The sequence below is a fragment of the Vigna radiata genome, chromosome 7, assembly GCF_000741045.1.
Source record: "Vigna radiata var. radiata cultivar VC1973A chromosome 7, Vradiata_ver6, whole genome shotgun sequence".
NCBI classification, from domain to species: domain Eukaryota; kingdom Viridiplantae; phylum Streptophyta; class Magnoliopsida; order Fabales; family Fabaceae; genus Vigna; species Vigna radiata.
In genome coordinates, this window is record NC_028357.1 from 24,895,524 (window position 1) to 24,948,408 (window position 52,885).

Here is a 52,885-nt window from a genome sequence, read left to right on the forward strand (position 1 = left end):
ATATATATATATATATATATATATATATATTTTATCAATTTTAAACTTTAAGAGATTGTTCTTTCAAATTAATATTTTTTAATTTAACTATGTTTTAATTTAATTGTTTTTTTAATTTAACTATTGTTTAAAACTAAAATAACTATTTATAAAAGAAATATCTACAAAATAACTAAAAACCTATCAATACTATAGTTGCAAAAATTATTTATATTTGTTTTCATAATAATAATTTTATTATCATAAAAAGAAAGTTATGTGTTTTCTTTAGTAATATATTTACTATTAATAAAATGGATGCAACATTTTAGTGTACACAATATTTATCCAAATTTAACCTTTTAATAACTTTTTTTTTAATTCAAACAAGTTTGAGACCCGTATTTGGATATTTTTTCTTTTTATAATCAATATTTTCATTACAAAATAAATAACATACTTATTATTATATTTGAATGAAATATTTATAATATTATTATGTATATGAATTATGATTATTTATACTTTTTAAAATGTGATGGTGAAATAAAATGTTTGATAATATTATAAAAGATTTAAATAATTAAAGAAAATATTTAAATAAAAATTGTAATTAAATAATTATGATTATTTATAAGAATTTATACTTATTTGATATATTTGTATAATCAGGACATACTATATATTATTATATTGTCTAATCAATATATTAATAAACTAGTATAGTAATGTTGTTAAACATGTATAATTAATGCATAGACAAAACTTTTACAAAATAATCTAACTTGTAGACTTAGTGTATAAACACACTCATTTAATATTAATAAAAAAATCCTTTACCATATGAATCAACAAACATATATAATTTGTATTGTAAAACTTGTATAATTAATTAATTGAGCAATACGTTTAATGTGTCAATAGTTATTAATCAATACATGGATAAATTTTTTTACTCAGTGAAAGAATAGTCTCATCTAATTATAATTATTGTAGTTTTATTATGTATAGACATTGTATTTTTTATTAGAAAATAATAATGTAATTTTAATAATTTATTTTGTTCGTGGTATTATTACGATTAGAACATTTATTTTAATTAAATTAAGATATTCTCACAAGTATCAATATTGTGCTGTTTTTTTTTTTCTCTTTTGTAATTTACGTACTATTTTCTTCAGTTCAAAACGTAAGTCTTTTTTTTTCTTTATTATTAAACTAATTTGTATAATTACTTAATTTTAAATAATGTTTGTTGATGATATAACAGTGGTTGGGAATTTATATCAAAAATCTTTTTTTTTACCGCCATAGTACTGGTATCAGCAATATATGTTAATATTGTTTTTAAGCAGGTTTCTGTGGTCACTCTTATCCCCTCCTTCTTCTACTACAGGTATGTAGTCATCACTTACCAATTTTCACACTCATATACTATTTTGCTTTTGGTGCATAGAGAGTTCAGAAATATAATGATTTTTTTTTTTTTTTGTAACTACGAAAAGTTAAATTTGCAAACTGCAACAATGAAAACTAAGGTGATGGGAACGATAATTACAGTTAATGATGTTATCATTCTTCAATGGGATAAAAATAAAAATTTGGAAGAATATGCACATTAATCTTATGCATAAAAAGGACAACAATCAGATAAGAGCATATGATGGAAAATAATAGATATGTGTTTTAAGTGGTATTGGATGTTGCTTCAGTTTTTCAGTATGACTCATCATTCAAGTATATATAAAAAGGGTTTAAAGAATAATTCGGATGTATTATTTCAAAGAGTAAGGTAACATATATATATATATATATATATATATATATATATATATATATATATATATATATATATATATATATATATATATATATATATATATATATATATATATATACATACATACATACAAGGATCCTATAATTCATCATCTCTTGAAGGAATGACAACTGCACAAATTTGCACAAATTATAATAATTCCTAAATTATTGCCAACACAATATTTGATTATCTAATATTTTCTAATAGAATATTTGACATATCTTAACATATAGAACCTCCACACATGTATCCCTATCTTTTCCGTTTTCTTTGTTTCCTTCATCAAATAAACCAACACAGAAAACAGAATACAATGAACCCTATAGTGAAAGTGGTGCAAGACTTGAAGCCTTCCTTATTGATGATGTTGGTGCAGCTTGCATATTCTGGAAATAATGTGATTGCTGGCCTCACCATAACTGATGCAATCAGCATTAGAGTATTCAGTGTCTAAGTCTCATTTTTGAAGTTACTAACACTTTTATTCAAGCTCTTACTTTCGATAGGTGAATTAACACACTATCATTTCGTAATCCTTACATCATAGTTTATGAATCTTTGACCCATGTTAGTATTTTGACATAATAGAGAAAATCAAATATTGGTTTCTTTTTTCTTCTATTTCATTGATCAAATAAGAAAGAACAGACCCAAGTTGACATGCAAGGTGTTTGTGTTGACATTTCTTTAAGGATTATTTGGGTATGGTTGATGCAAACTATTCAGCCTTCACCTCTTTGTCCTTATTAAATTAATTTGTACAATAACTTTATTTCAAATAATGTTTGTTGATGACATAAATGAACAGTGGTGGGAGTTTATTCCAAAATCTTTTTTTCACCGCGATAACATTGGTATCAGCAACATATGTTATTGCTATTTTCAACATGGTTCTTGTGGTCTCTTTCATCCTCTTCTTCGTGTGTGGGTACGTAGTCACCACTCACCAATTATCATACTCGTGTACTATTTTTCTTTTTGTGGGAACAGAGTTATTGAAATATATCACTGATTTATGATTTTTTTTTTGTACTTACGAAAAGTTCAATTTGCAAACCGTAACAGGGAATGTGGGTCAATGATGCTCTTATTCTTAAATGGGATAGAAATAAAAATTTGGAAGAATATGCACATTAATCTTATGCATAAAAAGGACAACAATTAGATAAGAGCATCTGATGGAAAAAAGAGTGGATAGGTGTTGTAAGTGGTATTGGACGTTGCTTTAGTTTTTCAGTAGGGCTCATCATTCAAGTATATATGAAAAAGATTTAAAGAGTAATTTTGATGTATTATTTCAAAGAGTAGGGTAACACATATATACGAACAAAGGTCCTATAATTAATCATCTACTAAAGGAATGACAACTGCACAAATCTGCATCAATTATAATAATTCCTAAATTATTGCCAACACAATATTTGATTATCTAATATTTTCTAATAGGATAATTGACATATCTTAACTTATATATAGAACCTCAACATATATCCCTATCTTTTCTGTTTTCTTTGTTTCCTTCATCAAACAAACCAACACATAAAACTGAATATAATGAACCGTATAGTGAAAATGGTGCAAGACTTGAAGCCTTCATTATTGATGATGTTGGTGCAGATTGCATATTCTGGAAATAATGTGATTGCTAGCCTTGCCATAACTGATGGAATCAACAATAAAGTATTCAGTTCCTATCGTCTCATTTTTGAAGCTACTATTACTTTTATTCATGCTCTTATTTTGGAGAGGTGAATTAACACACTATAACTTATTTCATTTCCTAATCCTTACATCATAGTTTATGCATCTTTAACCCATGTTAGTACTTTAACACATTGGAGAAAATCAAATATTGGTTTCTTTTTTCTTCTATTTTGTTGATCAAATCAGAAAGAACAGACCCAAGTTGACATGCAAGGTGCTTGTGATGACATTTCTTTAAGGATTATTTTGGTATGGTTGATGCAAAATATTTAGCCTTCACCACTTTGTCCTTATTGTAAAATTAATTTGCACAATAACTTGATTTCAAAGCCCTAATCAACGTTGTTCCTATGGTAACTTTCACCCTCTCCTTCCTGTGCGAGTACGTAATCACCACTCACCAGTTTTCATGCTCGTGTACTATTTTTCTTTTTATAGGAAGATAGTTATGAAATATTTCACCGATTTCTAATTTGGTTTTTGTAGCTAGGAAAAGTTCTATTTGCAAACCGCAGCAGGAAAAGCTAAGGTGATGGGAACAATAATAGCAATGAGCAAGTCAATGATGCTTTCATTCTTCAATGGGATAGAAATAAAAATTTGGAAGAATATGCACATTAATCTTAAGCATAAAAAGGATAACAATTAGATATGCGCATATGATGGAAAAAAGTGAATAGGTGTTTTAAGTGGTATTGGATGTTGCTTCAGTTTTTTTATTATGGCTCATCTTTCAGGTATATATATAAAAGGGATTTGAAGAATAATTCTGATGTATTGTTTCCAAGAGTAGGGTAACATATATATACATACAAGGGTCCTATAATTCATATGTGTTAAAGGAATGATAATTGCACAAATATGCACAAATTATAATAATTCTTAAATTATTGTCAACATAATATTTGATTATCTAATATTTTCTAATATAATAATAGTTTATTCCAAAATCAACCTCCACAAAATGGAAAATAACAGTTTATTCCATTCCAAACTCTTTTTTTCACCGCGATAGTGTTGGTATTAGCAACATATGCTAACGCTGTTTTCAACGTTGTTCCTATGGTAACTTTCACCCTCTCCTTCCTGTGCGGGTAAGTAGTCACCACTCACCAGTTTTCATACTCATGTACTTTTTTGCTTTTTATAGGAAGATAGTTATGAAATATTTCATGGATTTCTAATTTTTTTTTGTAGCTACGAAAAGTTCTATTTGCAAACCGCAGCAGGAAAAACTAAGGTGATGGGAACAATAATAGCAATGAGCGGGTCAATGATGTTGTCATTCTTCAATGGGATAGAAATAAAAATTTGGAAGAATATGCACATTAATCTTAAGCGTAAAAAGGACAACAATTAGATATACGCATCTGATGGAAAAGAGTGAATAGGTGTTTTAAGTGGTATTGGATGTTGCTTTAGTTTTTTTTTTTTTTTTATGATGGCTTATCTTTCAGGTATAAATAAAAAAGATTTCAAGAATAAATCTGATTCATTATTTCCAAGAGTAAGGTAACATATATATACATACAAGGGTCCTATAATTCATCATCTGTTAAAGGAATGATAACTGCACAAATATGCATAAATTATAATAATTCCTAAATTTTTGCCAACATAATATTTGATTATCTAATATTTTCTAATAAAATAATAGTTTATTCCAAAATCAACCTCCACAAAATGAAAAATATCAGTTTATTGCAAAATCTTATTTTCACCGCGATAGCGTTGGTATTAGCAACATATGCTAAGGTTGTTTTCAATGTTGTTCCTATGGTAACTTTTACACTCTCCTTCCTGTGCGGGTATGTAGTCACCACTCACCAGTTTTCGTACTCATGTACTATTTTGCTTTTTATGGGAAGATAATTATATAATATTTTACCAAATTCTAATTTATTTATTTTTGTAGTTACGAAAAGTTCTATTTGCAAACCGCAGCAGGGAAAGCTAAGGTGATAGGAACAATAATAGCAATGAGCGGGTCAATGATGTTGTCATTCTTCAATGGGATAGAAATAAAAATTTTGGAAGAATATGCACATTAATCTTAAGTGTGGTATTGGATGTTGCTTCAGTTTTTTTATTATGGCTCATCTTTCAGGTATATATAAAAAAGATTTCAAGAATATTTCTGATGATTATTTCTAAGAGTAGGGTAACATACATACAAGGGTCCTATAATTCATTATCTGTTAAAGGAATGACAACTGCATAAATATGCATAAATTATAATAATTTCTAAATTATTGCCAACACAATATTTTATTATCTAATATTTTCTAATAGAATATTTGACATATCTTAACATATAGAACCTCCACGCATGTATCCCTATCTTTTCCGTTTTCTTTGTTTCCTTCATCAGACAAACCAACACAAAAAAGTGAATTCAATGTTGGCATGAGTCATTAGAATCTCATAAAATTAGGACCTTTTATTCTAATTGTTGTCAAATCTCGTATATCAAGGGATAAGTTTATGTTTAGCCTAGAGCATAGTGAATAGGCTAGATTGCTCCTAAAATTCCTCTTCCTTATATCTATTTATACTCTGTAAATGACTCAATAAAAAAGCAAGGTGAATAAAATACCTTCTGTTTTAACATGGTATCAAGAGCATAATCTTGGGACCCAAACAACTCTAAATAGATTAGTGATTCATCCAAAATGGGAGATTCTTCAACGAACGGCGATTCCTCGGTGCGGCCATCAAAAGTGTCTGTTGTCAAGACCATTTGGGAAAATCTTACGGCCAAAATGACGGAGGCTTTATCGAAAGTGCAACCCACATCATCGTCAATATCTGATTCTTCAACAGTACCGATCAACATCAAGTTGGATGGTTCCAACTATGCCCTATGGTCCCAGGTGGCTGAGATGTATATCTCAGGCAAAGACAAGCTGGGATATATTGATGGATCTTTTCCTCCGCCATCGGAAACTGATTCCGCATTCCGTAAATGGCGAACTGAGAATGCGATAGTGAAAGGATGGTTGATCCACTCAATGGATCCTTCACTGGTGGGGAACTTCATCCGTTTTCCAACTGCTAAAGAGGTGTGGGACACCATTGGTACGACATACTTTGATGGATCTGATACGTTACAAGTTTACGACCTTCGACGGAAGGTAACCCGGATGCGGCAGAATGGGGGACTGATTGAAAAATATAATGATCTACAAGGGTTGTGGCGGGAGATAGACTTTCGACGTCCTAATCCCATGGAATGCGCGAGAGATATACAGAAATACAATGCTTTGCTATAGGAGGAAAGAATTTATATCTTTCTCGATGGATTGGACGACCGACTGGTAAGATTCAAAGTGACATACTCCAACTGAAGCCATTTCCCACGATCAAGCAGGCTTATGCATATGTTCGAAGAGAAGACACTCGTCAGACAATGATGACATCTGGGGCAGAGTATATAACAAGTGGTGTGGTTATGGCCACTAAAGGCTCAAAAGTCGGTCAACAACCAACACTAGTGGCTGGGAAACACAACTCCATCTTGAAGTCTAAAGGTCCATTCGATGGAGGAAAGTGCACACATTGTGGAAACGCTAGACACACTCGTGATACTTGTTTCAAGTTACATGGGTATCCAGAATGGTGGCATGAGTTGCAAGCTAAAAAGAAAAAAGAAACCACTTCACTAGAGGAAGTGATGGTGTCGCCGCCCATGCAAAATTTAATGTGCATAAAAGAATGCAGTATAGACTAGGAAGTGACTCCTAGGTCGTCTCTCAAGGACCAAACTCTGGTTCGAGAATTAAGTCAAACACGAAGGTTCGGGGGGGTTGTTGAAAAGTTTGTGAATGCGGATAAATTAAATTAAAACACGAATGCAAACATAAATGTAAAAAGAAATGTAAAAACGGAATGTGAAAACGGTTGGTCATTAACTCAATCACTATGCTTCCAATTACAGATTAAAGACAAGTACACACTACTCTAATCCAAATCCGACACGAATCACCCAACTAAGCGAAGGCTAATTCGGTCTTCAAAATTACAGACTAAGCGAATGCAATGCACAAATTTAATCAGTCATCCACCATACAGTCTAATCAACTAAGCGAAGAATTGACACTGATTAGGCAACTAAGCGTATACCTAATCGCAGGCAGACAACAGATTAAATATTGAGCAGAATCAAAGCAGCAGTATGACAATTAAAGCTCAAAAGTCTCAGGGAAGCAAAGTAACTTTATTAACAACCAACCCGACTAACCTAAACTAACATCGTAATTAAATCACCACAACTAAACAAAATAAACAGCATAGTAAAAAGATGTGTGAACTAATTAAAATGCAGCACTTAAGCTAAAGAAATAAAATGTTATTCATCATAGAATCAACACTAAAAGAAAAATAAATCAATAGAGGATGCATCTAAATTATGGAGAAGTGACAATGATGAACGTTCAACCAAGACGAAATTTCAATTCCAATTACATGACGCACGTGAAATGAAAATTCGAATCTTGAATTTGCATCTTACGCTATTGAATTGCATCGGCTAATAAATGAGACAATCATTGAAGCGGGAATAGTAAAAAGCAACGCGTGACAATGAGATAAAAAGTGACGAGTAAATTGCTTAATTATAAACTAATAAATAAAGGAACATTCAGCATGAATAATAATTTAAATGCTTAATAGAATGCATCTTAAAAAAAACACCGTTTAGTTAATGAAAAAGTAAGGAAGTTTCTATTAGCAAACCGTGCAGCTTCATCCTATCTAACCATCGCTTACATCATTCCAATAACTTCAACGTGTTCCTCGTGGATTGAAAGTGAAATAGCTAAAAGAAAATGTGCACGCCCGTGAATAACCCATCAGCCATATCCCTCCATTTCTCTCTTCTTCAATCCCAAAAAATTCCTCTCCTAGTGGCGGCTTGTCTTTTTCTCCATGAAAGATGCCCTTAAAAAGGGTGAATAACCTACTTCCAATGGACCAAGCTACTGCAATTTTTTATTCTGTTTTGGACTTCAGAAGCTGGACTGTGGCAACACCTCCAAAATCTTTAAGCACACACCTCATTCTTGGATGCAACCCCTAGACTGTGTGAAAGCTTGGTGCTGGGTCGTGAGTGCCTTTCTCATCTTCAAGCTGGACGTGAAGTTGGTGCAATTCCGTGTGCACCTCCCAGGCAGCTGCAACCCTTCTTCATGTGTGCAGGCCTTGCTGCATCCAGCATGGAGGTTTTTTTCTTGTTGCACCGTGGTGCTTCTAGAGTGCATGCTGTTTGGAGGATGCTAGCTGTTGTTTCACATGTTGGGCCGTGAGGTGTATTAAAGCTGGCTGGAGTTTGTGCTTTTCTTCCAGGCTGAACCGTGTTGTTTCTTTCCTTTACTTTGTTGGACCAGGTGAATGCTGGAAGCTGCAGGACTTGTGCTTGTTGCACCTTAATTTTAATTGCCTTGCTAGACTTGCGTGTCAGCTCTAAGGCTGTTGCTCACACCAAATTGCTCCAAGCTGCTGGATGCATTTTCCTTGGGTCGTGCTGCTGCCATGAAGCTGCTGGACACCAAAGAAAACGCTGGACCCATGAACGTGTGGTGCTTCCAAGTGTGCTGCAGTGGATCAAAAGGTCGTGGCATTGCAGCTGTGTGAAGATGTGGAGGTGTGTTGGACGTGATTGTTGGGCCAGTTCTTCTCAATTTAATTCAGCAAATGATAGCATGCTTGTGGGTCGTGAGTGTGTGAAAGCTTTTCTCCAAAGTTGATGTTGGTTACCTCTTTTATTTATTTTAGTTATCTAATACATGGATGTGGGCCATGGTGATGCAGCAGGAGTGTGTTTTAATGTGGGCTGCCCTTTAATTAGCTGGCCGTGACACGTGAAGGTTGGATGCTGCCACAATAAAATGAGATAACGTATGTGTTCAAGCTTCAGGAATCAGCGTGAATAACATCCTCCAATAAACATTCAAAACCAAGTGGCGGCTGCAGCAAATTATTTTTCTTTCAGCATAACTTCCGTGCACTCCTTTTTCTAATCTTGTGTGCACCGCTTGCCTTAAAAGCTATGTGCCTTCCTCCATCCCATTTCTCTGTCGTGACCAAGTTGCTGGACCATATGGGCTGCACTCCTTTTCTTTGCAACGTTGCTGCACTTGCTGGATGCATCGCCATATTTTTTGCTGGCTGTCCAAAGTTGCTAGATGTTGTGCTGCTTTACGCACCTCCCTTTTTACTGACTCAGCATCCCCACTTTTCTTTAATCTCCAATGTGCCCTCAAATATTAATTTCCCAAGGCCTAACTAGATGCTCTCCAAGCCCAAATAAAAATGAAATGCAAGTGGGTGGTGGTTGCACCTCATTTAACTTCCAAATGTCCCAAGCTGTATTTCCAAAATGTTCCATGCAATTAATAATGCAAATAATAATCTCAGAATATTCAAATTAATTAAAATTAGAATTTTCGGTCAAATTAAGCACAATTAGTAAAAGCGGGAAAATATCAGACAATTAAGCACAATTTCCTGATTAATTCTAGCACAATAAACTAAGGGAAATCAATAAAATATCGACTCATTAGGAAGGCACGAGTAAATCTGTGGTAGTCACTGTCGAGTCTCGATTGTCGCTTGTTCCTATGAGCAGCTCCTCCGTCTCAATGGAACAAGGTAACTACGATCAAGTTTTTTGTAGTTTTAAGTCTCAGGATGCAAGCGCATGGATTATTGACTCTAGGGTAACAGACCATATGACTTTTGATCCCACAGACTTCTCCCATTCAACCCCACCACGTAGGACTTGCATTACAAATGCAAATGAAGTTACATATCCGGTCACAAGTGTTGGAACTGTGACATTATCACCATATCTCTCCTTATCTCACATTCTCCTTGTTCCTACACTATCTAATAAATTAATGTCTGTAAGTCAAATAATTCAAGAACTCAATTGTGTGGTATTGATGTACTCTACTTTTTGCCTTCTCCAAGATGTTCTCAGCAACAAGATTATTGGGTGTGGTACTAAGAGGGAGGGGGGGGGGGGGGGGGGGGGGGGGGGGGGGGGGGCTATACTACCTTGATGATTTTAACAAAGGAGAAGCATATCACGTGAACAACCAAGTCAGTGGCAAATAACGGGAAATATGGTTGTGGCATCGTCGGTTGGGACATCCATCATTCAGTTATTTAAGACATTTATTTTCAGATTTATTTTTAAATTTGAAAAATGTTGAGTTTACATATGATACTTGTATTCTGGCTAAAAGCCATAGAACCTCCTATCATATAAGTTTGAATAAAAGCAGTGTTCCTTTTGCTCTAATACACTCTAATGTGTGGGGACCTTCCCCTACAACTACTGTATTTGGTCATCGTTGGTTTGTAATATTTTTCGATGATTGCACACGAATGACATGGCTTTACTTGATGAAGACTAAAGATGAAGTGTTCCAAATATTTCGGAATTTTCATGTCATGATTCAGAATCAGTTTTCAGCCAAGATTCAAGTTCTTCGGTCAGACAATGGAGGGGAGTTTGTTAACCATCACTTTAAAGCATACTTCCAACAACATGGTCTTTTTCACGAGACGTCATGCTTACAAACTCCACAACAAAATGGTGTTGCCGAACGGAAAAATCGTCACATCCGGGAGACAGCATATGCTCTCCTTCTGGACACCCATGTTCCCACTCGCCATTGGGATGATGCGGTAATTGCAGTGGTATACCTCCTTAACTGCATGCCTTCCAAGGTCTTGCAGTTTAAAACACCTCTCCAAGTACTCTCCTCTCATGTACAATTACCTACCATGTTGATGCTTCAATCTAGGATTTTTGGGTGTGTGGTCTTTGTTCATCTTCACAAAAACCAACAAACCAAACTTGATCCGTGTGCTGTTAGGTGCTTGTTCTTGGGCTATGGACTGCATAAAAAAGGCTACAAATGCTTTGATCCTACCACTAATAGAACCTATATCACCGTGGATGTGACTTTCCTAGAATCTGAACCTTTCTTTTCTCCTATAGTATCCAATTCAGCTCTCCAGGGGGAGTCCATGAATAAAGAGCCAAATTGGTACTCGGCAGATCCATCATCAGTTGTTGAAAAAAAAATTGGAGAGCATGAATCAGAAATTGAAGGAGTAATCCATGATGAACCTACGAAAATGCAACAGAGTGAAGAGGATCCTTCTACTAATGAAGGAATTACTAGTGAAGAAACTAGTGAAGAAATTGCTAGTGAAGAAGTTCCCGTCAACGAAGCTTATATCAATCAAGGAAGTGAAGAGCCCCCTCGCTCTGAAGCACCCGACCCTTTCATTGAGAACAATCCTGAGGTAAGCTCTCCTATTATTTCTTCATCTACTAATACTCCTGTAAGATATGTATTACCTATCAGGAACAACCGAGGAAAGCCACCAAATAGATACTCTCCTGATATAGAAGAAGGGCGATCCAAGTACCCAATTGCAAATTATGTGTCTACTCAACAATTATCAAAGTCTATTCAAGTCTTCACAGAGACATTATCCTCTTGTCATATTCCAAAGAATGTGGAAGAAGCATTAGCTAGTCCTAAATGGGCACAAGCCATACGAGAGGAAATGAAGGCCTTACAAAAGAATAATACATGGAGGTTGATACCACTTCCCAAGGGAAAAAAGACAGTGGGGTGCAAATGGGTGTTTTCAATCAAATACAAAGCTAACAGATCCATTGATCAACACAAGGCAAGGCTAGTGGCAAAAGGGTTCACACAGAGTTATGGGATAGATTATACAAAGACTTTCTCACCAGTGGCCAAACTAAATACTATTAGAGTCTTGTTATCTCTTGCAACAAATTTAGATTGGTCACTATTCCAACTCGACGTGAAGAATGTTTTTCTCCATGGAGATCTTGAGGAAGAGGTTTATATGGATATCCCACCAGGATATATGCCCGCTTCTAGAACCAAGGCGGTATGCAAGTTAGAGCGCGCATTATATGGATTAAAACAATCACCAGGTGACAACTCTAATTGTTTATGTAGATGATATGATCATTATTGGAGATGATATAGAAGAAATTACAAGACTACAAGAGCAATTGGCAGCTGAGTTTGAGATGAAGAATTTGGAGGGACTCAAGTATTTTTTGGGAATAGAGGTGGCAAGGTCGAAAAAGGGCATTTTCTTGTCTCAAAGAAAGTATGTGTTGGATCTATTGGTTGAGGTGGGGCTACTGGATTGCAAACCAGCAGATACTCCAATAGTTCAAAATCACAAACTTTCACAATACACAAACCAAGTGCCTGTAGATAAAGGAAGATACCAAAAATTGGTGGGGAAACTTATCTATTTGTCACATACTCGCCCTAATATTGCCTATGCTGTAAGTGTGGTGAGCCAATTTATGCATAATCCCAGTGAAGAACATATGGATGCAGTAAACAGAATACTCCACTATCTAAAATCCTCACTAGGAAAGGGGTTGATGTTCTTAAAGAATAACCACTTGAGTATTGAAGGATACACTGATGCAGATTGGGCAGGAAATGTTTTAGATAGAAGATCAACATCAGGATACTGCATATTTGTGAGAGGTAATTTAGTTACATGGAGAAGCAAAAAGCAAAAGGTAGTGGTCTTGTCTAGTGCTGAAGTTGAGTTCAGGGGCATGGCAAAAGGGCTTTGCGAACTTTTATGGCTTAGAAGGTTACTAATGGAGATTGGCTTTGGACCTAGCATGGAGATGAACCTGTTATGTGATAATAAGGCTGCAATTGATATCTCACAAAATCCTGTCCAACATGACCGAACAAAACACGTGGAGGTAGATAGACACTTTATCAAGCAGAATCTTGAAGAGAAGATTATTCAATTTCCTTTTATCCAGTCGAAAGACCAATTGGCAGATATTCTTACAAAGGTAATGTATGGTAAGAACTTCCATGACTTCCTTGACAAGCTGGACATGAAAGACATCTATGCACCAACTTGAGGGGGAGTGTTGGAATGAGTCATTAGAATCTCATAAAATTAGGACATTTTATTGTAATTGTTGTCCAATCCCGTATATCAAGGGATAAGCTTATGTTTAGCCAGGAGCATAGTGAATAGGCTAGAAAAGCTCCTTAAATTCCTCTTCCCTATATCTATTTATACTCTGTAAATGACTCAATAAAAAATCAAGGTGAATAAAATACCTTCTGTTTTAACATTCAATAAACTGTGTAGTGAAAGTGGTGCAAGATTTGAAGCCTCCCTTATTGATGATGCTGGTGCAGATTGCATATGGCTGAAATACTGTTATTGCTAGCCTTTCCATATCTGATGAAATCAACATTAGAGTATACAGTTCCTACCGTCTCATTTTAGGAGCTGCAATCACTTTTATTCATGCTCTTATTTTCGAGAGGTGAATTAACACACTATAGATGATTTCGTTTCCTAATCTTGACATCATAGTTTATGCATCTTTGGCACATCCTAGTACTTTTACAAAATGGAGAAAATCAAATACTAGTTTGTTTTTTCATCTCTTTTTGTTGATCAAATCAGAAAGAACAGACCAAAGTTGACATGGAGGGTGCTCGTAAGGACATTTCTTTATGGTTGATTCAAACTATTCAGCCTTCACTTCTTTGTCCTTATTGTTAAATTAATTTGTACAACAACTTGATTTCAAATAATGTTTGTTGATGATATAAATGAACAGTGGGTAGGAGTTTATTCCAAAATCTTTTGTTTTCAATATGATAGCGTTGGTATCAACAACATATGATAACACTATTTTCAACATGGTTCCTGTGGTCACTTTCATTCTCTCCTTGTGTGGGCATGTAGTCACCACTCATCAATTTTTATACTCATGTACTATTTTGCTTTTTATGGGAAGAGAGTTATGAAATATATCTGTAATTTCTAATTTTTTTTTGTAGCTGCAAAAAAGTTCTATTTACAAACCGTATTAGGAAAAACTAAGGTGATGGGAACAATAATTGCAATGAACGAGTCAATGATGATGTTATTCTTAAATGTCATATCATTCTAAAAAGCTGATACAGGACAACAAATTTATTTAGAAAAACAATAAAAGAACTACAAATTAACACCTGATGTACCATTAATAGCTCAATAATTTTGTGAAAAAAATTCTAATTGAAGCATTTCTTTTTAAGTTAAATATAACTAAACTTTTTTTTGAAAATGTAAATCAACTTCAAACATCCTGCCAAAATGGAATCATAAGCATAATTTTTGTGAACATTATTTGAATATCAAGCTTTCAATAAGATAAGTTATGAGAAAATTGATTTAGTGAACACCATGGTATTGAAGAATGATAAGGTCTCGTAGGATAAACTCTAGAAAAATTGATTGTTTTCTTTTTCTTTTTCTGTTACGGGTGTTTGATAAGCATGCAAGGGTGTGAGATATATTAGGTTAAATACTTTTAAGAGGACCTTGATTGAGATTTTTACTTGTTTGCCTCCTATTATTATTATTATTTTATTATTATTATTATTACTATTATTATTATTATTATTAAAACTTTAGTAATAACGTGGAACAAAAGCTAAGGTATGTATCCGACGGTTGGAGCACGTGGCGAGGTTATAGCGTCTCGTTTGGCAGTGTGGAAATTAGAAGAAATCTGTGTTTTTTAGAGTGTCAGAATCATGCCAATGGCTTCGACTCTCACAATAGTTAGAAATCCCATCTTCCTTACTCACCATTACCAACTCAACAAGCACTTCAAAACACCTTCTTCCTTACGCCTCCTCAGTTTCGCAAAGGTAGCAACACATCACATTTCACAACATATTGTATTGTTTTTTTCAGCATCATGTGCATGCCGCAAGCGTAGCGTGTGTTGTTGTATCAGGACACCCTTTTGCTTACTTCTTGTTGGATTGCGTGTTAGATGGAAGGAAGTGAGATTAGTGAGGAAGTGGGGGAGGATTCGAGAGCGAAGAGGAAAATTTTTGTTGCTGGAGCCACTGGTAGCACTGGGAAAAGAATCGTTGAGCAGTTATTGGCAAAGGGTTTTTCTGTTAAGGCTGGGGTTAGGGATTTGGACAAGGCCAAGTCCACCCTTTCCTCTGCCAACCCATCTCTTCAAATTGTAAGCTTTTTCTCTATCTTATTTCTACATTAAGCCAATCCAGTCCCACTTTTTTGGTGTAGAGAAATGCTAGGAACACTCTATTTTAGACACACTTTCTGATTGGTTGAAATTTATTGAAAATCAAAAAATTTGATGGATCGCACAATTTATTTAACTACCAACTTTCTTGATTTTGTAGTTTTCAATAAATTTTGACCAATCAGAAAGATTTTACTACAATGGCATTTCCTTTTAAGTGTATGTAAGTATTGTATGTGATGCAGGTAAAAGCTGATGTCACAGAGGGGTCTGATAAGCTAGCTGAAGCCATTGGTGATGATTCAGAAGCAGTGATATGTGCCACAGGCTTTCGGCCGGGGTGGGATTTGCTTGCTCCGTGGAAGGTTTGTCAATTTTTTTTTGATGTCTGGTAGTATACTAGAATGTTCAAATGTACAATTATAACCTTTTTGTTTAGTTAGTACGACTCACTTTTTCATATCAGTCCTTAGTTTGGTTAGAAGAAATATAGGTTGCTGTAATTCAGGTTGACTGTTGTGCTCAACATATTCAGTGATCCAGAATCTACCATGGTAGAAGTCATTTAAATGCTTTTGAAAGTAGGACAGTTTGTGTATGTTTTTGTAGAGTGTCATCTTTTACTTAAAACTTTAAGGAGTTGATTCCCCTGCCTTTTGGATATGAAACTTTGGAAGTAATCTAACCTGGATCTTTGTTTCTTCCATGTCTTTATTCTGCCCTTTGGTTCATGTTGTACCTCTTGTTTAGTAATTGACATCATTAAGGATATTAGTAGGAATGGATGATGTTGATGGAGAGCTATTAGAATCTTTTTCATCTGCTTAAATTTTCAAACTTGTGTGTTGCTATGTGCTTTCATTTGTGGAATTTTTAAGACTTTCACCTGGGAGGGGATAGCATGGTTATATCCCTAATTTGAAATGTTATTCGTTCTCCAAAGAAGACATCGGAAACTAATTACATTATGAAGAAAATCACTAATAATTCAAAAGATTATTGCAGGGTGAGTGGATTATTCAGTCTCTTGGTATCATTCAGTGTTATAATAAATTTTTATTTGTGCAGGTTGACAATTTTGGTACTGTAAACCTTGTTGAAGCCTGCAGGAAACGTAATGTCAAGAGATTCATTCTTATCAGTTCCATTTTAGTTAATGGAGCATCTATGGGACAGCTACTCAATCCGGCTTACATCTTTCTTAATGTTTTTGGACTCACCTTAGTAGCAAAACTACAGGCAGAGAATTATATCAGGAAATCTGGCATAAACTACACAATTATAAGACCGGGCGGGTTGAGAAATGATCCTCCAACTGGAAATGTTGTTATGGAGCCAGAGGTTGCTGCTACATTTCCTCAATAGAATCTTAAGTTCATATTTTCTGGAGCGATTGCTGAATTATTTAAAATTCTTGTGTACCAGGACACCCTTTATGAAGGTTCCATATCCAGAGATCAAGTTGCAGAAGTAGCTGTGGAGGCATTGGCTTATCCTGAGGCATCTTATAAAGTCGTGGAAATTGTGTCTCGCCCAGATGCTGCTAAGCGTTCATACCATGACCTTTTTGGTTCCATAAGGCAGCGATGATTCCCGAGTTTATGATTTGATTGCAGATTAACGAATTTGTTTCTCTGTTATTTTACTTTGTGGTGGCCAATGTGTATCTTAACTGTGTTCCATTTGTGTTGCTTCATTCAATTGGTATGCTGGAGTAATATTGTAAATATTTCAGTGTATATTTTATTTGTTCATCTCCCACTCTCCCCCATTAAAGGTGAATAGATAATGCACCGTGAGCACTGTAGAACATAAAGCTTAATTTAATTAATACAAGTTTGGAGCATGCACTTAATAAGATCTTACAAAACAAGAGTTACATTACAGTTACTAATAAGCTTAACTGAAAGCTTATTGAAATAAGTTCGAAAGAGCTTATTTTGATAAGTTTTCATTACGTTTAATAAAATCAGAGACTATAAGTCAAATATTCATGTGTCCTTAACTTTTCGGATGAAGCCTCCGCGTTACAAACATTCAAGTTAGCAGAAAATACTCTCCAGAAAATCCAAGAACATTACATAGATGGTTGATAACTGTTGCGAAAACAATAATTTCTCTGAGCATTAGATTACATTAAATTGATGAATTTCAGAAACAAACATCAACCCACAGAAAATAAAGAATTAAATGATGTAATTGTATATTCTCTCAGCTCAGCAACTGAACATCATATTATTCTTCTCAGGTGAACCTGGCAACCACAAAAGCAAAGACTACGAAAACAGCTTGCGCACAAAGATGCACTCCTGCACTTTCCATTGGTGCGGGTGGAATTGCAGCAACATCTTCTACCTCATTCTCAGCCACACAACAGTGACCAAAAAATAACATAGCAATAATGCAGAAAAGGAGAACCATAGCAGTCCTGCAGCTCTCCATTAGTTGGGCAGTGTTTGTAAATAGTTGTAAATAATGAAAATAGTGGAACAGCACAAGTTATTTTATAGTTAGGATTTGAGACAAGTGAGGAATTTTGATGTGTAATATGTAGCTGAAACAGTAAACACAATGATCTGAGAGTGTGTGGGTTAATGATAATGTTCTGTCTCCCTCACATTAAACAATTAGGGTGCTAGCACTGTATAACGGTGCTGAGTTAGAAGTATGTAATCAGCTTTTGAAGCGTAAACATTAAGCATGCAGCAAAGAATTATAATTAAACCTGAGGATTATCAATGGCTAAACAAAAAGAATGAAAAAGTATGATAAAGCAGTGCTACTATTACACATAGCTTTAGTGACATTGTCCGTGTTGTGAGGGCCACTTTAGCTGGCATAACATAACGTTGTTAAATTGTTAACTGATAAAAATGTGTTAGAGCTTGTTGTCTCTCTCGATCAATACCTAAGGATAAATACTTTTTATATCTAAAAATTGTTTATTTCAATTCATATATTAAAATACAAATTGTATCTAAGCCTTAAATTTTTTTTCACAGCATGTTTTGTTTGGATTGCGGGTGAGGATAGGAAGGGAAGTAAAAGGGGGGAAAGTAAAGGAGAAGATAAGATTGTTTAGATGGAAAAAAAAAATGAAAACTTATGGTAAATTTGGTTCATGTGATGAGAAAAAAAAATTAAATTAATTAAAAAATATCCTTGATTTAATTTTAATGAAAATAGGTATTAGTTAAGATCTAACATTGATTAAACGAAATATTTAATTTATAAATTGAAAATAATATCAAATTTCTTTTCTTGATAAAATTTTATAAAAATACATAAATTTGAAGAATAATTAAAATCTTAATATAATTTTATATTTCTAAATAATTTTTATTTATTTTTTAATATTTATTTTATAAGGAAACAAAGTTACTACTACCAATTTAAATAGAATAATTAAAAAATTTAAAGTCACATTAAATCAGCAATGAGACACAATACTTTTCTACTGTATTAACTTATGTATGGCGTTGTGACATATATTAATTTGCAATTTGCATATAAAATGTAATTAATTTATATTAACTTATGTATGGTGTTGTGACCTAAGTTACAATATTTAGATATTTGGGATTTGTGTGATGAACAATTTAATTTCAACTTTAATGAATTTTTAAAATTTTCATAATTAAAATTTAATTACATTAAATAATAAAGTGGTGCATGTCATAAATGTAGACTGCATAATTATTTATGCATTTTATAGTGATAACATATTTAGGGTCAAAAGCGTAAAATGCATCCAAAAGCTATATTTCTTCTCTTTTCTTCACGCATTAGAGAGGGCACCCTTCCATACAATTTTTTTTTGGGTTAGTTTTAGTTGACTTTTTACTAATAATTAATATGAAGATTATCAATTTAGCACATGTAATATTCTATTTTAATAGTATAAAATTACTAAAATAAAACATATATACATTATAACTTTCAAGAAATTTAAGACTACTAAAACAATAAAAGATTATATTTTTGAAGAGTAAAACTCTCTACTTATTGCTTTTTTCTGTACCAATCGCTGGTTCAACTGAACAGATGTTTCCTTCTTAAGTTCACATCAGTTAAGGTAATCATTCTAAAAGAAAAAACAACACACATACATACACACAAAAACAAGGATAAGCTAAAATACAAAACAATAATGATATATAAGAACATTTAAACATTTTTCACAAGATACACATATCACAACAAAACAACCAAACACTTTATGCATGACAATACTTTGAATGGACTGTCCGGACTTAGCATGAATGTCGAGCTATGATGGATTGTGCACTTGTGGTGGCCACTACTGCTCTGCAAAACCCTTGCCAACTGGGTTTCACCCTATCACACATCACAAAGTTAGTCCTCAAACGACCTTTTGCCAAATGGAGAAAGACCCTTCAGGCTCGGACCTCCTACTACTCTCACCACATGCGTCAAACCTCTTTATTTAAGAATGTATGACCATTAGAGTGTCAGGACAACCCCCAATATTGAGTTCCCTACATCCAGACTAACACACTTGAACCACATAGAGAAGTTCCACCTTGAAACTAACTTTCATAACTTTGAAACCATATATGTATCACTTTAATTTTACAATGCATACCAACATATGAAAACACTGAACATACTTCAAATAACTAGAAATAACCGAACAAGTCATCATAGAACACATAAAACAATTGATGTCCAAGATGCAGAGTTGAAACCAGAGAGTTCCACAACCTAGTTATGAACGTTTCCACAACTTGTGGATTTGTCTCAAGAGAAGTAAATTGAATACTAGCAAGTTCAACAATTGAGTTGTGACTTTTTCCACAACTTGTGGATTTACTTTAGGAAGTGTGAAATTGAAAATAGAGAAGTGCACAAGCATATTGTGGATTTTTCCATGAGCAGTGGAAATTTTCAGAGCAATTATTAACCTCTCATAGATACATTTCAAATCTCAACTTGGACATTCCCCCCTCACATTCTATTGATTCTTATGACCTTCTATTCCCATAGAAACATTGAAAAACACATTCTTAACTCAAATTAGTTATTTAAACCTCACTTAACAACTTAACACCAATCAAACTCCATTCTACACCTTTCAAAACCAATTCTCTACAACTAACCGCTTACATAGACTTAATAACAGCCCCCAAAACCTCACATTTTGTCCAGACCTTCTAAATCAAAATACCACTAGTGAATACCCCTAAAATGAACTAAAAACCATACAAGACACCTCCAAAAGATGACCAACCAGTTCTACATCATAATTTTATTGTCATAACATTCAAACAAGTCTTAATCAACCCTTAGACCACTACCAAAGCACAATTTAACCAAAATAACCCTTCCCTTAACTTTTCACCTATTAAAACCACCTTTTTAGCCTGAAAACTACTTATTTCTTCAGTTGAAATGTAAGCAAAGCTATATACAATTTGACAACTCATACTTCACCAAATTTAACATCTTTAAATTCATCACACACAAACTTTACATCAGAATCACATTGCACCTTACAATTAAATCAGTTATCACATCAACACATATTATATACAATCAACTCAACATACTAAATTTCTCAATCCAATACAATTTCACAATTCTATCAATAATTCACCATACAAACATTAATTAGAACTCGTCTATTAAACAAATAAAATAAAACTAGTTTTCCTTTACCTTACACCGACAATACAAAGCTCTAAGAACACCCTGATTACTTCTAATACAAGGAATTTCTAGAAATACCTACGAATCTCCAAATTGAAAAAGGAAAAAGTCCTTAGGACCTTAGATGTACCAAAAGGTTCAAAGAAGAGCACAAGACACACATGCAATGGAAACTTCCATGCATTGACTAGAAGAGCAAAAAGGAGCTGAAACTTTATTGCATAAATTGATCGGATAGGAATGTAGATCTGGTTGTCGTGGTCAATTAAGCACCTTTTAATCGTCAAAGAGATTATTTAGGAGTTAGAGCTCTTAGAGAGAAGGTAAAAAAACTCTAGAAAAGTGGTTTCTAGAGAGATGATACGTTTTACAATAACTAAGTCTCACTATTTTTAAATTACTATCACTTTTAAAATGCTATTTTCTAAAATTTTATAGTACAAATTTTAAAAAAATATATCATTGTAATAATTTCAATTAATTATGATAAATTATATCACATTGATGTGACTTTTAAAATGACTGTTGTAATTTTTTAGGAAAAAAAAAACAATTTAAGTTACCATAAACTAATACTAAAAATCAAAAACAAAATTGTCTAAATATTAAAAAGATAACTTGGAATAATTTAGTTAAATAACCTATTAAAAAGATTCAAAACACTCCATTTACTAATAAACCTAAAAATAACGACTATGTGAGAAAAATAACTCCTGAAGAGTTCCTCAAACTTTAATACTTTTGAAAGTTCGATGTCAAACTTAAATATTTCTATTCCAGATTACTTAAGAGCAATTTCTTCTATTGAAAAATTATAAATTAGTTTTAGATAAAGTAATTTATGGCCATATAAACAACAACGACTCCGTGGCCCAATGGATAAGGCGCTGGTCTACGGAACCAGAGATTCTGGGTTCGATCCCCAGCGGAGTCGTGTCTTTTTAAAACATTTTGTTAATTCATATTTTGCATTTTAATAAAAGCTTTTAAATTGTCTGAAATAAAACATTAAGCTGTAGACATATTTTTGAGCATCAAAGTCAGGATGGCCGAGTGGTCTAAGGCGCCAGACTCAAGTTCTGGTCTTCGAAAGAGGGCGTGGGTTCAAATCCCACTTCTGACATTGTTTTATCGTCAAAAATTAATATATAAATATAGTTTATTCGCCATATTTCATAGTCAAAACATTACAAATAAAAATGGGTCAATTGTCGACAATATTTTAATTTTTTTGAAAAGAAAAAATTTAGTATGACAAATTAGCGACCCGCAAACGTAATTTATAAAATTTTATGAAAATTATAATACCTTAGAGTCCCCTAAATATGTTTCTTAAACAAAAATATTATTAACCTGTAATCCAAATTGGAAGCGACTAAAATCAAAGACACATAGCTGGGAGATTATGACCAATAAAAAATTGATGAAAAGGTCAGAGATGTTGAAGGACTACAAATGATTTGTTTTATTCTTTAACAAAGGAGATTCGAAGAATGAAACTTTTAGAAGATAAGAAACTAAACATATAATTTATTAAAAAATACGCATGCGTTACACAGTGAACATTTTTTTTTGACGTTAGAGTTCAATTAACAATAATATTAAATGATAGGACATCAATTTGTTATTTTGAGAAGGGTTAAATATGTTTTTAGTCTCTATATTTTGGGGCAGTTTTGGTTGTAGTTCCTCTTTCAAACTAAGGTCCAATTTAATCTTTCAACTTTAGAAAATTTTGGTTTTAGTCATTTTTACCAAATTTTTTTAACTTTATTTGTTGTTTCAAGCACGTTTCTCAATTAACATTGAAACAAAAGTGTGTCAGACAGTGTAAACAATCCAAATACTATAATGAAACGCGTTTGAAACAGCAAATAAAGTTAAAAAAAATTGGTAAAAATGACTAAAACCAGAGTTTTCTAAAGTTAAAAACTAAATTGTACCTTAGTTTGAAAGAGGAACTAAAACCAAAATCGCCCCAAAGTATAGGGACTAAAAACATATTTAATCCTTTTGAAAATTACAAGTACAATTTGAAAAAAAATTATATAACAAAAAATATTTAACCAAAATTAAAATACACAATCGTGATAACATGCTAATTATTTTTGTATCTATAGTATCTCTACTTTAAATCTTTTATATGATATTTTATTTTACTTTAGCTGAATTATAATATTATATTATATCATCATAAACACAATATTTTTAAAATTCATGCTTGAAATTTATAAAAAATCACTTTTTTTTAATCAGTCACAAAAGCAATAACTAAATTAGTTACAAAATCAATCATAAAATCGATTAATTAGTGATTGATTTTGTCATTTAGTAATTAATATTTTAATTACTCTTTCTTGATTTTTGTGTAATTTAAATTTTTTAACAACATATCAAATGAAAAACTATTAAAAACTCTAGAGTTTAGTTTCTTCTCTTAATGTTTTATTTCTTCTTTTTGTTACATCATTATAATTTAGAGAATCATATGAGGTGTTTGTCCATCTTAAATATATGTACCATAATATCTTTATCTTGATTTGATCTTACATTATTGACTTATTTTCTATATTTTAGCTTTACTTCAGTCTTAAAAACTATAAAGACATTCAAAGCATATCATTGGAACTAAAGATACATATATAGTGATGGAGGACAATTTGAGAGCATCACATTGGACCTTAACAAGGTTCATGGCTAGAAGAATTAAAGAAGAAGAAATCTCAAAGAACATTCCTCTACTTTACAATGTAGGCTATTAGGATCTTTTTTCTTTCTTCTCAGTCTTGTACAAATTGTATATATGTATATTTAGTTTGTATTTTTGTTGAATGGTGTAAAAAGTTGTATGGGTTTAGGCATCAATTGGACTTTGTTTGGATGTCCAAGACCATGGAAAAAATGAGACAAATACAACCAAGTTATGAAGAAGAAAACTTGAAGTACAGAAGTTCCACACTACTAGAGAGAAACTAACAATAAGCTTAATTAAGGTATTGGTTTATTTCTTTGGAGCATCCACTTTAAGCTTATGTACCACATTTTTTGTATAATTAGGTGCAAGGAATCTAGACATCTGTAAATAAGACCTCTTAGCTCTTATAAGGCTTACCTTTTGAAGGATGATAGTTTGAATTGCTTATATGTTTTTCTTCTTTTTGAGGACATAAACGAGAGTAATATTCTCTTAATTCTTCTCCAAGCAACCTTATTTATTTGAGAAGCAAGTTTCAAGTTATTTTTAAGAAACTTGGAAAAAGTTATAAGAATTGTCATTGTTTTTTGCTATGTCGGAGAATGTGTTTTTTATCATCAAAATCGCAACAAACAAAAATAAATGGATTACCTTTTTTCTCTTGCAATTTATTACATTTTTGACAATTTTCCTTTGTATGTCATTTTTTTTTTACAGAAGAAAAACTTTGACTCATTCTTTATGAATGGTTGAGCAATAATTTTTCTTTTGTGATTTACTTGATTCTTCATACTCTTAACTTATTTAGTCAAGTTCACCTTCTCTCCTTCTTTCACTAGTTACATTTCCTTTTATTGAAGACACATGATTAATAATTCATTAATTAACCATTTATTTATAGGAGAGTTTAGAATGAAACATAAAGTTGAAAGTATACATAATATAATGCACTAAGAAAGAGTCAGACATTGTAACCTCGAACGCTTTCAATTGAATCACGAAATATCCCTTATGTGCAATATATATGATCACTACTTATAACCCCAATGAACTTTATCGATGAAAATTGCATTACAAGTGTTAGTAAGAGATTTATTAAAGGTAACAAATTGCTTCTTTGTTGTCTTTAATAAATCCTTGACATTATTAGTTTGTCAATAGAATCTCAGATTTCAACAAAAGTCTTGGTCTTTAGGAACATTACATAGTGACAATTTGACCTTTTTCATTTTCATACCACTTTTGGAGTGTTGGTTTTAGTTATAATTGATGACTTCTCTTTTACAATAGTCACCGACCATACAACCCACATGAAGAAGAACTCACTTCTTATAGTTGTCACCACTTCAAAATACCACCTTTATTATCTATTATCTATCATAATATAAGAGAATAAGATACAAAAGTGTACTTTATTATCTATGTTTATTTGGTTGACAAGTGTCCAAAAAGTTAATTTTTTGGTACACAAAAGTTATTTTGCTCTTTTATCGATTTATTTCATTTTTAAATAATTTACCCTAAAATTAAAAAATATATTTCTATACTATTTTTTAATTTTTAATTTTACACTTTTATAATTTATAATTAATTGATCATTTAATAAATTATTAAAGAATAACTTATACTTAAATTATTAATTTTTTTCTGTTATTTTTTTCATTCTTAATTTTATCCTTTTATTATAAAATAAATTATATTTAAAGTATTAATTATTTTTTTATATTATTTTTTTGTTTTTCTTTTTTCTTTTATGATTTTTAATCACTTGGTCATTTGATAAAATTAAATTTAGAAAAATATATTTTATTTTTATATCTTAATATAATATTATTTAAAAAAAATAAAATATAATAATAAAAGAGGTTAAATATGTTTGTGGTCTCTTAACCTTCAGTGAAAATTAAAATTATTCTCTCTTCGAAACTTTAAACTAATTTAGTTCCTCATCTTTAGAACAACATGAATTTAGTCTTTTTAACCAAATTTTATTAAGTTTATTTAAGGTTTCAAAAGGGTTTCTTAATTAACATTGAAGAAAATATGTGTTAAATTCAAATGTTATCATGAAATGGATTTGAAACATCAAATAAACTTAACAAAATTTGGTTAAAAAAAACTAAATGGGTGTTGCTCCCTCCACTTCCCCAAGTGGGTCATGTACCTTCCCACTATTTTAATTTATTTCAAAAATATTCTACACCTCCCCACTATTTTCTTTTACTCCAAAAATACCCAAATTTGAACTTGTGATATATTTTCTTAAATAAGTTTGGTTCAATCTTATTTTCGCTATTGAATATATTTTTTTCTTTTCAAATTACTTAGTAAATGGTAAATTTTTGTTCTAAATTTCTAGAAAAATGTTTATATATGTGTGTGTTTTTTTTACATATAATATCTATAATTTTTAACATTATATTATGTTTTAACTCACCGACATGTTTGACTCAAATAACTTGAATAAAATATTTAATTTATTAGATAAATAATATAAAAATATTATTAAATNTTATTTAGTTCTTTCGTCATTATAAAGTTAGTATATAATAATAATAATATATCATTATTTACTATTAATATTATTATGTTTATTATTTTGTATTTGCATCTAACTTTTAATTTTATAAAATGGAAATGGTAGAAGTACTAATATTGAAGTTTCCTCTGAATTTTATATTTTGTAGTATATCATAAATTCAAATCTGAACCATGTAAATGCTCCATTAATGCAGAAAGAGAAAGACAAAAATTTGTTAAAGATAGTGGGGAGGTGTAGGATATTTTTGAAATAAAAGAAAATAGTGGGGAGGTGTAGAATATTTTTGAAATAAATGAAAATAGTGGGTACAGGACCCACTTGGGGAGGTGGAGGGAGCAACACCCAAACTAAATTCACACATTTCTAAAGTTGAGGAACTAATTTGGGTCAAAGTTTCGAATAAGGACTAATTCCAATTTTCACATAAAGTAATAAGACCAAAAACATATTTAACCCTAATAAAAAATGTTTACAATGTAATAATTTTATCTCACAATTTTTTATAATAGAAATTATATTTATCAATTTTATACTAAATTAGTATAAAAATTCTTATTATTGAATATTATTCATACTTATATTATGTAAAAATTAATGTGATATTTTTTTTATAAAAAAATTAGCATAAATCATGTATACATAAAATTTTGTATAAGATTTTAAATAATTATAATTGTAACAAAATATGCTAGCTATTTCAAAGATTTATAATAAAAAAAAAATCACAGTTTTTAATATTATAATTTTTTTATATTAATTGAGTTCATTCTTTTGCTAATATAACTTCAAATTGTTAGAATTTTTTAGTTTAATAAAATTGAACCGAAAGGTAAAAGTTAACAACCTAATTGTCTTAAAATATATTATTAATGTGTTTATATTGTCATTAAATAAATTCAGAAATATATATTATGTGTATATTTATTAGTCAGGTCTAACAACAAACACTACACGAGTATAACAAAAATTGATAGATAGAAGTAATTTATATTTAAAATATTAATTTTTTTTCTATACTATTTTTTTTCATTTCTAATTGTATCCTTTTTTTTATTTCTAATTACTTAGTTATTTATTAAAATAAAATTTAAAAAAATATATTTTACTCTTTTTTAAATAATATCATTTAAAAAGTAATATATATTTATTTATAAGACAAATTGTTTACAATATCATGTAAAAAATGTCATGCAATAATTTTGTCTTACAAAAAATTACATTAACTTTTTTATATTAAATTATAATATGTATATTCTTATGATTAAATACACTTATTAATTAGACGAGTCTTGCAATATATATTACACAAGTTTAAATATACATGAATTAGATGAGTGTACAATACATGTTATATGATTGTATCCATATACTTATTATACAAGTCTATCAATATATATTAAATGAGTTTGTCGATGTATTGATTAGACGAGTCTAACAATACACATTATACAAGTCTTTACATACACTAATTAGAAGAATATAACAAAACAATTACATGAGTCTAACAATATATTCGATGAGAATGTCCACATAGTAATTAGACGAGTATAACAAAAAATATTAGACAAGTAATTTCATAAGTTAATTAGACAAGTATAAAAAAAATTATAGACGAGTCTATGAATGCATTAATTAGATGAGTAAAGAAAAAAACATTAGACAAGTATGTCGATGTATTGATTAGATGAGTCTAACAATACACATTAGATAAGTCTAGCAATACACATTAGATGAGTCACTCATATATTGATTAGACAACTCTAACAATATACATTAGGCAAGCCTATCTATACACATATTAGAAGATTTTATTAATACACGTTAGATGATTGTGTTCATTATTCAAACATTAATTAGATAAGTATAGTGAAACAATTATAAAGATCTAAAAATATAGACGAGTTTTTCCACTCATTGATTAGACAAATATAAGAAAAAACATTACACGAGTTTAACAATACATATTAGACGAGACTGTTCATACATTAATTAAACGAGTATAACAAAAAATATTAGAGAAGTTAGTCCATATGTTGATTAGACAAGTATAACAAAAGATATTATATGAGTCTAGGAATTCATCGATAGATGAATATAGCAAAAAAAATTCAATGAATCTGGTGATGCATTGATTAGACTAGTCTAACAGTACATATTAGATGAGTCATTCATATATTGATTAGACGAGTCTCACAATGCACATTAGAAAAGTCTATCTATACATAAATTAGACGAGTCTATTAATACACATTAGATTATTGTGCTCATTAACTGATTAGATGACTCATTCCATACAGTGATTGAATGAATTTAACAACAAACATTAGACAAGTCTATCTATAAACTTGTTAGATAAGTCTAACAATATACATTAGACAAGTTTGTTCATACACAATTAAATGAGTCTATTAACATTCAACAAGTTTGTCCAGTCATTAGTTAGACGAGTCTTGTAATTATATTAGACGAGTCTAAACATACATTGAATATATGAATATATATATATATATATATATATATATATATATATATTAGATGAATCTATCCATAGACTAATTACATATTAGATCAATATGTCCATATATTGATTTGCATTTTTAGTGAGTCCACTCTACATATTTTTCATAGTTTTTCTTTTGTATTTTTAGAAAGCCTACTCTATATTTTTGCACATACTCCATCCTTTGTATTTTTAAAAAATCTACTATTTAATTTTTTTTATAAATATTGACTTTCTAAACCTATAAATTACTTTTCGCATTGATTCCATTCAAATTTGAACCATAAATTTAAAAATATTATTATTTATTTTCTCAACTCCTAAATATCTTTTAATATAATATATATTTTACTAACATAAAATAAATATAAAAATTATTGCAAAAGTTTAAGTTATATGCTTATATCATAATTTGATACTAGAATAAATATCGTGTTTTCTCAATGCAAACTTGTTTTAAGTCATGAATCTAGTGACATAAAACATGTTTATAAGCTAAAATCATATTCAATTAGACTAGTCATGTTTATGATAAAATTATTAAATTATGTTTCTTTTCGTAAATCATGTAGATAATATAGATAGATTAAAAAATATAATTAATATTTTATCATAATTAATCATATAAATATATCAAAATTCATTTGTAGAGCTAATTGTATTACATATAATTAATAACAATTAATGTTTTTAATATGATTTTTAATGTATATAATTAATCATTATAAGAAAAATGACAATTACCTACTATTGAATTTCTTTGGTAATATTTGAAATTCGTAAAAAAAAAAATTAAAGTTACCTCAATCTGTAGGTAAATCCTTTTAGATATAAAAGTTACATACAAATTATTCAAATTCTAAAATAATTTCATACTACTTTATATGTATGTAAGTTTTGTATGTAATAATATGCAAACCAAATTTATAGGTAATTATTTATAAAGTTTATTTATAGATATTATCTAGGGATCTGGTCCATAAAGATATGGTCCATGCGTAATTATATACCAACATATTCGTAATTTGACAAAATAAGTGGTTGAAGAAAGACTTCTCTAAGGTTAAATATAATATATATCATTTATTCAAATTCAAAATGAACAAAGAAAGTAGGCTTAGTCAAATAGGGATATGGCAAAATGGAGAATGAATGTCAAATACCATGATTTCAGTGGGAGCTCTCAAATCTTGAAGTGTTGATGCAACCAAAGAACATTTAAACAGGTTGGAATGGAGGACTCTTAGAAGAGGAGGGATGGAACTTTGAGTATTTTATCGATAAACTCAAGATACTCAATTTTGCATGGCAGACAACAAGGCAACAAAACACGTGTTTGTATCAACCATGAATAACTTTAATTACTGATATATTTCCATTTTTCCATCACCAAAATAAGAATAACAATAAGACTTAAATATTATTTTTAGTGTTGTCAAAACAAGTTAAAACTCGTGGACCAACCTCACTTGCCACAGGTTTGAGTCAGGTTGGGTTAAGAAAAATTACAAATTTTGGCACAGGTGAAAATTAAACCTGGCCTACTAAAGACCTGACTCACCCGGATTGAACTCTAGTGACCCAGGTTGACTCACTAACCCACCCATAAATTTTAAATTATATTAAAAAAACGAAAACCCTAAATCTAAACCCTTTTATGTTGTAGATTTGTTCACTCAAGACTCTAATATTATAGATGGATAAGTGACAACAATAATTTGATGTTAGATAGTAATATGCTTTGTATTTTTATTCTTTTGGATTGTATCTAGAGTTTAACATCATTTTGAATTGTATTTAGATTGAATTTTATTTATATTTCAATTAGAAAAAAGTTGTTATTTTTTTTTGGATTGAAGAAAAAAAAAATTGTAATTAAGTGAGCCAACCCATTTAATCCACTAACCTGTGGTGGGCTAGACCAGGTTTAAATTTTTTGGACTCGCTAATAAATGAGTTGGGTTGGATTGACTTGCTAAGTGATCAACCTATGGTGAGCCGGGCGAGGTGGCCTGTTTTGACAACACTAACTATTTTGGTCCCTATTTCCGTCCACTTTGTTCAATGTGTGACTATTTTTTGCGGATGTTTTATGTGGTCCATATTATGGTAAATTTTATTCAATTTGGTCCTTTTCGGTAACATTGTCTAAATTGTTAACGGAAGATGAATAGTGTGAATTTTTTTAATTTTGTTTTCATTTTTTTTAAAAATTTAAATTTTTTTCTTAATTTAAAAACTTTGTCCATGTATCAAGTCAACATTGTGTCATGTGGCAATATCAGTACCACGTGTCAATTTAGTGTTAGTCCCACGTGTCAAGATAGTATTAGTACCACATGACACTATTAATGTTGTCATTGTCTTATATTTAATTCAGTCCTATTTTTCATTAATTTTGTTCTATTTAGTCCAAATTTTTGTTAATTTTGTTCAATTCAATCCCAAATTTGTCTCTCTCTAAATTGAGACTAAATTTAATTTTTATTAAAATTCATATTTTTATTAAATATTTCTTTCATTATTTTTAAACCAACTCTAATTATACTATTGGAATATAATTATTAGATTTATGTTTGATTTTTTTTCTACATATAAAAAATAGGGTTAGACTTGGTTTAAAAATAATGAAGATTTTTTCTTGTAATTTTTTTAAAAAAATTTCCTTCTAATTTTAAAAATAAATTAGAATTTTCTTTCTAATTTTAGAAATATATTAGAATTTTTCGTTTAATTTGGAAAAAATGAAAAATTTTCCTTATAATTTTAAAAATAATGAAGAAGTTTTCTTCTAATTTTAAAAATAATGAAAAATTTTCTTTCTAAGTTTAAAAATAATGAAGATTTTTCCTTCTAATTTTAAAAATAATGAAAACTTTGCTTTAGATAATGAAGAATTTTTCATTTAATTTTAAAAGTAGTGAAGAATTTTTTCTTCTAAAATTTAAAATTGGAACTGAATTAAACAACCTTAATGAAATTTAGGATTTTGAACAAAATTAATAAAAATTGGGATGAAATTGAATATATGACATATTAACTTAACATATGGAACATTACAACATGCACAATATTGACTTGACTTATACACATTTTTTTAAAATTTAGAAATATTTGTAAAAGTTAATAATAAATTAAAATAAATTAAAATATTAAAAGAACCACTAATACATGACACGGAGTTCATCTTTTCGTTAACAATTTAGATAATGTTTAAAAAAAAGTTAAAAAAAAACTAAATTCAACAAAATTTATCAAAATTAGAATGATATTGAATATTAAAAATAAAAATTTCTACTCTAAATAAAATCAACCAAAACAAAAAAAAAATATTCAAAACTAGCATTAAAAGATTGTATTAACAAGTTTAGCATCGACTTGAAGTATTTTATCAAACAAAAGTACACTGGATATAGTTTTTGTGATAATTATATGTATCTATGGCATTGGGTGTGTTAATGTTAATTAAAGAAGAAAAGAAAAACAAAGTTTAGATTTGTCTTCTTCATTCAAGCCATGTTAGTGTTCACGTTTGAGCATTGGACTTTGAGCTTTGAAACCATCCATGAGCAATCACCAATCACCTTCCATCAATAGTACAAACAATAACAATTAAATTTCCACTCTATAATAATTTACAATTCTTTTTCATCTGATTTTGTGATTGTGAATTTCCATAACCAATCTAATAATATATAAGATAAGACTAAAGAAATATAATGTATTTATATAAGATTTTATAGTTAATATTATTTACGTGTAGTTAAATTATACAATTATGGTAAGATAAGGCAGAGTCAATCTACCTAACTAATTGACATGTTATATTAATATCAATTAAGTATAATTAAATTATAAAATTGTAAGAATATAAAGTTTCACAATGCATATTTTAAATCTTCTTTGCGTTTTTCATAATATTTTTTAATTAATCTATCTCCAAATATCTGTCAGATAGAAAATAAAACTCTATTAAATAATAAAAAAATATCAATATATAAACAAATAAATTAAATGTGAAAAATGTATTTTATTCTTTTACCTTATGCTTTACATTAGTTACTATGCAAATTAATGAGAAATAATTGTTAAATTTTTTATAGGATAAACCGTATTTTTTATTAAATTTTTATTTTGGTCCAATAAAATTTTCACCTTTTCTATTTTTCTAGTTTGAAATGCATTATTTTAAATAAAAAATATAAATATGATATAGAAAGAGTGAAATATTGTCCTATTTTAAATTTTCAAATTTAGAAAAATACAATTTCAATTGCTAAACTCTAATTTCAAAGATTAGAAAACAATTCTCTAAAAGCTATTTTAGTTCGTTAAATATAGTTGGTTTTTTTAAGTGTAACTTGTATATTCATTTAAGAAAATAGAAACTATTGCTGGTGTAAGATAAAAGTCGCAAATCCAATCAATCGTTTTATTGTAAAAAAATATTTTGAATGAACTGATTGTATCATTGGATTACAGTAGTATAAATATACAAATTGATAATGTAATTGGAAAGAGTTAAGGGAATAAACTCCACCAATTTAATATCAATTATTAAAATATCAATTATAATAATTACTAAATAAAGGGAAAGTAAATATACAAAAATTAGCTAATAAAGACTAATTATTACAATTTAAAACTAATTATTATAATTGATATCCTCCCGCAAGTTGGACGATCTGGAAGAGAGATGCAACTTGGAGAGTATTGAGTCAAACCGAGGATGAAGTAGAGACTTTGTGAGTATATCAGCAAGTTGATCATTAGTAGACACAAAGGACACCCAAAACTTGCCCTTTTAAACATTTTCATGAACAAAATGATAGGCTAAGGCTATATGTTTCATTCGAGAGTGAAAAACAGGATTAACACTCAGAGTTGTGGTACCAAGATTGTCACAATAGATAACCGGATTGGTTGTGGGCATGTGACCAAGTTCAGTGAACAAGGATAAGACCCATAGAAGTTCACTGGCCATCTCAGCCAAGGCTTTGTATTCGGCTTCGATTGAGGAATGAGCAACAGAGAGTTGTTTTCAGAAGCTTCAAGAGATGAGAGTGCTACCAAGATACAACAAATAACCAGTGGTAGAGATATAATCATCCTTATCACCCGCCCAATCTGCATCTGAGTAAGCATGAAAGGTTAGCGGAGCAGTTGCCGAGATGAAACCTTTGTTGCAAGAGCCCGCCAAATAACGGAGCACCCGTTTGAGGTCAGACCAATGCGTCATTCTGGGGTGTTGCATGAACTACGCAAGTTTGTTGGTGTTGAAGGTGATGTCCGGGAGAGTAAGACTTAAGTATTGAAGACTTCCCACGAGTGCACGATACTCAATTGGGCAAGGTAGGAGATCACCAGAATCCTTGAGTAATTGAGCACTGGCGGACAAGGGAGTGGATGCTGATTTTGTTTTAGACATGCTTGATTTATGGAGTAGATCAGTGATGTATTTCCTTTGTCAAAGAAATAGTCCTGTAGCGGAAGGAATTACTTTGACGCCCAAGAAATAGTTTAGACAACCAAGGTCTTTCGGCGAAAATCGAGTAGCAAAGGTGGAAATAAGGTTGAACAGCTCTGTAGAGGAACTCCTAGTGACAATGATATCATCAACATATATTAATAAATATAGTGTGGAACCTGATTTTTGGTAGATGAAGAGAGATGCATTTGCAGTTGAATTGACAAAGCCAAGAGAAAATAGAAACACTCGAAGCTCCGTATACCAGGCGCAAGGTGCTTGCTTTAGCCCATAGAGTGCCTTTTTGAGGCGACAAACATGATCAGGGAAACTTTTGTTGACAAAACCAGGGGGCTGAAGCATGAAAACTTCCTCTTTGAGTGTCCCTTGAAGAAATGCATTGTTGACATCAAGTTGGCGAATGGACCATCCTTGACGAACTGCAAGTGTGAGGACAATGCGAATGGTGACCGGATTAACAACCAGACTGAATGTCTCTATATAGTCCCAACTAGGGCATTGGTGAAAACCTTTGGCGACTAGTCGAGCCTTGTACCGATCAATCGAGCCATCCGGGTGTCTTTTGATTCGAAAAACCCATTTGCAGCCAACCAAATTTTGAGTAGAGGACCGACTAACAAGTTCCCAAGTGTTGTTGCGGTGTAAGGCGTCAAATTCAGCTTGCATAGCTGAGCGCCAATCAAGGTTACGAAGAGCTTGGGTGATGGTGGTGGGCTCGAGTAGAGGAGAGGGTTGGACATGGAGGTTAAGCTTCTTGAGGGGTTTGACAATGTTGTTTTTGGACTGGGTGATGATGCCACCTCCATCGATTTGGGGTCTCTTGTTAGCGTTGACATTGGGTTAGGATGGTCGTAGAGAACATTGTGAGGATAGAGGTTATGAAGGGGATTCAGAGTGTCCAGTGGAGGTTTGGGCCGAAGTCGGGGAGTTGGGGAAAGATGAAGATGAAGGGGCAACTGAGATTTTCTTTGGTGGGTTTAGAGTGGTACTGACCATGGGTTGGTTTATGGGATGGAGTATGGAAAGCTAAAGTGGGCCTTGTTGTTGCTCTACACTCGGACTGGCTTGCGGTACTAGGGAGTTGTACGGGAATTCAGATTCAACGAACTTGACATGGCGACAGGTGTAGATCCTTCCTATGGTTGGATCGAGACACAAGTATGCGTGTTGATCAGCCGCGTAACCTACAAAAACACACATAACAGACTTTGGTGCAAGTTTATGGTTAACATATGGTTTAATCCAGGGAAAACACAAACAACCAAAACACTTTAACTTATGATAATCCAGGCTAATTTTGAGTAATTTGGAATAGGGTGATTGATACCCAAGAATTGGTGTTGGGAGACGATTTATGAGATAGGCGGCTGTTGTCATGGCGTGAGGCCAATATGTGAGGGGCAAACCTGAGTGGTGGAGAAGAGAGAGACCATTTTCGACAATGTGCCGATTTCGGCGTTCGGAAATTCCATTGTGTTCAGGTGTATGAGGTGGGGTGGTGTGATGACTTATTCCATGAGTGCTTAAAAACGGACGAAGACCAATATATTCATCACCATTATCCGTGTAAAGAATTTTGATGTTGCGCTGAAAGAAATTTTCAACAAGTGACTTAAATTGGGGAAATAGAGTTTGCACATCAGATTTACGTTTTATCGGATATAGCCAAATATAACGAGTAAAATGATCAACAAACATGCAATAGTAGCGAATACCATCAATTGATAAAACAGGGGAAGTCCATACATCAGAGAAAATTATTTCCAAAGGATAAAATGATTTAAGAGTGGATTCATTGAAAGTAAGTTTATGACTTTTATTAATTTAACATGAATTGCAATCTGATTGCTGGAATTTATTTGAACCCAAAGAAAAATGTTGCTGAATAAATGTGAATATAGAAGAGGAAGGATGCCCAAGTCTATGGTGCCATGAAGTAGAGGAGTCTGTGCGAACAGAGTGGACTGACGGAGATTTGGCTGGCCAGAGATAAAGTCCATCCACACATGAGCCATTATGGGTTGTTTGACCTGTCTGCAAGTTCTTAACATAAAAAGAGTTTGGCAAGAAAACAACAAAGTTAGTTTGTTTGGTGAGTTGAGAGACAGAAAGGATTTTCTGTTGTATGGAAGGAACACACAAAGTGTGGGAGAGGGATAAATCATTAAGTAAAAGTGTTCCAGAATGAGTGATGTTTAAACCTGAACCGTTACCCACAAACAATGAGTCTGGACCCGTGTACGGATGATGAAGCGCTAGATTGGCAAGATCATTGGTGACGTGATGCGTCGCTCCACTATCAACCAAAAAATTATTTTGAGAAGTGCCAGCAGTTGTAGTATGAACCTAAACCTGTCTAGGGTTAGCAGAAGAGGAACGAGGAGGCATCAGGACACCGGGGTGCTGCTACTTGAAGGCGTGACACTGAGACAGGACATGGCCCTTGACATTGCACCACTAACAACGACCAAGAAACGGTTTGCGATTGCCAGGGCTGAAGTGGATGATGCAAAAATTTGCCCAAATCGAGTTTTATCATAATAGTTGGGTCGAGCCTGCGCATTCAAGGTTGTCATAGGAGCAGGAACCTATTGTTGAGCAGTAACAAGGAAGAGTTTTTGAATGAGAAGCTTCTTGAGGAGGTCATAAAAAAGAATGGTAGTGTCTCTTGCATTGACGTCGTCGATGACAGCTCTATAACTGTCGTCGAGGCCACGCAAGACATGGTCAGTCATGTCTTCAACGGAGAAAGGAAGCCAAGTGAGGCAAGGAGATTTGTAGTTTGCTTCAGAGAATGCATTTAGGTGGTGATGGATTGGGTACCTTTGGACGCCGTGTGGAGACGCTCCTTTAACTACTTGAGGTGGTTGCGAGATGCCTTGGCATAGGTGCACTGGAGAAGAGTCCATAGATCATGTGATGTTGTTGTTTGAGACACCAGGGATGCCACTTCAAGAGAGAGAGCAGTGAGGAGAGCATCGTATATAAGATGGTCCTGTCGACTCCAGGTTTGATAAGCAGGATTCGGAGTTGGAGGTTCAACGGTGGTGGAGACCGTCATCGGCGGCGCAGGAAAGGATCTATCTGGATATTTGAGAAGATCGTAGCCATCAAGAAGAGTTTCAACTTGAAGTTTCCAGGTGAGGTAATTTGAGGGTAAAAGCTTGGTGACACTGTTGAGGGGTGATGCAAGTGAAGAGTTTTGATGGCTCATGAGGGTTGCTAATAGATGAGGAGTTGTCGTTGGCCATGGAAGGCAAAAAGAAAAGAAGGAGTGACGTCTTATGTTGAAGAAGATAAAAAAAACGGAGAGGATCGTGTTAGGCTAATACTACTTTTGAATGAATTGATTATATAATTGGATTACAGTAGTATAAATATACAAATTGATAACTTAATTGAAAAAATTAAAGAAATAAACTTCACCAATTTAATATTAATTATTAAAATATCAATTATAATAATTAATATTTAGTACTAATAATTAAACTAAATAAAAAAATAAATATAAAAAATTAACTAATAAAAACTAATTATTACAATTTAAAACTAATTATTATAATTGATATTTAATCTTATTAAACAAATCATTGAATTACTACGGTAACATGGTATAAAAATATTAAATTCAAAATTTAAGAACCGTTTTTTAAAAATAACTTTGATCTTAAATTTAATATTAGAAAATAAATTATTTTCTTAAAATTTAAAGGAAAATTGCAGCCAGAAAACACACAAGAAAAAAAAAATCTGTATATTTGACTAGAACTTAGTGGATTGGAAGCGGTTTGTGCTTTGTGTGCTTTCCATTTCCGGAGTCCATCACAGTGACAGTTAACATCAGACACACTCCATGGCTTCTCACGGCGAACATCACCACCACCACCATCATGGTCATGGTCATGATCACGATCACGAACATGATCATGACGGTGAAAAGGGAGAGGGGAAGTCATGGGTAGGCAAGGATGGTAGGGTGTACCACAGCCATGATGGTCTGGCGCCTCATTCTCACGAGCCCATCTACTCTCCTGGCTTCTTCAGCAGAAGAGCCCCTCCTCTTAACAGGAATTTCAACGAAAGAGCCTTCACTGTCGGAATTGGTGGACCTGTCGGCACTGGGTGGGTTTCTCTTTCTCTGTCTATGCAGAACCCTTCAAAAGTTAAACCCTTTTTCATTTTCATGGCAATGCAGGAAAACAGCTCTCATGTTGGCCCTTTGTGAATTCCTTCGGGATAACTACAGTCTCGCTGCTGTGAGTTTTTCCACCTTCTCTGTCTTCCAATTTTACTCTTAATTTGACAAGCAAAACAAAAAGAATGTGCTTTGCTTTCTTGTTTGTTTCAGGTGACTAATGATATATTCACCAAAGAGGATGGTGAGTTCTTGGTGAGGCACAAAGCTCTTCCAGAAGAAAGGATACGCGCTGTGGAAACTGGGGGCTGCCCACATGCTGCCATTCGGGAAGACATTAGTATTAATCTTGGACCTCTGGAGGAGCTTTCTAACCTCTTCAAAGCAGACATACTTCTTTGTGAATCTGGGGGAGGTATTTTTCTTTATCTAATTTTTAATTAATTACTACAATTTAATTAAGTTTACTCACATGTTATTAAGTTTATTCACTCTTATAAACACATGATCTTTGGTTGCTATGTTTAGGATCTAGTTAACATGTTTTGGATGATTTTTACATTAAACCAGATGTTGAACAAGCTAAACGATTGTTTGTATGAATTAGTTATGTGTGTTCTGAGATATGTAATTGATTTTTAAATTAAGTTAGATCCCAAGAGATTTGGATATTCACTTGAGTTTCGTTCTTCTACAGATAACCTGGCTGCCAATTTCAGCAGGGAATTGGCTGACTACATAATTTACATAATAGATGTATCTGGTGGTGATAAAATTCCTAGGAAAGGTGGTCCTGGAATCACACAAGCCGATCTGCTTGTAGGTGCTATTTGCATAGATCTTGCACTGTTGTTGTTACAGATCCATCAATACCTGTATACAATCCTTGTTGCAAGATTTTAGAATATGATTGTGGAACTGGTTGGACTTTATTCCAGGTGATAAACAAGACTGACCTTGCTCCGGCAATTGGGGCTGATTTAGCAGTGATGCAGCGGGATGCTTTGCGGATGAGAGATGGAGGACCATTTGTCTTTGCACAGGTTAGTTAAGAACATCATTTATTGGAACAATGGTGTTATAAATCTTAATTGTGGCGTGATACACTTAAACCCCATGGTATATCCAAGTTTCAGCTTTTCACTTAGCCCTGCTGTGTCCAGTTTTTGCATGCTTTGTGGCAATAAATATACAGCAGTGAACATTCTATTGGCAATACTGTGCTTTCTCTTACATGTTATTTTTTAAGTTACAATGCTTGCTTGTAACGTCTGGAATGTTTATAACACTTACCTTTTTGACTTTGGTTTTTGATTGCATTTTTCCCTTGCTTAAACAAACTTCGACCTGTTGTCTTACACCAGTAATCAGTTCTCCACATCATGCACGTGTTCTAATGCAAATTTGTATATAGATCCCAATTATGATTCACTTCCTTTTAGCATTAAAGTAATATCAAAGCTGGTTGTGAGCTGCACCTTATTCAACCCTTACTGGACTCTTTTTTTCAGTTTTCCAATTTCTAGCATCCCAATCAAACTGTTTTTTATCACTCATAATCTTCATCTTTATCATGGTCTTGAACTACAAACAATCCTTTAATTTTTCACCTCTTTTCTTCTCAACTTGATTTACAAATGTATGTGCAGGTAAAGCATAAGGTTGGAGTAGAAGAAATTGTGAATCATGTCTTACAGGCGTGGGAAGCAACGACAGGGAATAAACGTCATTAACGTGTCTTTCTAAAATGGTTTTCTTTCTGTCGCATATTCTGATAGCATGTCGAGAAACAACTTTCCGAACATTCTTGTTCCTGCATGTTACCATAACAATTTCATCAAAGTGTTACTGCTTGGACCTAATTAATCTTTGTTACTGTCGTCAAATGGATTGTTGTTGTTTAAGAGTTACACAAATGTCAAACAATGTGGAAGTTGAACATCAAGATAATACAAGCTTATTATGAAAAGGTCATAAACCAAGACAAGAACAACAAGATATATTCAACAATTGGAAGGAAAACCACGACAATATACTAAAACAATATCAATGTGTAGGATAAGTTGTCGAAAATAATTTTTGATTTATTAATCATATTGTGTATTGCTTTGTAATATCTTGCAATTTAAATTTACCAAAATTTATTCAATAATTTTTAACATTTAAAAAATTTATGTTACCGAAACTTAAAAATAGGAGAATCACCTGATCGTAGATACAGCTTCAGCCAACTAAGAAACCGATCAATCTGAATTTGAAGAGGTGGCTGCAAATGGAGAGAGAACTTTGAAGGAATTAGCTAATCCAGATATTGGATGCAAACCTTTGTGCGTACTGCTGCCACAGTTGCAGGAAGGCGCAATCAGTTATGAGATGAAGAACTGATCAAGATGAAGGCCTTCCCATTTTCTCTCTGTGACATTGCAAAGGATTGGCTGTACCTTCAACTTACCCCAAATTACAATTTGGAATGAGATGAAAAGGAGGTTTCTGAATAAAATTTTCAAAATTCCACCATTTATTATCTCTTTGCTATTTTCTTAGTATTCTTTATTTTTCTAGATTTTAGAGATGTATTTCACTTACCTACACTATTCAGAACATTCTAAAACTTTTTGTGGTATTGTCTAGTAGTAAGTAGAGATTTTACGTGATTTAAAATTTTAGATTCTTTTTAAATGTAGAACATTCCAGGCATTGCATATAGCTAGTCATTTCTCATAGTTCATTGTTTCACTATTTTTCCGTTTTCTCTGCTGTTTCAATCTTTCACTGTTCACTGCTGCAGTTTTCAGTATGATGCTGTTCTCAGCCAAATGTTACTCCTCATGGTGCTATGGAAATTAAAGATGAAGTTTCCAGCACCAATATCCGATCAGCTTGGTGAAATTTTAATGTGGCAAAACAGATCAGAAGAGCTATAACTGGACTAATAGGATAAACCCCAATAGTAATAAAGGGAGTGAGATCGATCTTGTTGTAAGGAGTCCACAATAACTGAAAAAATTGTCATCAATCACAGCCAACAAATGTTCTTAAGATTCAATGTAAGTATGACTTAAGAATCTCTTTGGGCTATAACTCATCTAACATCTTTCTTATTAGAGCTATTGTACTCGTAGGTGGATGTTGCCTTTGCATCGATACAGAATACCACCTTTCATTTAGATCACAAAAATTATAATTTAGTCAAACTTACATTTAAGGAGGTAATTGTGTAGATAAAAGTATACCTTTTCTGTGAGTGGAAAACTAAGTCTTCTGGCAACGTCCTTCTCAGTTAGTAGGTCAACAGTTGGAGAAAGATTATTCATTCTCTCATTAGATCATGAGTGAGAGAAAGATTATCCATTTTCTTATTAAACGAATGTGTTCATATCATTAATTGGAGTGTGTTCATATTATTATTAAATGAGTATGGTAATGCACATTAAACAAATCCTAATAACATTTATTAATATATCAATTAAACGACTTTAGCAATATATATTATATTAGTCTTTCCATATATTTATTTGTATTTTTAGCAAGTTTACTCAAGATATGTATATATAGTTTATCTTTTATATTTTTTAGAAAGTCTATTCTATATTTTTGTGCATACTTTATCTTTGTATTTTTACAAATTTTACTTGTTACATTTTTATAAATATATTGACTTTCTAAACCTATAATTTTTTTTTACAATGATTCTATTTAAAACTTAATCACAAACTTACAAGCATTTATTATTTATTTTTTCAACTTCTAAATATCTTTCCATCAAAGGGTTAATGTATGTTTTTATTACCTAAACTTGGACCTAAAATTGAAATTTGTCAATGTCGGAAACATATCAATTATAATAATTAGTTTTAAATTGAATAATTAGTCTTTATTAACTAATCTTTGTATATTTACTTTCCCTTTATTTAATTTAATTGTTAATGTTAAATATCAATTATTATAATTGATATTAAAATAATTGATATTAAATTGGTGGAGTTTATTCCCTTCTAACTCTTTCCAATTAGGTTATCAATTTGTATATTTATAATATTGTAATCCAACGATCAAATCAATTTCATTCAAATACTTTCTATATGGTATCAGCGTAAAACGATCCTCTTCGTTTTTTTTTTCTTCAACACAGGACGTCACTCCTTCCTTTCTTTTTGCCTCCCATGGCCAAGGACAACTCTTCATTTATTAGCAACCCTCATGAGCCATCAAAACCATTCACTTGCATCACCCTTAGCAGTGTCACCAAGCTTCTACCCTCAAATTACCTCACCTGGAAACTTCAAGTTGAAGCTCTTCTTGATGGCTATGATCTTCTCAAATATCCAGATGGATCCTTTTATGCGCTGCCGATGACGATCTCCACCACCGGTGTACCTCCAACTCTGAATCCTGCTTATCAAACGTGGTGTCGACAAGACCGTTTATATATGGTGCTCTCCTCACCACTTTCTCCCCTGAAGTGGCATCCCTGATGTCTCAAACAACGACATCCCATGATCTCTGGACTCTTCTCCAACGCACCTATGCCAAGGCATCTCGCAACCACCTCAAGCAGTTAAAGGAGTGTCTCCACACGACGTCCAAAGGTACCCAATCCATCACCACCTACATGCATTCTTTGAAGCAAATTGCAGATCTCCTTGCCTCACTTGGCTCTCTTGTCTCCATTGAAGACATGACTGACCATGTCTTGCGTGACCTCGACGATGGTTATAGAGTTGTCATTACGGAGTCAATGCAAGGGACACTCCCATTCTTTTTTATGACCTCCTCGAGAAGCTTCTCATTCAAGAACTCTCCCTTGTTGCTGCTCAATGACAGGTTCATGCTCCCATGACAGCCTTGAATGCACAGACTCGACCCAACCATTATGATAAAACTCGATCTGGGCAATTTTCTGCATCATCAACTTCACGCCCTAGCAATCGCAAACCATTTCTTGGTCATTGTCTGATGAAGGTTGAAAAACAGTTATTTTCATATGTCAATTGGGACCAAATTACACCCTTTAGTACTCAGAATGAGCTTAGAATCAAGCAAAACTCAATAAATGATTCTCGAGAGAGTCAAAAGTTGTTTTTAGCGATTTTATGCTTATATGGCATTGTTTTGTAGCTAATTTGAGAAAAGTAAAGAATGGAGTGAAGATACAGGTCGCTGACTCAAGAAAAGAGCAGAAAAATGAAGTTTTAAAGAGTCGACGCACCGCCCGGCAGCATACTTAAACCGCCGGGCGGTCCAGGACGAGGAGTAGACACTGGCTTGGGCGCTGGGCGGTTTGAAGGCTTTTGGGAAACCGCCGGGCGACAGCGATTACCGCCGGGCGGTTCTGAGGCAAATTGGCAAACCGCCGGGCGACACACTTAAACCGCCCGGCGGTGGCTCGCTGGACTTGGGCCCATTTTCTGACGCGCTCCTCACCTATTTATACCCCTATTGCGATTTCAGAATCATTCTTTTGACAGGGGAGAACGGTCAGACCTAATTGTGCTCTCTGGGGAGAATCTCTTGGATGCTTAGGCTCCTTTTCATCTTTTCTAGAGTTTGCTTTTCCATTCTTCTTCCATTTTTCATCTAGTTTCACCATGACTATGGTGAACTAAACCCTATTGTTGTTGGGGAACACAATGTAATCTTTTGATACTCTCTCTTATTGAATCTCTTGATTATTTATATGGTCTCCATATGTTTTGATTGTTAATTGTTGGGTTATCATCTGTGCTTAAAGCTTTCATCGTTTAACTCATTCGATGTATTGATGTTTGTCTTTATTGATATGGGGACGTACAGTAATGACATGAACTGGTGAGTAATCTCTTGATTTTGCAATANCACCTAGGGATAGGGATAGGACGATCAATTGCGCTAACTTCTGTTTATAATGCGGTATTAATTACTAGGGGAGGCTAGGAATAGCAAGCCGGTAGTTAATATTAGGCCCTTTTCGCCGAGGGATCGGGTTAAGGGGAGGCTAAGAAAGTCGCATAACAATTGAATCAATCTAATAATCAAGGGTAGTATGTAAGAGAGAGTGGAATAAATGAAATTTTTAGTACCCAACAACATCCATTCATCCATTGTTTTCACTTGTCGATTGAATCAACCTTTATTTTGCATGTTAATATTTTTGCTCTCAAACCCAATTTATTAATTTTAATTTCTCAAGTCTTATTATTTTAATTCACGCGAACGAGGAAACCATAGGAGTCTCTTGGGAAAACGATACTTGGTCTTACCATTTATATTACTTGTACGATTTGGTACACTTGCCAATTTGTCAACATTGTCAGTGGTGCAATGTCAAGGGCCATGTTCTGTCTCAATGTCACACCTTCAAGCAACAACACTCTGGTGTCTCGATGCCTCTTTGTTCCTCTTCTGCTAACCCTAGACAGGTTCAGGTTCATACTGCAACCGCTAGCACTTCTCAAAATAATTTTCTGGTTGACAATGGAGCGATGCATCACGTCACCAATGATCTTGACAACGCGCTTCATCATCCGTACACGGGTCCAAACTCATTGTTTATGGGCAACGGTTCAGGTTTAAACATCACTCATTTTGGAACACTTTTCTTAATGATATATCCCTCTCCCACACTTTGTGTGTTCCTTCCATGCAACAGAAAATCCTTTTTATCTCTCAACTCACCAAACAAACTAACTTTTCTGTTGTTTTCTTGCCAAAATCTTATGTTAAGAACTTGCAGACAGGTCAAATAACCCATAAAGGCTCATGTGTGGATGGACTCTATCTCTGGCCAGCCAACTCTCCGTCAGTGCACTCTGTCCGCACATACTCCTCTGCTTCATGGCACCATAGACTTGGGCATCCCTCCTCTTTTATCTTCACATTTATTCAGCAACATTTTCTTTTGGGTTCAAATAAATTCCAGCAATCAGATTGCAACTCATGTCAAATTAATAAAGTCACAAACTTCCTTTCAATGAATCCACTCTTAAATCATCTTATCCTTTGGAAATAATTTTCTCTTATGTATGGACTTCCCCTGTTTTATCCATTGATGGTCTTCGCTATTATTTCATGTTTGTTGATCATTTTACTCGTTATATTTGGCTATATCCGATAAAACGTAAATTTGATGTGCAAACTTTGTTTCCCAAATTTAAGTCGCTTGTTGAAAATTTCTTTCATCGCAACATCAAAATTCTTTACATGGATAATGATGGTGAATATATTGGTCTTCGTTCATTTTTAAGCACTCATGGAATAAGTCATCACATCACCCTACCTCACATACCTGAACACAATGCAATTTCCGAACGCCGGAATCGGCACATTGCCGAAACTGGTCTCTCTCTTCTCCACCACTCAGGTTTGCCTCTCACATATTGGCCTCACACCATGACAACAACCGCCTATCTCATAAATCGTCTCCCAACACCAATTCTTGGGTACTAGTCACCCTTTTCCAAATTACTCAAAATTAGCCCGAATTATCAAAGTTAAAGTGTTTTGGTTGTTTGTGTTTTCCCTGGATTAAACCATATGCTAACCATAAACTTGCACCAAAGTCTGCTATGTGTGTTTTTGTAGGTTACTCGACGGATCAACATGCATACTTGTGTCTCGATCCAACCACAGGAAGGATCTACACCTCTCGCCATGTCAAGTTCGTTGAATCTTAATTTCCGTATACCTCCCTAGCACCTCAAGCCAGTCCAAGTGTAGAGCAACAACAAGGCCCACTTCAGCTTTCCATACTTCATCCTATAAACCAACCCATGGTCAGTACCACTCTAAACCCACCAGAGAAAATCTCGGCTGCCCCTTCATCTTCATCTTTCCCCAACTCCCCGACTTCGGCCCAACCCTCCACTAGACACTCTGAATCCCCCACATCACCTCCATCCTCACAATGTTCCATGCCACCATCCCAACCTAATGTCAACCCTAATAGGACACCCCAAACCGATGGAGGTGGCATCATCACCCGGTCCAAAAACAACATTGTCAAACCCCTCAAGAAGCTTAACCTCCATGTCCAACCCTCTTCTCCACCCAAGCCCAGCACCATCACCCAAGCTCTTCGTGACCCTGATTGGCGCTCAGCTATGCAAGCTAAGTTTGATGCCTTACACCACAACAACACTTGGGAACTTGTCAGTCGGTCCTCTACTCAAAATTTGGTTGGCTGCAAATGGGTTTTTCGAATCAAAAGACACCCGGATGGCTCGATTGATTGGTGCAAGGCTCGCCTAGTTGCCAAAGGTTTTCACCAATGCCGTGGTTGGGACTATACAGAGACATTCAGTCCGGTAGTTAAACTGGTCACCATTCACATTGTCCTCACACTTGCAGTTTGTCAAGGATGGTCCATTCACCAACTTGATGTCAACAATGCATTTCTTCAAGGGACGCTCAAAGAGGAAGTTTTCATGCTCCAGCCCCTTGGTTTCGTCAACAAAAGTTTCCCTGATCATGTTTGTCGCCTCAAAAAGGCACTCTATGGGCTAAAGCAAGGACCTCGCGCCTAGCATACGGATCTTCGAGTGTTTCTACTCTCTCTTGGCTTTGTCAATTCAACTACAAATGCATCTCTCTTCATCTACCAAAAACAAGGTTCCACACTATATTTATTAGTATATGTTGATGATATCATTGTCATTGGGAGTTCCTCTACAGAGCTATCCAACCTTATTTCCACCCTTGCTGCTTGATTTTCGCTGAAAGACCTTTATTTCTTGGGTGTTGAAGTAATTCCTTCCGCTACAGGATCATTTCTTTCACAAAGGAAATACATCACTGGTCTTCTCCATAAATCAAACATGGCTAACACAAAACCAGCATCCATTCCCTTGTCCGCCAGTGCTCAATTACTCCAGGATTCCGGTGATCTCTTAGCTTGCCCAACTGAGTATCGCGCACTCGTGGGAAGTCTTCAATACTCAAGTCTTACTCGCCCGGACATCGCCTTCAGCACCAACAAACTTGTACAGTTCATGCAACACCCCAGAACGACGCATTGGCCTGCCCTCAAACGGGTGCTCCGTTATTTGGCGGGCTCTTGCAACAAAGGTATCTTCATCTCAACAACTACTCCGCTAACCTTTCATGCTTACTTAGATGCAGATTGGGCGGGTGATAAGGATGATTATATCTCTACCACTGGTTATTTGTTGTATCTTGGTAGCACTCCCATCTCTTGGAGCTCCCAAAAACAACGCTCTGTTTCTCGTTCCTCAACTGAAGCAGAATACAAAGCCTTGGCTGACACGGCCAGTGAACTTCTATGGGTCTTGTCCTTGTTCACTGAACTTGGTCACATGCCCACAACCAATCTGGTTATTTATTGTGACAATCTTGGTGCCACAACTCTGAGTGTTAATCCTGTTTTTCACTCTTGGATTAAACATATAGCCTTAACCTATCATTTTGTTTGTAAAAATGTCCAAAAAGGCAAGTTTCGGGTTTCCTTTGTGTCTACTGATGATCAACTTGCTGACATACTCACAGAGTCTTTGCTTCATCCTCGGTTTAACTCATTACTATCCAAGTTCCATCTCTCTTCCAGATCGTCCAACTTGCGGGAGGATATCAATTACAATAATTAGTTTAAAATTGTAATAATTAGTCTTTACTAGCTAATCTTTGTATATTTACTTTCCCTTTATTTAATTTAATTCTTAGTGTTAAATATCAATTATTATAATTGATATTATAATAATTGATATTAAATTGGTGGAGTTTATTCCCTTTTAACTCTTTCCAATTAGGTTATGAATTTGTATATTTATACTATTGTAATCCAATGATCAAATCAATTTCATTCAAATACTTTCTATAGTTTGGTCTTCAAATTATAAAAATGAATAAATATAGTTTTTCTAACCCAATTGCATAAAATTCTATTAATGTGTTAAATGACATTTCATTTTGGTATTTGAATTGTTTATACCATTTGACATGTTTTCACTCAAATGTTAATCAAAAACACCATTTAGCACATAAAAAAAAATTAATGTATTATTGGATTAAAATAATTATATCCATTCACTTTTATAGTTTGGAGACCAAAATGTAACAAAATTTGAAATAAAAACAAATTTTACATCTAATTTTAGAAATAAAAAACAAATTTAACCCTTTAATAAATATAAAAATAAACACTAATCCATATATATGCACAAATTTAAATATAGTACAATAATAAAGAAAATAACAAATGTGACTAAGTAGAACAACAAACATATATATATTACCTATATAATTGCATATCACAACAAAAATGTAAAGAATTTAAATTTTAACTATTATATAACTATTACATAATTTTTATCCTAACTGTGAAGTATTTGTTTTAAATACAACCAAAATAATAATAATAAAACAACATATATAAAAACATATTGTTTACAATATCCAATTACAAATTTACAAAATAAAGTATCTTATTTATACAGTTAAAAAATAAAATGTAAAAGATAATCACTAGTGAAAAACGCTGATTAACGTCGGTTATTTTTGGCTTTTAACGTCTATTCATCAACCGACGTATAAACCGGTGATGTCAATGGGACATCAGACATCCTAACCACAGACGTCTATAATGACGTTAGTTAGTGCCAATGAACGACGTCGATAAACGTCGGTACTGGTTTGAATGGACATCTAAAGGCACTAATTAGACGTCGGACAAAGCAATAACCGACGTCTAAGAGCACATATAGACGTCGGTTTTTGCATTAACTGACGTCTAATACAGTGGTTGTGTTTTAGTGCAGTTTTGTTTCCGTCTTTGGATACCCTAGTAGCACAATCTCCTTTTGCTAGTTTCCCCCAAAAAAAAGCTTGCATCTTTTGAATTTCTTATGGTCCCTTCAACCCAAAACCGAACCTGGGTGGTTGCTTAGTTCCATTTTTCATCCGCAAGAGGGAAAAATCACGGTGAAACGAAAACTAGACAACGACGCAAGGTCATTTTTGGGTTGAAACGATCAAAAGAAATTCAAAAGACGCCGCTATTTCTAGGAGGCAGCTAGCAAATGGAGAATGTGTTACTACGTTATCCCAAGAAAGCAACAAAACTGCACTAAAACACAATACAAAGAAAGCAAATTTTAATCAGTTGAACCAGAAGATATAATCAATGAAAGACTGACAAAGATTAAAGGGTAACAATAAAAAGCACGCACCTGGAATGCAATGCTGCAAGAAAGAAAAAGGAGAGGAGGAAGACAATGACATTATCAGAAACAACAATGCAATGCCGCAAGAGATAAAAAGAAGAGGTGTCGTAAGCGAGAAAAAGAAGAGGTGAAGCAAGAGAAAAAGGAGAAGAGGAAGACGCGATATCAGAAACTGAATGCTGCGAAGAGTCTGCGGTTTATTTAAAATGAAATGAAGCGTCGGTTGATCAGGAAACCGACGTTTATAGTCACATAGACGTCGGGTATCTAACTAATATGATGTTCAAGTTAACATTAAAACTGACTTTTGAATACCCCTTAGACGTCAATTTCGAGGGGATCCGGCGTCTAGGAAGCTTAAACGATTGACGTTTGATTTCCTGTCAGGGATGTTGACGATAGTTGTGTTGGGGCGCCGACGTCTATAATGATGAACATAATTACTTACAGGCACATAGACGTCGCTTCCACTGAACCCCGACGTCTAAATTGAAGATTTTTTGTCTTCCTGCCTTCCATTCAGGCCGTAGATGTCGCCTTTTGACTACGCGACGTCTAAGCGCCTGGGAATTAGGTGAAGAACATTAATTGAAGCCCCATAGACGTCGGCCCCCCATGAACACCGACGTCAATGGATTGTCTTCTCACCTACCTCAGACCATTAGACGTCGGTTTGCGTCAATGTGGACGTCTACAGTGTAATAGACGTCACCTTAACCTAAAACCGACGTCTAGGTTACCAAGCTATTTACAATAATGCCACCGTCCACTCATATACGTCCAGTTACCAACAAACCGACGTCTATTGGGTGACGTTAAATAGCGTTTTTGCACTAATGAATAACACATACCATGACAGCTTCTAAGTTTAATTCTGAAAATCCAAATTGTCCTCTTACAAGAATTGGTTCTTAGACGTAATGATATGCTCCTCAAATAACACAAAAATTGTAGAAAGTTGACTGTATATGAATAAAAGAAACAACGAAACCTAATCACTGTGAACAAAGATAAGGGTTGATGTGAAGTTGGTGACGGTAAGGCAGAGCATAGAGCATATGGCGGTTTGGATCGATTTTGAGTTCAATATTATCAATTAAGTATAATTTAAATTTAATATTTAAAACTAATATACAACCATTTAAATTATTGGATAATTCAGATTAGGTAATTAATAATTTATAGGTTTTAGGTAAACAAAATAATATACATTTATTAGAAAAAAATGGTGTTATCAAAACAGATTATAATATCCTAATTCTAATAACCACTTAAGCGTATTAAATACAATAATTTTGTAAACAAAACATAATTATTACAAATAATCTTCATAGTCAAAAGTTGCCATAATCCAAAATAATGTAAAGTGTTAAATACACTTGTTAAAACATAAAATCATAAAAAAAAAAATTCTTCAAATTTCTATGGCTAATGTCATGTTACATAGTCTATTCAGATTAATAAGCATTGCATTCACATCTATTATGTATAACTCATTATATGATTATTGTAATAACAACAAATCACCACAATAAACAAATATAGCATCAAACACTAATACAACACTTATTTATCAGTTGTTATATCCTTATCACAATCATATCACATCAAATAGCATCAACACATAGAAGAATATAACAAGTAATATAATAACCATCCATACATCTTGTTATAAGGAATCCTAATCAACTCACTAGTTCTACACAACCTATCCATTAAAGATAATTTCTTGCAATACCAACCATCTCTATAAACATATCTCTTCTTCCAAACTTCACTGCACCATTCATGTTTATCAAAACAAGATCATTCGAGTGATCCTTCACTGCAACTTTAGACCTATCTCCTCTACTCATCGAGCTGCTCACATCAGCTTTAAACTCAGCATGAATCGGAACCCTACGGGCGACACATTTGTCCCTTTCTACTCCCTCGAAAGAGGAAAGGACAACACTCGAATCCTAATCTCTTCTAGAACCCTTTATGGACGAAGAGACCTATCTCTTCCACTATATCTTATAGATGAAGAGATCCACCTTTCTACCCTCCCAAAAGAGGAAATGTGACTACCTTTCTAACCCCACAAAAGAGGAAATGTGACTATCTTTCTACCCTTTTAAAAGAGGAAAGGTACAACCCCGGATTAAAGACGTATGGCAAGAAGACATGCCCAAGGACATAACCACAATTGTACCTCATTGTTAGTACCACAACATGACATTCACACTAATTCTAGATGGTTATCACATAAATCAATTTCACCAACATCTCATCCCTTGAGTTTCAACCCTAGGAATAACATATCCTACCCTTGTAACCATATCAGTTGACCCACAAAAGAAATAGAGGCTTTGATCTTAAGTGTAATTCCAACTAATTCCTAGACCATTCTTTACTCTTGACAAGTCAAGAGTAATCCTTTGAATATCTCAAAACTCACAGTTGGTTTACACAAATTTATCTATTTCCTGTCTAGACCCAAACTAATCCTAACTAGGTGTACCCATTGGTACTCGAAGAGAATACAATCCCAACAAATCTAGACAGCCATCATTATGTCAAATAACATCACATGCACACATTCAATTAGCTCATGAATGAAATACACCATCACACCAACCTGGACAACTATAAACCAACCACATAGCTTCACCTAAACCTATTCAGCAGGCTCATTATAGAATTCATAGCAATATTAATGACCAAACAGAATTGCAAAATTCCTTGACATAAGTCCATTCCAAACTGTCGTAAATTGTAATACCCAAGTCATAGAATTGCAGGACAAAGTCTAACACGTCTTGCAAGCTAAAAATATATAATGTTTCTATCTACCACACAATTAACATACACACTCCAACAATTAAACATTTAATCGTTACAATATATCATACAAATTGTCGCAAGATAATCCATAATATTAAACGTCCATTCCTCTCTTTTCATTGCAAGCAAAATTTAAACTAGTTTTAAGCATATTTCTTACATGAATTTCATATATATATATATATATATATATATATATATATATATATATATATATATATATATATATATATATATATATATATATATATATATATAT

The 52,885-nt window shown here is 33.1% G+C and overlaps 2 protein-coding genes and 2 non-coding genes across 4 annotated transcripts; all 4 read left to right on the forward strand.

Annotated features, from left to right (window-relative positions):
- Positions 1-15,087: 15,087 nt before the first annotated feature.
- LOC106765825 (uncharacterized protein At2g34460, chloroplastic) lies at positions 15,088-17,376 on the forward strand. The gene is made up of 5 exons (XM_014650573.2): positions 15,088-15,267; positions 15,396-15,596; positions 15,863-15,982; positions 16,686-16,958; positions 17,043-17,376. The coding sequence occupies exons 1-5, from the start codon at positions 15,151-15,153 to the stop codon at positions 17,205-17,207; spliced, it is 876 nt and encodes a 291-aa protein (XP_014506059.1). The 5' UTR covers positions 15,088-15,150; the 3' UTR covers positions 17,208-17,376.
- A 4,772-nt stretch (positions 17,377-22,148) lies between these two features.
- Positions 22,149-22,221, forward strand: TRNAR-ACG. Its single transcript has one exon. It is a non-coding gene; the product is annotated as a tRNA-Arg (tRNA).
- A 105-nt stretch (positions 22,222-22,326) lies between these two features.
- TRNAL-CAA lies at positions 22,327-22,410 on the forward strand. The gene has a single exon. It is a non-coding gene; the product is annotated as a tRNA-Leu (tRNA).
- Positions 22,411-38,273: 15,863 nt separating this feature from the next.
- On the forward strand, positions 38,274-40,589 carry LOC106766963 (urease accessory protein G). The gene is made up of 6 exons (XM_014651765.2): positions 38,274-38,634; positions 38,708-38,768; positions 38,861-39,062; positions 39,345-39,466; positions 39,586-39,690; positions 40,297-40,589. Exons 1-6 carry the CDS (start codon positions 38,366-38,368, stop codon positions 40,378-40,380), a joined length of 843 nt encoding a protein of 280 aa, XP_014507251.1. The 5' UTR covers positions 38,274-38,365; the 3' UTR covers positions 40,381-40,589.
- Positions 40,590-52,885: the final 12,296 nt, after the last annotated feature.

Bases quoted from the DNA above. Each gene is read 5' to 3' on its own strand.
- LOC106765825 (XM_014650573.2), top strand. From the start codon at position 15,151: ATGCCAATGGCTTCGACTCTCACAATAGTTAGAAATCCCATCTTCCTT. The intron at 15,597-15,862 runs GTAAGCTTTTTC...TATGTGATGCAG, and splicing joins CCAACCCATCTCTTCAAATT to GTAAAAGCTGATGTCACAGA. The intron at 15,983-16,685 runs GTTTGTCAATTT...TTATTTGTGCAG, and splicing joins ATTTGCTTGCTCCGTGGAAG to GTTGACAATTTTGGTACTGT.
- LOC106766963 (XM_014651765.2), top strand. From the start codon at position 38,366: ATGGCTTCTCACGGCGAACATCACCACCACCACCATCATGGTCATGGT. The intron at 39,063-39,344 runs GTATTTTTCTTT...GTTCTTCTACAG, and splicing joins TCTTTGTGAATCTGGGGGAG to ATAACCTGGCTGCCAATTTC. The intron at 39,691-40,296 runs GTTAGTTAAGAA...ATGTATGTGCAG, and splicing joins GACCATTTGTCTTTGCACAG to GTAAAGCATAAGGTTGGAGT.